The sequence below is a fragment of the Lepisma saccharinum genome, chromosome 4, assembly GCF_977018435.1.
Source record: "Lepisma saccharinum chromosome 4, izLepSacc3.1, whole genome shotgun sequence".
Taxonomy (NCBI): Eukaryota; Metazoa; Arthropoda; class Insecta; order Zygentoma; family Lepismatidae; genus Lepisma; species Lepisma saccharinum.
In genome coordinates this window covers 26330459-26402547 of record NC_139232.1, presented here as the reverse complement: position 1 = coordinate 26402547, position 72089 = coordinate 26330459, and the positions used below count along the sequence as shown (strand labels likewise).

General features: G+C 37.5%; 1 protein-coding gene across 3 annotated transcripts; it reads right to left on the bottom strand.

Moving 5' to 3' along the window:
- Window positions 1-14733: 14733 nt before the first annotated feature.
- LOC145987114 (tRNA wybutosine-synthesizing protein 4-like) lies at window positions 14734-70140 on the bottom strand. Of its 3 annotated transcripts, none has more exons than XM_083121593.1 (8): window positions 69993-70140; window positions 62922-63125; window positions 55428-55596; window positions 54300-54468; window positions 52712-52901; window positions 49261-49953; window positions 44713-45072; window positions 14734-14944 (listed from the first exon to the last, which is right to left on the bottom strand). In XM_083121593.1, exons 1-8 carry the CDS (start codon window positions 70050-70052, stop codon window positions 14768-14770), a joined length of 2022 nt encoding a protein of 673 aa, XP_082977719.1. In that variant the 5' UTR covers window positions 70053-70140; the 3' UTR covers window positions 14734-14767. The 3 variants fall into 3 exon arrangements, with proteins under 3 accessions (XP_082977719.1, XP_082977720.1, XP_082977721.1); XM_083121594.1 differs by lacking the exon at window positions 14734-14944 and adding an exon at window positions 23386-23574; XM_083121595.1 differs by lacking the exon at window positions 14734-14944 and adding an exon at window positions 23386-23571.
- Between the last annotated feature and the right edge of the window lie 1949 nt (window positions 70141-72089).

Sequence of the window (72089 nt, the reverse complement as noted above, 5' to 3'; positions counted from 1 at the left end):
GCTCATATCAGTTTATCAGTGGTTCATTTAATTTAATCTGGTCTTTGAAAATGCGTGCGGTACGCGGATCATAAACTGTAGTATTACGGACGCAAGTTAACGTTTATAACGAAGAGAAACTACTGGTCGAATGACTTCATTTTCTGAATGCGACATCGAGCAGTGGCATGTTTTTTTTAAAGCCGAGTGGGGTGGGGGTTATTTTGTTTATCGTACAGCAATCACTACGAGAAGGCAATCTGATAACACGCTTGCCTCTGTTATTTTTTAAAGCACTGAAATGTTCTTGCTCTTTACTCTTGGCTGCATATGTTTGAAATGCAAAAATCAAATCATGCCGGATACAACAAAATCCACAATCTGCTCTGGAAAGCCCCTTAGAGGACAGGCCAGAGAAATTGTTTACAATGTTGCAACATATTTGCGAAATCAGGAGTTACATAAACCTAAGTATAATGTTGTAGAGTCCACAAGCGCCGCCACGGAAGTTTCTAAATGGATGGTTTCTCAAGTTTTAAAAGAATTGGATTGGATTGATTTGTTGCTTTAAGTCCACTTTATGCACAGTAAGGCTAATCGGATCTGGACCTACAGTTTAATGTGGGATCCGAACCACTATGTGCCTCACTGGGAATCAAACCCGGGATCCCTTGATTAGAAGGCGACAACGCTGCCACTGCGCCATCAGGGAGTTCAAGTTTTAAAAGAAGGAAAAGAGTCGTTGGCGAAAGGTGAGCTGAAGTTCTATACTCAGACATGTAGAAAACAGCCCAGGAAAAAGCAAATCCTCAGACCATTCCACTCCCTCCAGGTTGCAACACTACGAACCAACGTCGCTGCAAAGAATGGAGTGGGGAAATGTGGTGTGAGCTGTGCAACAGCTATTTGCAGCATCTTGTTTTTAAACTTGTCAAGTTATACCATGCATGGGCTAGCATGTTGGTTCTGTTGGGGCAGTTGCAGAAAGGATGAGATGGGGTAGTTATTTGAAATCCTAGAATTACACAATGGGTGTTTTGAATTTAGGTCTGTGTACAGTATGAAATTTCTCCCTTTCAGGCACTGGGAAAATTTTGTCACTGCAAACAGAACAACGAGGTACTCTAACTTGGTAGAAGTTTAAGATTTCTCATGTGGCTTGAGTGCACGACTGGCATACTGGAGGACTCTTTGGTTCCCATTTTGCATCAACTCCTACCTTTGAAGGATCAAAGGATCCACTCCAACTTTACTGAAATTGGGCTAGAATAAATCAGTTGACTGAATCATTTCACTTTTCAGATTTTCAAAAGCTGTCTCCTCGGCAGCGCCCCAGATACAGTTTGTCTTGATTTTCAACATTTCATTTAGTGGTTTAGCTTTCCTGGTGAAGTTCTTCTGCTCCTCCACATACATATGCCATAGGAGTGCGCAGACTCTCTGATTAGGTGAGGCAAAAGTCTTGATGAAAGTTCAGTCGGGAAAGAAAAACCTCATTTTACGTGTTTTAGTTCATTGCATTGATGGGCATATGCACGTATATACATACATACATATATATATATAAATATATATATATATATGAATACCAACTCCCGCCGCTCATAGCTACGGCTCTGAACTTGACAAAACTGTAAGAATAGTAGACATTGCGCGTGAAGCAAGCAAGAAAATTTTACGAAATGTATTTTTATTTGTATAAAATCTGAAATTGAGGGGCAATTGCCCCTTTCTGCCCCTGCAGGTGTTCTTGGCCATCTGGAAGAAATAATGCAAGGAAGACAGGAAAACTAAATCCATCTCGAGTATCCTTTTGTCCTGCTACTCTTAGATTCTACTAGTCTTGCTTTCTTGAACTCAATGTTTGCCCCCGTTGCCCAATAGAATTGATTTCCGTCCAAAGTTGCGCCACTGCAACCCCTTCCCCTGCAGTTGCTTTGAACTTTCATCGGCTTGAAAATACTTGATTTTCTTTAAGATTATATCATCATTTAATAACGGCGATAAGATTCCATACACTAAATTTCACACTTAAAGTATAATAATGTAGGGACATGGACGTCTGGAAGGGGGCCAAGGATGGCCACACCTCTCCCTTAGAAATCGAATGTTAACCTAAAAGTATATATTTCACAAGTTTGATTTCAGTTATAGTAATTTGCATTAATGCGATAATTTCAAATTCAAGTGTGTGTATTTTGAAGGGGGGGGGGGGCAACACTATTATCGGGGTGATATGCCGCATGGGAAAATACTTTGCTTGTCCCTCTGTGGAAAAAGTCTGTGGACGTCCATGATTATGGGGGGCAATTGACCCGCAGTGCACACGCCTATGACATATGCCTAAGAACCTCTGGTGTGCATTGCTTGTCTTTGGGAGTGGGCTAGTTGCGAGCTAGTAGCTACTGCCTCATTCTTCTCTTTGCACAGCAAACCTTCCTCCAGATATGATATGTACAAGGAATGTTTAGGTCCTCCCAGGCAAAAGTCCATTTTGACAGCTCGATGGTCAGCCCTTCCCTCTCTAACATACCCAAGAGTCTGTCCATACCATTCAAGTGCTCTTCCCATGTCATCGTGTGTATGCAAAGATCATCGATGTAGATTTTCATCCATTCTCCCATATTCTCATCCAGGACACTGTTTAGGGCAGTAACAAATGCTAATACTGAATGCTGTCCATGATCTACTCTCTTCATGTATGTCAACTTGAAAATACCGTAATGAACATTGAAAAGTGCCTGCTTCCTGAGGATGAGTGCACGATTTCTGTTATATTGTTTACCTAGTTTTGGGATACAATGATCCTCCTGTTCAGCTCTGAGAGGTCCAGCATTGGCCTTCTCCTCCATTTAGCTTGTAAACATGTACAAGATTGACCTTCGGACTGTTCATGGTTCTATGTTTCCCCATTATAACCACTTGCTTATCTCCTCTTCATCTGCCTTGTGCTTTAAAATTGTTATTGGATATTTCTTTGTTTGATCTCAATTCCATTTTATGTTGGAACCTCCATGAACCTACATGAAAGACTGCCATGTGCTTCATCGGTACTGTGTACAGTTGCTGTTTTTTTTCTGCATGTTCAAACTGGAACTTTCTTCTACCATATGGGTTATTTGCTCTGGACTAGCTTGTGTTTGTTCTTGTACACAGGCTGCTGTGATTTCCTCCAGTGTCTCATTACTGTGGAGATTTACACAAACTTCCTCAGTGCAACCTAATATCCTTGTCAGACTTACCTTTCCCACATTGTTTCTGACATAAGATTGCATGTTGATTCAGAATCTATTATGCAACTTTATAGTTATTTATTTTTGTTTCTATAATGAGTAATTCTCTAGGATTAAGCTTGTCTGTAGTGTCTTCAGTTTCTTGTTCAGAAGCAATGGAGTTTTGAGGGTTCTCTCAGCGCTGTCATAGTTTAAATTTCTTTCATCTTGGTCAGGGTTCAATATTATTGTTGTTTCCTCCTCTGAAATATTCTCTCATTTGTTCAGTGACTCAGTCTTCTTGGTTTTCGCATTGCCACCATCTTCTTTCGGGTCTTTCAAATTGTTGTTTATTGAACCCTTATTTTTTCCTACCAAAACAATCTCTGCTGTCAATTCTGCTACCAGCATCATTACCACTATCTGAAGAATACCAATGCTGCCTTCCCTCTCTGCGGTTGAAACTTGAAAGCTTGGTTTCACTCAGAGGAGAGATTTGGAGGAGTATAGCTTTCCTCTGTGGACCAGGTTAGTATATCCATTTTTTCTCTGGTACTTGGACGTTTGACAGTTTTAAGCTTCAATGTCTTGCTTAGCCTTTAGATCTTTTTGTCCGCTTGAGTTACTTTTTCACATTCTCTAGTGTTCAGGATTGTTTTAATACATTGTGATAAGAGTTTGAATGACTATATCTACCAACTCCTTCTCTGTGTATCCTCAGTTTATGTTTTTCAGACTACTTATCACTTCACATGCAAAATCCTCGAGACTTTGCTGTTTTGCCCAATCAATTCTCTTCTATTTAATGAATTCCAACTGCCTTCAATGCATTTCTTCAAAACAATAGTAGTTAATAAATTATCTATGGAAAGTCATCAAAATTATATTTCCACAACTCTATACCATGCTAGAGCCTGACAGGCAAAGCATGTCTGAAGGATATCCTTTATCATTTCATCCGATAACCTCAATAATTTTATTTGCATTACTAGTTCCTCCATGTATTTCTTGGAACACATGTTCTTGATATCTCCAGTGAATTTGGGTGGATATAAAGATCTTACTTGCAGTCTGGGAATTTTCTTGGAGCTCTTGTCTCTTCCCCGTATTCAGAGAAAATCCTGTGGATAAAAGCTTCCTGATTTCTTTCATGTTCTTTTTGCTCTATTCTCTCTGTCTGTGATTCCTTTTGCGTCTTTTCTGTACCTTGTTGCCAACTTCCTCTTCCAGGCTCAAGTTTCCAGTTTCGAATTATGTCCCTCCCTTGTGCCTTCGCTTTCTGTGATCATTTTCATTGAATTCTCTCATACTCGTATGAGGACTATCTGGAGTTAGGTTGTCTCCTGGATAAGGTCTATCCTTTTCTACCTTGGATAATCTTTTTTCTAGACTATTTACTTTCCTCCTCATATTCGTACCCTCCTTATGAATATTGAGGACCAACTGAAACATTTGAAGGAGCACTTCTCTACAATCCTTAATCGCTCTGTGGATACTTATTGTCAGATAGACCAGGGGGAAGAGGAAAATGATAATGATGGTGATGTTGACCACAGTGTAAGAATTAGGACTGATGTTCTAACAGTAGGAGAAATTAAACAGGCTCTGAAAGAGATACGTAATAGTAAAGCAGTCGGGGTTGACAACATACCACCGGATGTGATGAAAAGTGACAAACACCACAGCATATATGTTGCAGCCTTTATTTGAGAAGATCTGGATAGAGGGAGAGATGCCTAAGGACTGGAGGAGTGGCCTGTTGGTGAAGCTACCGAAAAATGGGGATACATCCAGTGGCGAAGGGATGTTGAACCACTTCTCCGAGGGCCTCAGCTGGTCCCAAAACATTCTACATAATACATACGGGAATGCCAACCCTAGCATAATTGTGCTAAACGTAGTACAATTTGAACTTCATTGCACCTAGCACCCTGTGTTTGGAATAATGGTAAAATATAGCATCATCTATAAACATGCACCCCTGGGAGACAGATAAATTGAATTCAGAGGAATATATTTTGAAAAAATAAATTTAAATAAAATCACAAATCTTAATTGTTTCAATCAAAAGGTAGCATGCCGATCCAGCTACATCTGGTCCACCGTCTTCTTTTCATCTTTTCTCTATCTTTCTTTACTTAGCTCACGAGGAACATTTTATTGAAGGAAATTGCTAGAAAGTTGGGGTTACAGATAAAACAAGCTGCCGCCTTCTGTAGTTGTTGAATTTTCTCAAACTTTTTCAAGCGTTATATTGAACCAATTATATTGGTTAAACCATTGTAAGTAATTTAATGTAGGAAATTACCAAAAACATACTGATAATGTGCGAATTACTCACAATTAAATATAAACTAAAGGCTAAAAGATTAAAAAGCTGGAGATTGTTTGTATAGATGGTTGATTGACCAAAACGTTGAAATCTTGGTCGCCTGGGAGTATGTCCGGTGTACGGGGTACAATTACTTCTACGTTAACGATAAAATCTTCCGACAAAAAGAAGGGTTGGCCATGGGCAATCCCATCTCTGGCCTTGTGGCCAACATCTTCATGCACTACGTCGAAAAAGCCGCTATGGAGCATGTAGGGGGGAGGGGGGGGGGGGGTAAAATATTATGGGAGATACGTGGATGACATCCTCATCATAGGGAATGAAATCAAACTTGACAGCATTTTCGACCAATTGGGGAAGCAGGACCCCAGAATTGGGTTTACTAGAGAAGATATGGCCAACGGAAAGATCCACTTTCTTGACTTGTGCCTTACTAAAACCGGACAACGGATCGTAACCGGGGTCTTTCATAAACCGTTAGCTGGAGAGCTGTACCTCCATAAGAGATCCCAACATTCGAATAGGACTAAATTAAATGTTTTTCTTAACTTTTTCATTCGCGCCGAAAGACTGTGCAATGACGAAAAAGAGAAAGAGAAAGAAGGAGAATGGATAAGGAAGGTGGGGATAAAGAATGGGTATACTATCCGCGACCTGGAAAAAGTAGCTAGGAAAGCAAAAAGGATTGTTAGACAAGAAACATTGCAAAATGACAAAGAGGAGGAAAAAACTGAGGTAGGAAACGGTGAAAAGAACACATATTTTGTCGGGATTCCGTATTTTAAGGGTGTCTCCGAGAAAATTGAAAAGTCCGTGAGGGGTTACGGGATAAAATGTGGGGTAAGAGCACCCCGGAGTATTGAAAAACACTTTACGTCTTATAAGAAAGGGAGGGGGGATAGGCGCAATAACCCTGAAGAGCGGAAGGGAGTGTATAGGATAGTGTGTGAATGCGGAAAGGAATATGTGGGACAGACCGGGAGAAGTATGCAAATTAGGTGGGGAGAGCATGATAAGGACGTAAAGGAGGGCATACCCAAAACAGGATTATCTGAACACATATTGGTTAACCGACATAAGATTGCTAAAAGGGAAGTTATTAGGGAGGTTAACAATAAATTGGACAGAAACGTATATGAAGCTGCCTATATATGCGCGAAAAATTGGAACAAACTTAATAGGGACGATGGGAATTTAGAAGACGGCTGGGTTAATTTCTTTAAAAAATGGGATAAAGCCGCAGTGAATAGGGACGAGATGGGCTTCCGTGTTACTCCTGAGGTTAGGAAAGCCGCCGAGGTGGAAGTCGATTTCACCTTGGATTGGTGACTCCCGAGCCCCAGTTTGGAAGGATTGAGGAGGGGAAGTTTTCTTTCTCCAGGTACGGGCTGACACCGTGCATTCGCCTACCCCGAGCACTGGTCGGCAGTTCGCCGACTTCAGCCTTGGACGTTCTTTTGTTTTTTATAGTATTGCGCGGTTTTAGATGTGTAATTTATATTCTTTTTTAGAAAGTGTCCTTCATGCAACATTTTAACCTAAATCCTTAACCATCACTTTCACGACGAGGCACCATGTCAGGTGTCTGAATAACATCGTTTCAACCTGAAGAAGGAGGTAGTGTAACCTCCGAAACGTAGTACGAAAAATCTCATACTCACACACGTAAGTTGCTGATTTTTAATCTTTTAGCCTTTAGTTTATATGGAAATTACCAATATTGTTTAACTAATCAAAAATGCATGTTCACATCACAACTGCCCCAAAAAGAGATCCTTAAAATGAACTTAAGACCTAAGTCATCCGAGAACGATTTAGTTGCATTTAGCAACATTTAAGTTTAATCAGCACACTTTTCTTGATTGGGAGGTTGGCAACGCTGGACACACGGTACAAACTGGGCTTCATATCTGTTTCTTGTCCAGCGCAGGGTGTCCAACAAGGGGAAAGGGAAAGTGAGGGTAGAATGACAAAGGCGACTTGTCCTGAGGGCGAAAAAAATGTTTCTATTCGAGTGTTCTGCATTTTCGTTAGTTTTTCGATTTACTCCTGTTGCGTTGTTGTTTTTTTGTTATATTTTATCTTGCTTTTTTCTTTTCGCTCATTTATTTTTTTATTGTTCTTTGATTGATTTTTTTTACTTAGCTTTTTGTGCTACTTTTGGCTAATTTGCGAAGATGGGGAAGAGTGTTGATATGATGAAATTGGCCAGAAATACCCATGCGCAGGCTGAGATTCGAACCCAGGACCCCTTGTGCCGTAGCACAATGTGCTAACCACTCCACCAGGGCAGTCGGATTTCATTGTTGTGAGCGTGAAATGAGAAAGCGGAATAATGACTTGTATCACTCTGGAATGCTACAAAAACAAGCATAAAAGCCTATTACCTAGCATAGGAAGAAAGAAGGCGCATCGGAGCATTGAGGACTGCCACTCGAATGACAATCTAAAGCATCAATTTACAATTAATCAAGAAATACGATTTACGAGTTAGAGTTAGCACACATCAAGCGTTACTATTCAGGTGCGTTGATAGATGCAAGAATATGTTGTTACCTTTTCAAAAATAACTTTAAAGGTTATAATTTTTATATTTAAAAAACGTTGCATCCATAACATGAATCACACGCTTGTGCCTACCCTTCCAGCGACACCACGCTTCGCCACTGGATACATCAAAGTGTGACACTTCTCTCCATTCTAAGTAAGATCTTCACCAGAGTTATCCTAAACAGAATTAAGGAACATTTTAACTTGAGACTCAGAAGAAAACAGGCAGGGCTTCGACCAAATCGCTCTTGTATCGATCAAATTAAAAACCTTGCAGATAATTTTGGAGCAATGTATAGAATGGTCATCTCGTCTCTATACAGTTTTCGTTGACTTCAAGAAAGCATTGGACTTGGTCAACAGAAAGACAATGTGGAAGGAAGTGAAATGATATGGAGTGTCCACAAAAATTCTTGACCTTATCAGAGAAACTTATCATGATTATACATGTAGAGTTAGTTATACATGAAGACCGTGTATCTGAGCCAATAGGTGTGCAGTCTGGAGTGGGGGAAGGTAAGTAAGTATATTATCACCCCCAATGTTCCTGATTGTGATCGATACAGTGATGTAAAATGTAATAGGAGGGAAAAGATGTGGTATCTAATGGGGATTGAATAACAGACTAGAAGACCTTGATTTTGCAGATGATTTGTGCTTCTTGTCTGAAGCACACGGTGGTATGCAAACAAAACTAGCAGATTTGATAGAAAGTGCAAAAAAAGTTGGACTTGTGATTAACTCCAAGTATACCAAGGCACTGAGGATTAACTCCACAAAAACAGACCCGTTTAGTATTGGTGAAGAGATTATTGAAAATGGGGATAGCTTTACTTACCTGGGTAGTGTGGTGGCAAAAGACGGAGGGCCTGCACAGAATGTTTCTCAACGTATCCAGAACGTAAATGGCACCTTTCAATTTCAATTTTCCTTTATTAAAGGGCAAGGCTCTATCCAGTATGGAAAAACAAGAAGATATCTATGAAGACCAAACTTCGTATTTTTCGAAGCAATGTTAAGTCTGTACTGTTATATGGGTATGAGACATGGAAGGTAACAAAAACGATCACCTCTAAACTACAGACCTTCATCAATCGATGACTGATAAAAATTCTGAATATATTTTGGCCACAAGTGATTCAAAACCAGGAACTATGAAGAAAGACTGGAGAAACTGAGGCGTCCATGCAAATAAAGTGGCGAAAATGGAATTGGATAGGGCATACACTGAGGAAGGAAAATGAAGCTGTCGAGAGAGAGGCACTACACTGGAACCCGCAGGGAAAAATTAAAAGAGGGAGGCCTAGACAGACGTGGCGAAGATTTGTTCATGCTGAGACATTGGAGGAAGGCAGTGTTGCCAACAGCACGAGAGAAAAACGGGCTAAATCGCACCCAAAATGGAGCTAAAATTCACATCCAAGGGGCTAGATTTACAAAGGTGCGGCTGCGCACTGAAAAAAAATATCTGGTTCTTAATTCTTGGGTGTTTTGGTGCAAAATTTCTGAAACTCAAGAACCACAACTAATCAACTGTCAAGATGAGGGGCAAACGTTCAACTAAATTACAATTTCATAACTTAAATAATTTATTTCTCCCGTAAATTGTGGTGCAGTAGATTACACAAAAGCATTACACATTTTCGGCATATTCCTCCTTCACATATATGCACACGCACACTCACACAAACACACGGCCGCACGCACGAACTAGTCTCTGGGCGAGCCTCACTCAAGGAATAGCCTCACTGTTACGAACGATTCGTCGATTCCCGCACCACACTTCTGTGAACTTTCAAGGACCAGATGCAATGCAACTGAACAAAGATTCGCATTTTCTGGAATCGACGTTATCCGTAATTCACCTCGGGCTACACAGCATACCAAAACCAGAAACAAGGGGAGAAAGTGACAATGTGCACTTGATACCTGCTCCCCAGGAGGGGTCGCAGGACGAGCTTGCAGGTGCAGAGGAGGGTCAGTTAAGTGAATTCTTCTTTGCAGTTTACTGAAATACCAAAAAAACATTTCATTACTGAAAGGGCTAGATTTGTAGCAAGATTTCACTCTGTAGGGCTGAAAAGCCCCTTGGGGTTTTTGCTGAATTTTGGGGCTGAGTACGTACTCAAAAGGGCCAGTTCTGGCCCCAAAAGGGCCAACTTGGCAACACTGGAGGAAGGAAAGAGCTGGAATACAGTGAAGAGAATTGCCGTCAATAGAACCAGGTGGAGATGCTTTGTTGATGTCCTATGTTCCACAGGGAACAACAGGAATTAAGTCAAGTAAGTCAATTTACTTTCCTGTGTGTTTCTATTAACCTGCTCTCACACTTTTCATTCCCATCCTTATTTAATAATACTAGCTCAGGCATGTCAGTAATATGTCTGCTTATTTTGTCACATTGTTTTATGCATTTTTCTTCTGCATTTTTTGAAGTTTCGTCATTTGTGATTAGCATGAGTGCTTCCATCTCTGTTCGTAGGAGCATAATTCCTTCTTCTATTTCTTTATTCTGGTTTTCCATCATTACTAAAATTTCTTACTCTCCCTGATCTCACTATTTCTTCTCATTATCTCTTCCATTGTTTTCTCCAATTTTTCTTGTCCTTTTCTCATCTGCTCTGTACTTTTGTTCTGGTGTGTATTCATTTCTATCATCCTTTCTTCCAATCTTTCAACTTTATTACACATTTTTTGATTGGCCTCCACTATTGTTTCTTCCAATTTTTCTTGGCCTTGTCTTATTTACTCTTTCGTCTCTTCAATTGCTTGCCGGACCCTGTGGCTGAATGGTTAGCACATCGCTCTGCAATGCCAAGGGTCCCAGGTTCGAATCCCGTTTGGGCTTGGTTGTTTTTGAATGTCCATTCATGAATTTCATCATTTCTTCACTCATCCTCATCTTCGCAAATTAGCCAAGAGGCACAAAACGTGAAGTAAAATAAATGAAATCAATCAATCTTCAATTGCTTTTATAATTTTTTCCACCATTTCCTCATTAAGAAGTTTCTTTATCATGTCCATAGATATTCCATCTTTACTTACTTACTCCAATCGTCTTCTACCCAAAGGTGTCGAGACAGAGCTCTCCATTGATTACAAGGCATTGCTAGCTTCCTTGCCTGATCCCATTTAATGCCTCTTCTGGTCAGGGTCTGTTTAATGTTCTTGTGCCATGTTTGCAGTGGTCTTCCTTGGGGCCTTGTCATTCCCATTTCTCTTGCCTCCCATATTTTCTGTTATTCTTCCATCTTTCATTCTATTTAAATGGCCAAACCATCTCAGTTGTGCCTTGATGACATTTTGTTCCACTGGTATGGGGTTTACTGTTATCCTGATTGTTTCATTGCCAATTCTTTTTCTTGTTTTTGGAACTATTCTTTTTGAATATTTCATTTCTGCTTGCTGTATCTGCCTACTTGTCAGAACCAATGATTCGCTCCCATGTAGTATAGTTGGTAAATACGTTGATGTTGATTTATGTATTGGCATTTTTGTTCTCTGGCTGATTTCTTTCTTTCCTAGAAACCCTTCATTGATAGCATAATATAGTTTGTGTTTTATATTCTTGTATATAATTCTCCATATATCCTTCCACCACTGTTGATGGTAATTCCGAGGTATTTAAACTCTTAACTTGTTCCAGTTCTTTGTTTTCAAACTGTTTTATGCATAGTTTCTTTTTTCTGGTTATTCTCATAAATTTTGTCTTATCTTTATTTATTTCCATGGATTTATTTAACAAGCTTTTATTTATATGTTCAAGTTTCTTTGCAAGTTTACTTGTGAGGTAGCAAAGAGAACTATATCATCTGCATACAGCAGCTCGGAAATATTTACTGCTTTCATTCTCCAATATCCTGCTTAGAACTTACTCATTTTTGTTTTAATTTCTTTAACCACATCATCCATTGAAATTATAAACAAGCGAGGCGATAGCATATAATCTTCTCTTACTCCGGCAGTAACTTCAAACTTCTCTGATTTATTATTGCTTGTCCTTACATAACTTCTGCATACTAGAGCACTGCATCGGAACACTTTAACTCGCTCAAACTCGTTCGAATCTCCCACGCTCGAGCGAGATTCGCTCGAACGTACCGCAGTCGTAGTGGAACGATTGGCATCGTCTCGTATTTCAGAGCCTAATAAGCAGCACTGTCAACCTAAAACCCACACATGGAAGGAAACCACACTATGTGATGGCCCTAGTTTCCTGCCAAGGTGAAGCGTGAGAGCAGCTGGCGCAGCGGTATGGAGTGGTGGGGTACTCTGATCAACGGCCACTCAAGTACACTGTAGTGGTGGTTTTAACATGTTTTATCGAGTTTTAAGGGTTTTTAACAAAGGTAGTTTTAATTCTGTATACGTCGAGCACTATGAAGTGTTTTTAACCCAAACCTTTCACCTAGTATCCTCGCATGACAATTCTCCAACTTGGGTTGATGTTACGACCACCTGAAGAAGGAAGCAATAAAGCTTCCGAAACGTAGTTTACATATGAATACATACTCACTTACGTAAGTAGATCAATTTCAATACTGTAACGTTACAAATATCATATCACTGTGCAAGAAGTACGTGCACATCATTGTTCACTTACTGAAAAGGATAATCATATTCTGCGAAATAATAAAATGTAGTTACAACATTCAATCAAACATCATTTCAATATAAAAATAATCGTGGAAACATAAAATGTATGTCTAGGTAGTTTCAGCCCATAATCATCCATTTCATTTTCACATATCTTGGTAAGATTTACAAAACTGCATTTTTACATGGAGATGATGACTATATTCACTTATTTTTCAATTTCAATTCATCACTTACTTCATGATCCATATTTGAGGGCCCACAACCAGACAAATTACGGAAATATATGTACTAATAGATTTCGAGTGATTTTCGCTCATTCGGTCGTTTCTCGCTCGAGCGGAAGAACTATAAATTCTGTGTGCCACCTATCATTGACCGTGCAAACTATTTGCCGCTCGAGCGATAAACACTCATTGCAGCACTCTAATGCTCTAATGCATACCTTCTGCATAAATAAAAACTTTGTATGACTTTTATTAGTTTCTTGGTTTATTCCCTTCTTCTTAATCTTTCAATAAAACATCCCAAGGGACTGAATCAAAAGCTTTCTCCAAGTTAGTGAAACATAGGTACAATTCTCTATTATATTCCAAGACTTTTTCGATGATCTATCTTAAAGAAAAACATATGGTCCTCCACCCTTCTTCCTGACCTAAATTCACTTTGTGTTTCTTCCAAGTTATATTCTGTTTCTTTTCTCAGTCTTGTTTCTAGAATATATCTTACTGGGGATACTCAATAGGGAAATTTCTCTATAGTTATTCCACTCTCATATCTCTCCTTAAATTTCTCAGTCTCTTTCTTTAGCCTTCGATGTGTTTCTCATACTTATCTTCCCTAGTTTATCCATTTTTTCTGCTACCTCCTCGTGCACTCCAAACCTTTCCTTCTGCTATTAATACACGTTATTTGAGGATTTTTCCACACTGCACCTTCCAAGACATCAAGCCTCACACATTTGATACCATTTTGCTTTATTATTGCAATTTCTACAGTTATCTTGGTACAGGCTGCATTTGCTTGGGTTCGACTGTAGGCTCAGTGGTTGGTAAAGCAAGTTTTATGAGGAAAATGCAGTCACCCACACTCTGGCCTTCTCCCTGGTGTATGTTATCTTTGAGGAAGGTAACATCATTTTCAAACTGGGAAGACACCTGTGTATGTGGAAGATTTCAGACAGAGGCAACAAGAGAGACGTTTTGCTTGGAAATGACCTATCAGGAATACACATAACGTTTTGAACAGAAACAAGATGTAGTTAATTATAATTCCAGCAGAATAACCAAACAAAAATTATTTATGTTGAACAGCTGAGTATAAAATGAAGGAACCAGATCATTATTTCACATTTTCATATTCTACCAATTAATTCAGGGTTCTACTGTGAATTTTCAAAATTCCATAAGTGAGATTTTTATGTGAGAGATTACAAGACATAAACTTGCTTCAAAATGCTTGAGTAAGCCTAGAGATGTGTTAAGGATACCCTGCAACACTTACAATTCGTTGGAGACTCAGTACAGTATTGATTCAACAATTGGACTTCATTCTGAAACAAAGACTTAATATCCTTGTGTTGACAGTTTCTTTTAAGACCATTTTATGCAGAGAGACTAATTTCGTCTGGAACTACAGTTTAAAACAAACTCTGGAATAACATACAACCACCACAAAAAACTGACCGGGATATTGATGTGTTAAGTATGTCAACAACTTGCTTTGCTACATAGTGGTTCGGATTCCACTTTAAACTGTAGGTCCAGTCCCGATTAGCCTTATTGTGCATAAAGTGGACTTAAAACACCAACTCAATCAACTTATTTTGCAGCAGTAACCATATGGCACAATCAACATTTTCTACAAGACAATATCTTTTATATGGAACAGAATATAAGTAATATGCTTTCCTTAAATTTTAGCTGTTTTGCAGAGCCATTGACATTCACTCCTCTTTATCTCTCTTCCAGACTGATTCCCACTTTGCATTCTCAAATTTTATGAGGTTATTTTTGTGATTCAGATTAAATTTGTTATAATCCTCTTATTCAAACTCATTACCAGCTTTTTTGATATGTATTTATTTGGATGTATGACTTCAATCCTTCCTTACATCATTAAACTGATTCAGGTCAATTTTAATGATACAGCTGTTGAATGATGTTCCAAATGAAAAACATGTTCCTCCTCCACCCACAACAAGAACAGAGTTTCCTTCTGGAAGCATGGCAGTGGAATGGTTGTGTAGCATGATTGGATATTCTGGAGTTTGATTCTGAAAGAAAGAAAATGTGTTTTTCTAAACAATCATGCAATTTGATCATGCAGCCAGTAATTATAAAACTATAAAAAATAAAGTACATACTCTAAGTGGCTCTGTTTTGAATACACAATGTTTTAGGCCTCATTACCATTCTTCTTCAGGCTATCCAAGAAGTTTAAAATAATAAAAAAAATCACAACGTTGGTTGAAAGGTAAAAAACTGGAAAGGACAAAAATAGTAAGACTGAAAGCTATCAGCAAACCACCTTTCACATCCCTGTTTAATCCTGTTAAGGATTTTACCTTTCAACCAACCCTGAAAAAGGCTTTGAAAATGGGGCAAAACATTGTGTATTGTAAACAGTAATACATGTTACGTACTTTCTAAAATATTTTTTTTGCTGCTTAATGGTGGTCACACGAACATTCAATAATATTTAAGACCTATTTATTTATTCAATAATTCTCTACATACCATCACAGAATAATATTAATACAGGGGAGGGGGGGGACTAAGTTTATATTTTTCTACAATTGAAGTTCATTATGCACAGGACCCTGGCTATTGGTTGTGTTAGGATATTGAATCTAGGAATGAGGATGGGGTGCAAAAATTAAATTAGTTTCCTAGATGTAACATGGAAGAAACCATGTCTGCTCTTGCTCTACTCTGCCTTTATCCCTCTCAAAGCGTGGAGCACTGGTTAGGTATGGAGAAAACTAACTATTACTCTACTGTCATTGGTAAAATTACCAATCGACTATTTCTATAAACATCCTGTAAAATCCTGCTATGAACATGAGGGTATAATTTAAACTGTTTTCTTAAGGTAAATGTCTACATAGTAAGCAGTTCTTTTCGAAGCAAAATCTATTGGTCTCATATATGAAATATGGGGCAGGGTGGGGGTAGGGGTGTAGATCCATTCAGGTTCTTCATGAAACATTTCTAGTTTTATTTTTCTTATCAGTATTTTATATTGTACTTTTCTGTACAAAAATAACATTTTATTATTTACTTATTAGTTGGCAAAGTTTACATTATTTGAAAACATTGCCATTAAATGTGGAATAGGATATCTAACAAATGTTCTCTGCTACATTGTGCTTTTTTTTTTTTTTTTTTTTTTTTTTTTAAATGTCTAGTTGCAGTGACCGACAGTGCACTGAGGTTTCTGGACACTCTGCCACACTATTGCTCACAGTGGCAGTGCTTTCGGCTGAACGGCTGGTACGAGGTCGGTCAGCCTGTTTTTTTGTTGTCTCGAACTGAACATGTTTCTTCAAATTCTTCAACTAGTCTTTTTAACCGCTCTTTTATTTGGGGTGTTTCTCCTACTGAAAATGTCACGTAATTTGCGCACAGTCTCAGTGAAACAGTCTCCATACTTTTAATTAATTTTATTGATCATCACTTGCTCCATATTGACTAACTGCAAGGTGTTTACTTCAACATGTGAGCTTGCAGAATACTGCCAACCCAGTGAAAAAAAATGGTGCACAATTTAGATATTCTGTTAATTTTGGGACACTCTTTAATGCAATAAGTAGGGCTGAACTGATACCAAGGTATTGGTACTGGACAGTACCAATGGTATTGGAATTTAATCACTGATACCAGTCAATACTTTTCTGTAGTCCAAGTGTATCGTGGAGTCAGCAAAAATACATGACACTTCGCAGTCTAGATATCCTGAAAAGTATGCAAAACACATAATTTCCATAATTTTGCAACAACACGCGGAATTACGAAATCTTTTAAATTTCACGTAAGTAATTTTAAACCACGTTTACCGCAACCACCATGAACTGAGTTTGTTGTTTGTATTTTATTGTTTGCTTTAAATCTATAATATTTAACTAATCTGGACTTTAAGTATTGGTTACCTGTGCTCATGGGAATTGGTAAGAGTACTGGCATCTGTTCAAACTATTCGGTAATTCAAACAAACATTTATTCCCTTTGAAATTCCTATTGAAACCAATGTTAAAAATGTATATGGAATTTGAATTTTTGAATATTTTATTTGGATAATTCAAAGGCAGCCATCCAGAGACAGCGGCAAGGAAGAGAAAATTTGATTGCTGGCATACAGCCTCCAGCCTATCCTCAATAATGTGGGATTTCCCACCCCTTTTGTTTTCAGGTGTTTTTCTTTGAACTCCCACTAGCCAATGATTTGTGGAAATCTTACGCTGTTCACAATGTCAAAGCATGGTGCACTGAATCTCAAGCAAACATTAGTGATAACTTATTTCATGCAATAAAAACAAAAATCATGCACTTCTTTAAGTGAGAACAGGTAGCTAATGTTGTTACACGTGTATATGACTTTCTGTGTTAATACAGTGTACTTAAATGTGTTTTCATTTACTAGTACCTTAATTACTATTGTGAGAGGAATTGGTTTTTTTTTTTAACTACAGGACCATGCACAAAATACGGCATTTTTCTTTATGTTCATTTCTGCTTGTTCATTATTTTGTTTATACTGTAGTACAGTAATTTTGTTTCATTGATTTTCTTTAATAATGCATGTTTTTGTTAATTCGAATGTTGGATGATTTCATATGTTTTTGTGTCTTCTAGGATTTGGAATTAAAAAAAAGTACACTGCACTATGTTACTTCTCTAAGTTTTCATTATTGTTATGTTGAGACCAACATTGTGGGTGAAAATTCCAAACAACAGGTACACAAATACACCCTCCCCCATGTTGCCTACTATCCTCAGAAACATATAATCAAGGTTTCAATGGAAATATAAAGTTTTGAAATAAGCATGATAAGCATGAAATGAATTTAGAAATATTTAAGGACACAACTAATTATTTCCAAAGATATCAACCTCTAAAATACAGTTTTACACTGATATCACACAATTTTTAAGGAAAAATAGCTAATTACAAGTTTCAAATAGATTGGTTTTCTGATACAGATCAAGCTCAAATCTGTGCTCTATGGTAATTACACAAAGTAGGTAATTTCTTAGATCCCACAGAAGTAACATTCATGTTTTTTAAGGTTATCATTGCATAGAAGAAATTGAGTTATGTATTTATTATAAACTAGCTGATTGCCCGGCGTTGCCCAGGTATTTATTTATCCAAATCTTCTATTAGACAGAAAAATAATTAATTCTAACTATAGTGTAAAATGAACTTGGAGTTGAACGGCATTGGGAGTGTCACTATTCATCTCAGCGGGCCCAAAAACTATGGATTCCACACTAATATCCGTAGTTTTCCATGTCACCCCCACCCCTAGGGGGTGCCAGGGGTGTCTTGGAGTTGAATGGCATTGGGAGTGTCACTATTTATCTTAGCGACCCCGAAAACTATGGATTCTACACTAATATCGGTCGTTTTCGATTATTTTTACATGTCACCCCCTTCCAACCCCTAGGGGTGTCAGGGGTGTCTTACCCCCACAGCATTTCTTTCAAGATTGCAAGTGATACATGTACCAAGTTTGGTTGAAATCGCTCCAGGCGTTCGAGAGTTATGCTGGAACAAACACACAGACATACATCCATTATTATACATATATAGATGATGATTATGGTATGTAGGTATTTTCCTCATTTTATAGTGTCCTTTGTCCTGTAGAAGTTATTGAAAAGAGCTCCGCATAGCCAAATGGTTAGCCCTTGTTGCAAGAGGTTCAGGATTAGATTCTATGGAGAATCAAAATTTCAACATTAACTCCGCATCATCAGGACAGTCTCAAAAGCCAGATTGGCAAGCCTTGAACCTCAATGGACTGTTTGCACCGCTGAGCTTGGAGTTTATAGGATGCTTGTGAAGTTGGCCTCGCACAACATGGTACAAATGATTAAAATATATCACAAGGTTCTCCCTCATTTGTACCAGATTGTACCACTTTTACTTTCAAGTAAATATTGAAGCTTTCCTGATGAAGCAAATGAAGAAGAAGTTATTTCGGGATATCAACCAGGTGATTTCCGGATAGGCTTCCGAGAGCTAATGTCACTCATCTTCAGGGATCGAAGTGCAGAGAAAAGTTGGGATATGGTTTTATGTATTTGATGTGGGAAGAGTACGGTGCAGGTCGCAGGCCAATCAAGTGCCGTCTCTACAACATCCACGCTCCCAGTCGACTATCACTAACCAGAGTGGGTCCAGTTTTAGTTACTTTGTTTGTACCATTACAGTTCTCAAGTAATCAAGTAATTCCAAATTGAATCTTGGGGGGGGGGGGGGGGTTAGGAGGATATTTTGTACCATCACAAAGATAATGGCATTGCAATATTTGACATTTGTACTGGTGTGTGTCACATTTCTCGTTTGTACCATAATGGTTTTCGAGAAAATCAAATTCAAATTTGGGACACCCGCCACATGAAAGTGGAGGACAAAAACATATGAAATAAACTCCGTACCAGCTAACTATAGACCAGGCGAATGAGAACAAGTCTCTGCGCAAGTAGTGATGCGAGACAGCTCCACCAATGAACAATGAGAGAGACGGGATTGTGTAATGGGCAATGGGAGTTACCAGATTTCCTCCTTCGCTATGCAGCGTTGCAAACTTTTGGAAAAAACTAATACCAAACACACATGGCAAACGGACCATATTTTTGTTTCCAGGTCCATACTATTGGTTTAAGAATTTCTTAGGGAAATATTAGGGATAAAACTGCAAGACCAAATTTTGACAAGCTGTGCATTTAGCATCTGGACTGTACGGTTGGCAACACTGCACTTTCACCACTCGATTTTCCTCTTCCTCCTCTGCTGATATACGCAGCCCTGCTCTAGAGTTAGTTGGGACAGGGTAAAGACAGTATTTTGTTTGTAAGATTCAGATTTATGTTTGTACAATTTTGGTTTCCAATTATTACTGAAAGATTGATATTTGCCACAATTTACCCCCTGGTTTTAAGAATGATATGATAAATAACAGCCATGAAATATTGTCCAATTCACAAAAGACAATATACAGTAACAACTTCTATTTATAACATTTCTTATTTTCAAAATTATCTGATACATTGAATGCTATGCAACATAGCCAGGAAATGTTATTCTAATTACAAAATACCATTTTGAATAAAAACTTTGTTCATTACCTTCTCTTTTTAAGAAATATTTGATATATTACACAACACCGAACACAGGCCACACATTGTTATTCTAATAAAAAAATAACACCTTGATTAAAAACTACTTAACCTTTTGGCGCCCAAGGCCATTTTCACATGTAAGCCTCTCGGTACCGAGCCGATTTTGAGCAAAATGCAGAGTTTCAATTAAATGTGTGTAGATATATATATATGTATGTATATTATTTTATACCTTTGTAGAATATCTCTATCAAAAACAGCAAAATATTTTTCATTATTGTGATGATGTTAATAAACTATTTAAATTTTTTTAACCTCAAAGTAGCATGTAAGGTGCATGAAAATTTAAGAAGGAAAGTAGACAATTTATTAAAATGAAAATTTACTGTTTACAGAATAATGATTCATACCTCTGCAAAATCAGTCATTGCATTTCGTGAAAGCTATTTGCTTTTTTTTTATTAATGCTTTGCATGGAACAGTAACAAAGCGAGACATTTTATCCTAACCTGTCCAAAATGTAACAAGTGGTTCGGATCCCACTTTAAATTCTAGATCCAGTCCCAATCAGCTCATATGTGCGTAAAGTGGACTTGAAACAACAAAAAATATAAAAATCCTCAATGGATTGAATTCGAAATGTTGTCCAAGTTTAGATTACAAAAAAAATAACAATAATAATAATAATAAAAAAAGTAAAGTGCTTTCCTGTGCTTTGCACCACACCACAAGACGTATAGGGGGTGTGAGGTACGGGCCCCACACTTTCTTGATCTCGGCCGAAGGTGGGAGTGATGTGATCACCACCATGCCCCTGGCTGCCTTTACCCCCCAGTTTCCTCCAGGTACTCACTTTTTATGATGCTGGGTGGGCGCTGGAGCTGCTTGAACAGGTTGAAAAGTCCTGGTTCTCCCCCGCCGGCGTTGAGTCCGATAAATCAATTGATTGGTTAGAGATTGATCAAAGATCAATTGATGATGTAGTTGTGTGTGCAAGCTAGGGTGTTTTTTGTGATATTTTTGAGTGTTTTGATTGGCTGTTATAAAAAGTGGGCGTGGCATAGTGGGTTTCCTGTTGTTAATGAGGGGACTGATATGGCTGTCGGAGGTGGGTGACGGTTGGTTTTCTCTGAATGAGGTTTCCTGTTGTTAATGAGGGGATTGATATGGGTTTCCGGTTGTTGATAAGGGGGAGGTGGGTGACGGTTGGTTTTCTCGGAATGGTGATATATGTTTCCGGTGCGGTTGGGAATAAAGGGGGTGTAAAGGACGGTTGAAGTTGATAAAGAGTTGACGGTTGAGGAGATAAAGGAGGTGGAAATGGGGGGCGTAAAGGAAATGTGTTGAGTGGGATGGAGTGATATGGAGAGGATGTGGAACACGTGTCCGGAAATGTTGGGAGATATTTCATGGAATGAGTGTGCAACGATCTGTAGAAGTTCGTGGGAACATTGATAAGGTATGATTCTGTGCAGGATATGTTAGTGGGAAAAATGGAGAGCGGGCAAAAGGGAAAAAAGTTTCTGAGAGGCAGGATGTGAATAGAATAAACAAAGTTGTGTTCTCGGAAGAGGTGAAGGTTTATAGTATACCGGGAAAAGAAGAGGACAGACGAGGCACACGGGCATTGGATGCCTTGCGCAAGAGGATGCACAGAGAATATCAAGGAATTATTACTGAGGAAGAGGAGGGGTAGGTAGACATATAAAAAGTTTGCTGTGTTTCACTTCCACTGTTCAGTAGATGGTTAGCTATCTGCTAGTAATCATCTGCAGAGAGACCTTGCTGACACTTGTGCCTGGACGAACTAGGTACAGAATCAATATTCTGAGGTGAGTACTATGGGCTTTGTATCCTGGATGCTGACATTTGTCTGTGGGATAATTGGAAAGTCATCTCCTGTTACGGTTTCTGGTCTAAGAAAAGTGAAGTCTGGTAAACCAGAGATGGCTGTAAATAACTGTTCAAAATTATTAATTTTTGATACTCCTGTGAGGTACAGAGAATCCCTTTTGGTTACTTTTTATAATAGAAATTTACCATACGAAACGTGTATGGAAGTGGTAAGTGACGGTTTTCTGATCAGTATGTATTTTTGCAAGAACCGTAGACATATTTTATGGATTATGCGAGACGTATTTTGTTTATGTAAGAGCGCCCGTATATTGCCACCTACCATACGGTGTGTGGTCAGATCGTGTGGTAGATGAGATAGATGCTCACGGGTATCATGCAGGACCTTTAACCGTAACGTCAGGAATTTCGTCATTTGACTGTATATGTCAAGAGACCGAATTGGAACTAAAGTCGGAACATGTAAATATAGATTATCTACATGTTCCTCCAAAATGTGCGGTAACAAAATATCTCATGATGGCAGATGAGATTAAATTGTGCTGTTTCAGGAATCGAATTGGTTCGATATGCGAATTTGGAAGATTTGATAAATGACGAAATTCCCTGTCTCTATCGGGTTCGGGTAGGATGTCACATGCAGTACATGATGGTAGATTACTGTGATGTTTCGACCTTGATGCAGATGTTTTGAAAACATTATCGAGAGTCTGTATTGACGTTATACAATATTTTAAAATGGTTCAAGAGTGGCATAAGTTTGAAAGACCCGACAGGCATAGTGAGAAAATATGATTTTCTTTCCAGCATCTTCAAAGTGGAAGGGCAATTTAGCCGAAGAGCAATTTAGCCGAAGTTTGAGTCCTCCAACATGGCAATTTCCTGACATCATAGAGTAGACGGATACTTCGGAAGCTGAAAACTAAAGCGATCTAAGGTAAGAAGAAAAAATATTACCTGTATTCTGTACATGTTTTTTCTTTTATTCAGGAGAATGAGGAAACAATAGTGGAGGAACTCAAAAATCGTCGTCGTCATCCTCGTCCACCAAATCCACTACAGATGGAGAGGAAGGCGGTGCTTCCTCTTCCTCCTGCTGAGGGATTTGTGGAGGAGGCGGAAGAGGAACGACTCTTGAACAGGAGGAGGAGGATCGGCAACGTCATCGTGCGGAGCAGCTCCAGGGACTGGAATGCCGCATCGCCAAGACCGGCAGCAGCAATGACATCATGCTGAAAAAGGTTGCGGGGCAGGCCTCCAAGCAGACGAGCACCGGCATCTAATGTTGCACGGTGAACTCTGAAAAATAATAACAGCGATCAGAAATATGATATATTATGTATTGAGATATTTCTTGAATTTTTACAACAAAGTATGGAAAAATAATAACGACTGTTAAAAAATTATAAAATCGAAAAAATATGAAAATAGATACCTGTTCCAATGCTCGTCTATCTTCTCGGCTGCCCTTCTCCTGTCCTGCATCAGCTCCACATGGAACAATTCACCCTGCTGAAACGGTTCGCAAAAAAGTTCCGCAAACTCTTCAGCAGCAACGATTATTCTGTTGGTCTGGTGAGCAACAAACTCGTGCTGGCGTCTGCTTATCTCCTCTTGATTTTCAAGATGTCGCATCATGATAGTATGTATTTGTTCTTGTTTCATATTGCAGATATGCTGCCATGAAAGCCATCCACTGCTGCTGAAAATAAATGTGTATCGATATAATATCATGTAATCGTGTGCATAAAATAATAGTTTTTTCTTTCATTATCAGATGGCATTATTACCGTTTGAGTTTGTCCTTCTGATCTTAAAAACAAGAAGCAGCAGGGAGAAAGAAGAAACCTGTGGAATAAGAACCAGGCTAAACAAGTGGAGAAACATATTGCATGTTATGTAGACTTTTGCGAAAAAAAACAACTTTGCGGATGATTTGTTAAAAAATCTGGAAGAAGTTTGCAAAGACATGGAAGTGAGAATTGACAAACAATCTGATTAAAATGTTTTTGTATATAATTGGGGGAAAAAAATCTCCGGTATTCAGGGATTTTATTGAAAATATAAAACGTGGGCAGTATATACACCTTCCCATCCATCTCTTCGAGTGTGCTTTGAATTAATGGAGCTATTTAAAGGTATCAGACAGCAGAAAGGAGAGGAGAAAATGGGGGATGAGGAGAAAGGAATGGAGAAGAGAATGGTGGAGCTTCTGAAAAAGAGAAAATTGAACAACTAGAACTAACAGTACTAATACACTAACTCAGTGTTCAATTTTCTATATTCAGTTTTATTTTGTATACCTGCTTTCGAAGAGTTAGATGAGAAGTTTACTGATTTGTTGCAATAAACATGTATCAATATTATATAATTATTGTGCTCACCTGAAGAGTTTGATTATGTGTAAGAATTCCTGTGTATATAATTTTGTAAACTGTTTTCATGATGATTGATACCAATAAAGGTTGCAATGTATATACGAGAACTTATTATTTAACAATATGAAATTAATGTAAGGTACTTAGATTGTCCCAGTTTTCCATTCTGCTTCTTCATTCAAGTTCTAAGTGTGAAATGGTCGTAGAGAAACATATACAGCTGTCACAAACACACAGTTATCATTATCAGCAAAGTTTCTGAATGCGATTGCAGTTTCATATCGCCTTTCAAGATAGTAAGCTAATTGCTGCATCTGGCTAATTGGTATATCTGGTAAAACTTTGATTGCAGTATCATATCAAATTGGTACCAACACTTGCGAGATAACTAACTAATTGCTGCATCTGGTTAATTGCTATATCTGGCAGACTCTGATAGAAAATTAATAAGGGTCTAATTTAATATACAACTCTTTGACAGAAGTCGAGAAGTGTTGAGATATACCGTTCTTTCTTTCTGTTTCTGAAAATATAATGTTTTGAACCAGTGTTGTAATATTGGTAGGAAAAGTCTACAAAAATGGATGTTATAATATTAGTGTAAACCTGATTGAGGCACGTTTCTCCCATAAAATAATAAGGGTGCATAAATATTATAATGTGGGTTATACATTTATTTTTATAATTTAAGATTGGGGGGCAGGCAAAAAAAATATATAATATATATATAATTCTTTGATCTCGACCTTGATTTTTTTTTTAAATTCAAATATCTCTGCTCCTAATATAGGTAGAGGGGTGGTTCAAATGCCATTTTACTCAGAAAAAAATGCTATTTCATATCAACCAGATTTCATCCTCCTAGGTCCAGCACTTTCCTAGTTTCTTTATTTCCGATCGGAAACCCTCAATGTTACATTCAAATGAAAGGTCTTGACGTGCAGATTCCTAATCTGCAATTACTTTTGCTCTAGTTTAATTAGGACTGGCAGGACGACCCTTTAAATTTTTTTTGTGTTTTAGCGTTTATATAAAAAATGATTTTTTTCCCCCCAATTACCTGTAGCTCAGGTAGGAGCTGAGATACTGATGCTTTCGATTTCAACATTTCTTGGAGATGGTTAGTAATTTCCGAGAACTCTATTTACATCCTTCTTCCTATGTTGATAGATAAACATTTCAAATGTTCCATAGTTAAGAATTTATCTACATCCTGTTTCCTGTGTTTACAGATAAACATGAAAACTGTTACATATCGATATGAACCAGGAAAACATGTGGTGAAGACTGTTAACCATTTCTGGGAAAATTACATAGGGTTCACATTAGTCATAGATAAACATCAGAAGACTGTTACAGATTTCTGGGAAGTTTACAGATTAGACAGTAGAACAGTTAGGAACGGAAATAACTGTTCTGTCATCCTTGTGTATATAAAGAACGGTGTTCTCTCCACAAGGCAGTCTTCATTGTACGATCATGGACGTACAGTTATCTACTGACGATCTGTTAGAACTATATCGTGATGGATATTACACATCACCTAGACAGTTGTGGGAACATTGCGCAGAAAATCATCGCGGGAGAAAGTATTTCCTTGGTCGAGGAGTATGACCGCTTACTACGGACAGTGACAACATCCGTACCCAATATTTCCGGAGAAGGATGGACAGGTATTTCCGAAGAGTCCCCAGGTCCGTTGTCGACACCCGATCCTGTATCCCAAGTCACCAAGGAGAAGCAGATAGCCGTCGCATCTGACTACGTTACATCACCAGGAAATTCTAGGAATTCTGCATCTGGATCACACCCGGAGCCTTTGCCAGGACCGTCATGGAGACCGGACCCCTTACCACCAGCAGAACAGTCATCCCAGAATGGGATCAGATGGGAAAGGTAAGAAAAGAAAATGTGCTACAGTGTCTCGTGAACAGATAGGGAATATAATATTACACAACATTCAAGAACGTGAATATCCTAAATTCAGTTCCAAAAGACGACATGTGGAATTCAGAAAATGTCGATCCTCACACTTGGATTCAGGAAGGTGTTGAAAATCTTCTCACCTGCGTTAAAAAAGACACCAAGGATGAAGACAAAATAGGTTTAACTCTAACATATCTGACACAACTGTGAAAGATATTTATATCGGGTGGCATAGATGCGACCAGTTGCACAGTGATATGGTGTGGAACATTATGTACAAAATATTGCAAAATGCGAAAACCTTCACTGAAACAGATCACTTAATTTTACGAGCAGACCATGTCAATATACCTGTTAAAGGTGGTGGGGGTGCTCGAACATATTGTTTACCAATTACATGTTAAGCACGTAAAAAAAGTTTAAAACAGAATCTGGTCGCGATTGTTACATGTGTGTAGTGTATATTCAACCTGCATCTCCCGTGGACGTATACGAGAACTTCTTTAGTCATATAACTGCACATTATCCTCTGGGGAGCCCGTTGGTCATTGCAGGTGATTTCAACATCCCTGAAATTAAAAATTCCAACACTGAGTTGCTCACGTTAGGCGCACAATGTCGGGAACTGAAATATTTCCTCGATTTCAACGACCTCAAAAGCAAAAATTTCATCCAGAACGCCAATAGTAGAACTCTCGACCTAGTCTTAACAAATATTGAAAATACTAAAATATTTCGCCAAGAGCCTCTGGTAAGCGAAGATAAACACCATCCGGCTCTAGGAATAACTTTAACACAAACCATGCCTAAACAAAGAGCTTTAAATCCAAACATCCAACGATATAATTTCAAGAAAGCAGACTTCATTAATTTGTATCGGAAACTCGAATTAGCTGACTGGGACCAAATAAAAGAATGCGAAGACGTAGATATTGCCGTTGATAAATTTTATGAAATAATCGAAAGCATTTTTAATGAATGTGTTCCACGCTCTCGCTCCTCTGTAAAAAAATCTTACCCATGTTGGTTCACGCGGGAAATTATTAAAAATCTGAAAGCAAAATCACGTCACCACAAAAAATGGAAACAAAGAATGGGAAATGTAACGCATCACGAAATTAAGTATAAAACCTTAAGAACGAAATTAAAATGGGAGATCAGTAAAGCTTACCAAAACTATATTGAAACTTCCGAAATCAATCTTGCTCATGATACTAACCAGTTTTGGTCCTTCATTAAAAATCAAAGAAAAAATCCACCCGTGCAGCCAACTAAGTATAATGATAAAACCATTGACGATAATGAAAGTATCCAAGATCTCTTTGCAAAGTATTTTGAATCCGTATATTCCAAAGAACCATCTATCTACAAAGATCCGCATCCTAATGTAAACATGAACTCACTTCCTAGTATCTTAAATATCTCTGAAATATCACTAAATGAAATTGAGGAAGCCATTAAAAAACTGAAACCTAAAAAATCCGCTGGCCCTGATTCAATCCCCCCTTATGTAATTAAAGGATGTTCGGAAATTCTTAAGTACCCTCTTCACACCCTTTTCAACTTGGCTGTCAGAACTTCGAGATTTCCAGCAATATGGAAAACAACAGAAATCTGTCCGATTCCCAAAGCCGTTGATAAGGCTGACATATGTAACTACAGGCCTATTGCAAAATTGTCAGTACCAGCAAAACTCTTCGAGCAGATAATATACAAACATATATATTTTCATATTAAACCCATTCTTTCCCCCAAACAGCACGGATTTGTCCAAAAACGCTCAACCGTAACCAATCTTGTCGAACTGACAAGCTACATTGCACCCAGTATAGCTAATAAAGGGCAAGTTGACGTTTTATATACAGATTTTTCAAAGGCATTTGATACAGTTCACCACGATATATTAATACAGAAATTTTCCAACAATAGCCTTTCTCCTCCACTTATTACCCTTCTTTCTTCCTATCTGCAGAACCGCCGACAATATGTCGTGTATCAAGGCTGCAGATCAACCGAATTCGTGGCCAGTTCGGGAGTTCCACAGGGGTCGAACCTTGGTCCCTTGCTATATTTAATTTTTATAAACGATTTGCCAGAACTACTCACAAAATGTGAGACATTAATCTTTGCTGATGATGTTAAAATATACAAAAATATCGAAAACGCTGATGACTGTACAATATTACATGAAGAGCTGAATAACTTGCTTCAGTGGTGTGAAATTAATAAAGTCAGCCTGAACCTAAAGAAATGTAAACTTGTATCATTCACCCACAACAGACACCCTATTCAACATTCATACACTATTTCTAATGTGTTAGTACAAAGTGAGAATATAGTTACCGACCTAGGGGTCACTTTTGACTAAAAGTTAACATTCCAATCACATATTGCCCGCATTTTAAGCGAAGCTCACAGAAATTTGGGATTTATAATGAGAATGGGTCATCAATTTAGAAAAAAGGAAACATTTCTCTTGCTATATTATACGCTCGTCAGATCTAAACTCGAATATGCTTCTCTTGTTTGGAACCCGCAATTCAAGAAAGATATCGAAAAATTAGAAAAGCTTCAAAATAAATTTCTCAGATATCTACTATTTAAACTTGATGGTACATATCCAAAACTCACTCCTAGCAACATATTACGCGAAATCTTTAATATTCCGTCACTCGACGAAAGGAGGCAAACAAGTCAAATAACTTTTCTCTCCAAGCTTATCAATGGTAAAATAGATTCTTTTAATCTGTTGTCGAATTTAAATTTTTATGTGCCAAACTGTATGTTAAGGCCCAGAAATCCCCCTTGGAAGAACCAAAATGACCGAAGCTGAACCCATGAGGAGAATGTGCAAGTTATTTAATTCAGTTTCTAAGAATAATCCAAGCGTAGACCTATTTAAATGTAATTGTAACATAAGATCTAATCGCTGAATTTCTGTATGTTTTGTTTTGTTTTGTTCATTGAATTTTGGTTTTCATTCAGCTTGTAAGGTTATATCCAACAGTTTAGCTTCATTTATTATTGTATTGTCTCTGTGTTCCCTTTGCTTCTATAATCTAATAATTAATTTCTTCTCACAATTGTTTTTAAATGTAAAATGTATATTGCGTCATTCATATTTCTTGTTAATTTTCTTAGTTATGTTCTTGTTTATGTAATGGTGTCATCCCATATTGAACACTGTAATTGGGCATGCGCCTGTTGTGTTTCAATTAAAATAAATAAATAAATAAATAAATAAAAAAGAAGTATCATTGGTGTGTCAAACAGATAAAAAAAAACACTCTGTTTTGCTGAAGCTCCGGTCATAGGGAAAGCCTATGGTGATAACGATCCATCCTATACTCAATATAGAAAAAAACGAAATCTTCTTAAACCAGTTTTCAAACTTATGCGAAAAGCAGATGTAGATCTGACAGACAATACGTGTGCCGGAAATGGAATTCCTGAAATGAGAACATTTCAGCAAGTTCTCCCTGAACATAAAATTATTGAATACAACAATCTTCGTGATGTTAATGATGTTTTGTTTGAAGGACTGGTTGGAAATGCTTCCAAATTTATATACCTTCTATATGATAACCTCAGACAGCATTATGATGTGATAGTGAACCATGTTGGAGCATTTGCGGCAAAACAAGAATGCCGTGGGTGTAACACTCATATTTCACAAACCTCATAACCATCTGTGTAAACAATTATGTTCTATGTGCCTTTCAACTCCACCGTGTGTGGCTGAACAGGATGTTCGCAGAATATGTCAGACATGTCACAGAATTTTCAAAAATGAGAACTGTTTCATAAATCATGTTTCTACACCATTCTGAAATGGTACAGTCTGTAGTGAAATTCAGCAGTGTCCCCGATGTTTCAGAATTATTCTAACACATAATACATATGAAAAAGTGCATAAATGTAACATGAAATACTGTACTGTACGCAACTGTGTGAAACCTATAAATCATTTCTGCTACATGGCTATACCAAAACTAAACAGAATTCAACATTTCTGTATATATTTTACGATTTTGAATGTTACACAGATATTCATCACTCCGAGAAAGAGAAAACTTTTCTTCACATTCCGAATCTTATTGTGGTGCAGACAGCCTGTCACGCATGTTACAAAAAAGAGGATTTAACAGTTCCATGTTCTGTTTGTGGAACAAGATAGTTTATATTCTGGGATGACCCTGAAGACACATTCCTGTCCTATCTGGAATTACAACATAAGCTTTCCAACATAACAATTTGTGCACACAATGCACAAGGTTACAATTGCACATTTCTATTACGGAGAATGTTGGAAAGAGAAATGAAACCTCGTGTCATCTTAGATGGCACCAAAATCATTAGTATGACATACCAAAATCTTCATTTTGTAGACAATCTCAACTACGTTCAGACAAATCTTGCAGGATTTTCAAAACTTTTTGGTTTGCCGGTTCAGGAAGGATATTATCCGCATTTGTGGAACACCTACAAGAACAGAAATTACATAGCACAAATGTCTCCTCCTGCATACGGTTATGAATATATGAAAACAGTTGAAGATCAACACCGTTTCATGTCTTGGTATGACATCGAATGCATGCAAAATATACCTTTCAACAACAGAAACCAACTTTTCCAATACTGCATCAAGGATGTTACCCTGTTGAGACAAGGATGTTTGAAGCTGAGACAGAATTTCCTAGACATATGCAAAATAGACAATTTCAGGGATTACCTCACAATAGCATCTGCCTGTTCACTAATTTACAGACAGAAATTTATCCCTGCTAACACTATAGGAATAATTCCTAAATGAGATTACCATCATGCAGATCAGATGTCGAAGTTTGCATTGAAATGGTTAACCTTTGTTGAAGAACAAAATGATGTAATACTTCTTCACGGCGGACATACTCATGAAAAATATGTCATAGGAGGACGGCTATCACGAGGAGACGCAGACAGTGTATGAGGTGCTTGGCTGTTACTGGCATGGTTATCAACATTGCATATCCGTTAACAGGGATATGTTTCGGAAGGATGATGATGAAGATGAAACCGATCAGGATAGTAGCAGTCAGAAACATGGTGACATGTTGAACACTGCAGCCTTCAGATACAAGACAATATGCCATAAACTTGCAGCTTTACGTTCTGAAGGATGTCGTCACAATGTGGGAATGCGATTTCAACGAAATATTGAAAGCAGATCCTGAACTCGATAGATATCTATCGACACATCCTATCGTTTGCTGCATTCCTTTAAATCCACCAGATGCCTTATATGGAGGAAGAGTTGAAACAGTTAGGACTTATTACAAGATCAAGGAAAATGAGAAATTACAGTACAATGATTTTACAAGTTTGTACCCTTATGTGAACAAATACTGTGCCTATCCTGTCGGACATCCAACCATATTTCTAGGAACTTCTATTCCTTCGGTAAATGAGGTTTTGAACATGGAGGGACTCATCAAATGTACTATTCTGCCGTCAAAAGGCCTTTTACATCCAGTTTTACCTACAAAAATGCATGGCAAACTAATGTTTGTATTGTGTAAGGAATGTGTTATCAGATTAAAATGTGAAGGTACATGCTGCTATTCTGATGATCAACGTGTACTTTCGGGAACTTGGGTCATTGCTGAGGTGCGTAAAGCTTTCAGTTTAGGCTACAAAGTACTGTCAGTGTCGGAAGTGTGGAAGTATGAAACATCGATGTACGACCCTGTCACAAAAACTGGAGAACGTTTTGCTGGTTATGTCAACACCTTATTGAAAATAAAACAGGAAGCGAGCAGCTGACCTTCATGGTGTCAGAACGATGAGGATAAGAAGAAGTACATACAGGAATATTTCGATAAGGAGGGTATTCTATTGGAAGAAAACAGTATTGAAGTCAATCCCGAAAAATGTACTCTGGCTAATGCCTTAATTCTTTATGGGACAAGTTCTGCCAACGGGACAACCTTTCCCAGACAAGCATCATCAAGGAATCGAAACATTTTCTCGATAAAATGACTGACCCAAATATAATGATTGGAGGAGTCGTATTCACCAATCAGGACACCATTTTAGTGAACCGGAAATATGTTGAAGAGGCCGTCAGTCTGAACAGGAAAGTAATGTTCCTATCGCAGCCTTCCCAACATGCCATGCTCGTCTGAAACTGTATGAACTTCTAGAAAAGTTGGGAGACAGGATATGTTATTGTGATACAGATTCAGTAATTTACATAGATAGTCCTGAAATGGAATATCACCCTCAGACAGGTGACACACTAGAAGAACTCACCGATGAATTGGCTGATGACCTGATGTGGTTTGTGAACAGTTTGTTTCAACAGGACCAAAAAGTTACAGCATGAAAATAACGATCAGAAGAGCAAACAGTTCCAAGTCATCAGTACAAATGAAAAAAAAAAAAAACTGTTCAGCCAGTATTGTTGAAACAACGATTCGACCATGAACATTTATAGTTTCCTTTCGGATACTGTGCAGACTAAAATATGTCTGTAACAGTCCAGAGTTCGAACCCTTCTTTGGACTCATAGTATATAAAATGTGTTTGCAGACTGACAGATCTTCATTTTTCTTCAGAATCTGTAAGATGTTTCTTCAGCATGATTCCTAAACTTTCCCATCCTTTCACCATGATGGTTTGCGGAGCATCAGCAAGTGGAAAAACTACTTTTGTGACAAATACGGTCGCCTCCATCGTCCATCTTCTCGAAGGAGCCATCAAGAAAATCATATGGTGTTCCGATCAGGAGAACAGTATTCCGCAAAATCTTCGAGATGTGCAATATCATAAAGGTATCGTCGATTGGCAGTCGTGGAACGGAAAAAAAAAACACTCTCATAATCCTGGATGATCTTATGATGGTTGCACAAGGAGAAAAAGTCGCCAACCTTTTCACAAAAGGCAGCCATCACAAAAACATTTCGGTGGTGTTCATAACACAGAATCTTTTTCATCAAGTAAAGAATTGCAGGGACATTTCGCAGAACGTGAAGCATTTTGTTATTTTTAAAAATACATGAGATATAAACCAACTCACTGTTTTGCACGACATGAAGGAACTCAAAAAAGTATATATAGATGCTACCACGCAACCTTTCAGTTATTTGTATATTGATCTCTCACAGTCAACACTGGATCCTTTACGTTATCAGACAGACGTTTTCAAGCAGAATTACTCAACTGTATATCTTCCTCAGGAATGCTTAACACATTGGGGGCTGATGACTGGAATAGCCCACAGTACACTTAAAGTCAATGTGGACGAACGACGGGAATAGCCCATCCTGCAGTATGCAATCGCTTTGCCTATTGAACTACGGGCTATGTTCGTACTTCGTCTCATGTGCGTGTTCATTCAAGCCTCTCTGTTGAAATTCTGACCGCTAAGTGACTCATGTGCTATTTTTATCTCGCACCTGCGACTGTTTGTTGTCGGGTTGATGTAAGTTGCATTGTTTAGAATGGCGTTGTTAGATCCAGACTGCATAGCCGAAATTCTGCATGAGGATTCCGCCTCAGAGTTTGAAGTTAGCAACGATTTTGATGATGCAGATGAATTTGAAGATTTGGAAGGAAGGTTATATTCATAATAATTAATTGTTGACAATATAAACAGTGTTGCAAACTGTAGTATTTGGTCTAGGAATTAATTCGTGCAGTTGTTACGCACACATTGAAGCTGTAGTTCAAACACAAAATACATAAATACCTTAAGAAAAATATTGTCCATCGCGAGCCACTACTTTCGCCCATCTGTCAGGCAAGTTACGGATTCCGTGGCGAAAGAAGTCCTCATCCTTTGAAGCAATCCAGTCAGAGACCCATTTTTCGATATCTTCTGAAGAAGTGAACCGCTGTCCAATCAAATCGTTATTTATGCAATCGAACAAGTAGTAGTCCGAAGGAGCAACGTCTGGTGAATACGACGGGTGGGGTAAAACTTCCCATCTGACATTTTCTAAATAGGTTTTGACCGGTTTTGCGACATGTGGGCAAACGTTATCATGTTGAAAAATAAGTTTATCATGTCTGTTCTCCCATTCTGGTCGTTTCCTGGCCAGAGCTTGCTTCAAACGCATTAATTGTCACCGATAACGTTCTCCATTAATAGTTTCACCCGGTTGCAGCAGCTCATAGTACACCACACCTTTCATATCCCACCATATGCACAGCATAACCTTTGCACAGTGAATATCTCGTTTCGGTTGCAAATGGTTTTTCGTCTTTCAACGTATCTGTCTTTCAATTCATGTGGAACCCAATGTGACATCTTTTGAATCATTCCCATGGCTTTGAGGCATTTGGAAACTGTTGTTTGATCAACGCCTAATGCTTCTGCAAGTTCTTCCTGCGTTTGACACGAATTCTGATCGAGCAATGCTCTCAATTCTTCGTCTTCAAATTTTTTTGGCTGTCCAGGTCGCTCTTGGTCTTCCAGGCCGAAATCACCACTTCTAAACCGTGCAAACCACTTCTGACACGTTCGCTCAGCTAGAGCATGGTCACCATACACTTCCACCAAAATACGATGACTTTCGGTAGCACTTTTCTGCATGTTAAAGTAATGAAGCAGAACATCCCGAAAAACACTTTATCTGGCACGAACTGCGCCATGTTCAGTTGACTACAAAATGCTGTTGTTGACGCATCAATCAACTGCCCTATACTACGAACGATGCGCGCTGACAGGAGTTTTCAACGCATGTGTGGCTACACGGAACTGTGGGACGATATGCTTGTTACGCCATCTCTTGTCCAGGCGCACAAATTCATTCCTAGACCAAATATTTTATGAATGAAGTGAGAAGAGGTAATTTTTTTGGGTCTATTCATCTTGCCTCTTGCTTCATTCTCCTACATGCACTGATGTATTTTTAGTTTTTCCATTTATTATTTTGTATAGTGTATGTCAAATGAAAATTTATTTAACTTATTTAGTTTATTTATTTATTTGTTTAATTTTTACAGATGACGCAGAACCAACTGATACATCGTCTGCAGCCACTTTTTCATACAATTTGTAATTACTTTATGTTATGTGTACATAAGAAGTATTCTTATGCAAGATTCAAAATATGTATTGATAGTTTATGTAGTTAATTATTGAAATTTTCAGATTACGAACTTAAAATATCTCTATATTAACATTTGTTACAATGTTGTACTTTTTTTTCACAAAACATTGCTGAAAAAAATATTCAAAAATGTCTGAAAATGAAAAGAAAATTTAATAGATTTAAGAAATGTGTGGTAAATAAAAAAAAAATTAAAAATATTTTTTCTATGATTTTTTTAAAAACAACCAAAAACCGCAGACCAGAGGTAAAAATGCTGTATTATGAGGCCAGACCCGAATGTGTTAAAACATTGAGATGAGGAAAACAAGGAAGACACGTACCAACTCACGTTCTGACAGGAATAGACATTCGACTTCTTTCCAAAAACATTCACCTTTCTTGCACGTGTTGAAAAATTCACCGCCCAAAATTCGTAAATCATTATTGAAAAGTGCTCTGAAAAAAACAATATGTTTCATCAGCGAATGCTCTGCCTGAACGTTTCAAAAGGAAATGTGAAAATTAAACTGTACACAAAACGCCGTCTGATACCTTACATGTCGGTCATACGCAATCTTGTGAAACTGAAAGTGAACATCAAAAAACGCAGAAAACTTCTTGTTCAGAAAGGAGGGTCTCCTCGGTACTCTCATTTCCCATTGAGAAATGACATATTCTTACAAAAAGATGATCGTTCTTTCACCGGAACAGTTAGCACGTATTCGTGGTTCCGAATTGTCTGTAACTGAAAAATTATCCGTTCCAGATAAGAAGATGAATGATATTCTAAAAATGAAAAATATATCAGATGATCAAAAATGGCATCTTTACAGAAAGGAACTGGACGAGTATTTATGGCTGAATAAAAAATCCAAAAAACCATTACAGATTCCTATCGTTCAAGATAACAACGGTTCTTCTACTATTTCACCAGGATCGACATATTTTCCTCCAAACCTGGCAGAAACATTACCCCGTAATACACGTCATCAGTTACAGAATATCATAGATGAGTACCAATCTACGGCACAACATTTGATAGATGAAAGTCAGGAAGAAAGACTTCCATATCAAAAAAACGTTGAACTTCTCACTGTCGTCAACGGAGACCCCTGGACCATGAAAACAAAAGAAAAACAGAAGAACAAGAAGAAAGCGGTCGTCCGTGTTTCCAGAAAAACTACACCTTTTCTACGTTTACAAACTGGTTTCTCTGAGAAAAAGCCGTAGACAGAGAGATCGGTCATGGGAATCCCTAAGTTAAAACACATTAAATTTCTCACCAAATATATTATGATCCCCGACACCCATGCTTCATTCTCATCTGTAGATCGTTTGTGGAAAGCGGTACGGGATAAAAATAGATCCTGCGATACAGTGAAAAAAATGGCTGATGCATCAGGAAACCTACACTCTCCACAAACCTGCGAGAAAAAGGTTCCCTTGAAATCGTAACAATGTGTGGAACATAGACATGCTTTGGGAAGCTGATCTCAACGACATGACATCGATACAAAAACATAACGATGGATACAAATATCTTCTGACGGTAATCGACGTATTTTCAAAATATGCCTTTCCATTACCACTAAGAAATAAAACAAGCAATTCGGTAACCGAAGCTTTCAAAACTATTTTCAAACAAACAGACTGAAACCTGTCACACTACAGACCGACCAAGGAACAGAATTTACAAATTCTACATTCAAGAAATTTTTAAAAAATGAACATGTACAATTTTTGACAGCTACAAATTATCCTGTGAAAGCAAGTGTAGTGGAACATTTCAACAGGACATTAAAAGAACGGATGTGGAAATATTTCGCCTCAAAACAGACAAGACGTTATGTAGATATTTTACGGCAACTTCTCGAAGGTTACAATAGAGCATTCCACAGTTCCATAGGAATGGCACCTCGAGATGTCAACAAAACAAACGTTTACATTGTGTGGAAACGACTCAACAAACCTGACAAACATGTTTCACAACCATCTTCAGATCTGAATGTTGGTGATATCGTATGAATGTTCTATTTGAAAGAGGTTTACTGCTAGTTTAGAATTTTTTATTTCAGAGGAATCTAGAAAAGAAGTACCAATCTACGGCACAACATTTGATAGATGAACATCAGGAAAAAAAGACTTCCGGATCCAAAAACGTTGACATTTCGAAAAAGGATACGAACAATCATGGTCACGAGAACTTTTCAAAATCCATTCCCTTGTTCAGCGAACACCTGTATCTGTATACATATTAGACGACTTAAATGAAAAACCAGTAAAAGGTACATTTTACAAAAATGAACTGCAGAAAGTTTATTCGAATCCTGACGAAGATTATATAATTGATAAGATTTTGAACATCCGGGGAAAAGGTTAAAATTTGGAATAACTGCTTCTCTGGCTCGGATATCCGCCTAGTTTCGATTCGTGGATCAAGGCATCTTCCGCAAAACAGTTATCGGAAAAAAATAATTTTCAAAACATATTTATATCAAAATATAACGTTACTGCGACCCAGTGAGTTCTCTGTATTCGGCGAGAATAGACGATAATTTCTATGTTTACCTCAAGTCATCTGCATCGGAGGAATATTTTCCAAGCTATACACTCACCCATTTCACCATAAAACTTGCAAAACGGATTGATCTGTCTCCAGAATTGTGGGAAGTCGGATTAGCAGAACTACATTATTAAACTCTATACGACAATGATTTGGAAACAGATTCTGGAATGTTAACTTTTCCTGTTCGGACATATGCAAGTGCTGAAGACCTGACCTCTATCCATCACCGAAACTCTCCCCGATCACCTGGAAATACGTTTTTGAGAAATTCTGACATTTTTGGACGGAACCGCAATGGGGAACATTTGGCTCTACTGATTGTATGGATAACACACTCTATATTAACAAACAACCATTTTATTTTCCTGCAACAACAGGAAACAACAACAATAGAGAATCTGATTTATTTCCTGAAAACAAACCCTGCTAATGTGGATGTTTCTACTCATCTCAGGTTTTTTTTCAACAAGCTGTGTACAAACGTCTATCCGTGATAGGGGTTTCGAAGCCTGAACCTGACAATGCTCCAACAAATACCGTTACACCCATAGACGAAACTGATGACTATGCTAAATTTCGATATGACATATTGAAATCTATATATTCTACGCATGCAATGTCCAATGACGTTGTGGATAAAAAACCCTATATATTCATTTACTCAGATCTGATGAAACAACAATTGGTCGGGGGAGAAATGGTACATCTTTTGCATCTTACTCGAAAACAGTGTTCGGAAACAAATATATCGTACACAGTACCCGTAGCCCATCATAGATTCAACCAGATTCATTATATTCCTCTGGTTAAAGGTTCTTTCGAAACAATAGAAATTGCGTTGTACGATAGAAAAAGAAATCTCCTACCTTTGAGAACTGGGTCCGTACCCACAATTGCTGTTTTACATTTTTGTAGGAAAGCAAAGTCCTTTTAAAAAACAGTAGACTGCTATTTCTCTCAGTCTATGTCGAAAAGTGAATGAATCACCATGAATTCACAGACCGAATATTATAGTTACCAAATCCGTGGAGCGGTGCAAAAACAATCGGGAAAGAGGCTTTAAAAGCAGGCGCCAACATTATCACCGATATTACAACCCAAGAAAGTCCGAAAACTATTGTTCATCAACAGTTATGTGAAGCGGGCCAAAATCTTCAAAGTAAAGCATAACGGAAAATTGACTCTCTGGTAGGTTCTGGTATAAGAACAAAACCTACAAGAAAAATTCAGTTGATGTTAAAACGTTTATCCACCTGTATTAGAACATCTACGATCCGTAAAAAACGTGCATACAAAAAACGAAGGAAAACATCCACAAAATCTAGGACAACACGTAAAATAAAAATCAAACAAAAGGTTGCAGGAAAGATATTTTTGAATAATGATGGAGGATAACATGTGAATGATCTTGCAATTCGACCTCTTCTGGAAAAAAACTATTCAGCAAAATGTGAAGAAAACTAATACAGCCATCTACAAACCTATCCCTTCCATCGATAATCCTTACTTTTGTCTGTTAATCAAATGTTCAACTCTCCATCAATTTGAGACTCTTCTATCTCACGTAATGATCATTGGTCTGAATGAAACAATAGACAGCAACAAAGAACAACTGTTAGATTCTACAAGCGTAAAGGAAAGCAAAGAAATAATTCTTGAAGCTTCCCTGGCAGCAAATGATGAAGAGGTTTTCTTGGGATATCAACCAGGTAATTTCCGAATAGGCTTCCAAGCTTTCAAGAGCTAATGTCACTCATCTTCAGGGATTGAAGTGAATCCCTGAAGATGAGAGTCTGATGTTATGAAGTCTGGCAGGTAGTATGGATTTGGCTCTCCTACTACATATAATTACTTATTTCTTGACACTTTCTAATAGCCAATCCGGTGAAATATTAGATGGATCCTGTAAAATCTATGCCACTTGAAAAAAACAAAAACATTTTCATCGTTAACATCAGGTTTTGCAGCTCCACTTATAAGTGTGGCCAGAACTTCTTTGCTTTTAAAGAGGTTTTCTCAGGATGTTAACCAGGTGATTTCCGGATAGGCTTCCAAACTTTCAAGAGCTAACGTCATCTCTAAAGAAGGAAAAAGTGTGTAAAGCTCAAGACATGCTTTGTGCAAAAGCAGTGAAGATGTATTAATTTCTGCGAATAAACAAAATGCAATGAAAACATTATTCCTAGAACAGAAGAGTGTTTACTGTATAATGATGAGTATAATGAAGACCTTTCAGAAAGGGGGAATTGGAAATTACTTTCACTGCCTTTACAAAAGAAGAAAACACATGGCCTTGTCCTGAAGAGAAACTTCAGGAGAGGAGTCAGCATCAATAAGAAACTCTAAGATTGGACTCTTGAAAATGCTAATTACCTAGGACCAATAAAAGTGGACTCTTGCATGTTAAAAATATGAAACTCATGTACAACTTGTGTTCTCTTGTAGTTTCATATTGTGATAATGCTCAGTACAATAAATGAATACTGTAAGTAACACAATGTTTGAGTCAGCTATGTTTTGGAGTCACAAAATTATCAACAGAAGTACCTACCATTTGAGAGTGCTAATTTTGAAGAATAGTCCTGGTAACAAAAATACCAAATGAAGTGGTGGAAATAAATGTAATGCTTTTACAGTAATTCAAGTTCTGAACTCTGTTGTTCATTGCCTGTTTTACGTAGAAATCTTCCACTTTTTCCCCATAGAAATCTTCCCACTTTTTCTGCATAGATGAAGAGATTGTAGTGCAAAATGGTTTACAGTATTTAGACTGCTGTGCAGGTTGCACAAAGAAGGGCAGGTTATCCACCAAAGAAGGTTGCAAAGGATATTTTGAGTACAGTGTGACACCAAGGAACCACTTGTTAAGCAAAATGGCTTTGCAATATATGGAAGTGAATGTAAAATTCATGTACCTACATTAAATTGTATTCCAAATGATTGGAAACTTGTGGAAAACTTTTTCGTTTGGTAGCACTTATGCATTATATACTTCCTCCAATACCACAATTCATAGGTCACTACTTAGCAATATGCTTATGCATGAATGGGTAATTGGAAGTGTACAATGATATGAGTAAACATGTGAGTACCACAAAGGAAAGTGTACAGTTTGTCAACTTATGTTGTTCTATGCATTGAATAGTGTGTGAAACGTTGCCAACCATAAAGATTTGACCATACATTTAGGATTATTTCATATTCTGTATGATCCTATACTTCAGATCATGCACTTAAAGTGTGCTCCTGAAGTTATTTTTATGTAGAATAAAAACATTCAAATGTAACGTGTCAGTATTGAGCTGGAAAACAGAAGGTTTGCTTCGGCAATCATAGATGTTGTGCAGCAATACATCATATAGTAACCACCAGCCTGGGTCCATATCCATGGTAAAGGTTGAAGTTTTTGCATGTGATGATGTGTGACCGGTCAAATGAATGTATCACTTCAATGTAAAGTCACGTGAAGTGCAGAACAACAGTGTTTCAATATGCAGATATTAAACACCAGAACAAGAACAATGTCTATATTAGGATTCGTACTGTAGGCTGTGGAAAAGCTAATGTGTAAGTTACTAGAGTCATCAAACAAGGACTGCAACTGTAAGTTACAAGACTATTGAAAATAACAGGCGATTAGTCCGTGACAAACATGAAACTTATAAAGTGATTTACTAAACTTCACAAAATTAAATGTAGAGCATTACATTTTGTGTTTATATTATAAAATATTGAAACAAAAAAATCTTATTGCTCGTTTTTAACATCTGGGAAATCAGTTTTTATTTCATGTTATGTATAATATATACCCGTCGGTGTATTCAATTTATCTTAAGACAAAAACTGTAAATGAGTTTCCAAAATATTACAAGCTTCAAATCAGCTTCTGTGACATCACAGGACTAGTCCAGTATAATCAACATTTAACACAGCGCATTTTAAAAGCATAATATTTAGTTTTGTAACCTAATCGTCCTTTTTCTTATTAATTCAGAATGTTGACTTCACCTCCAAGAACATTTGAAAATACGTAAATGACATTGATAAACTTTAAGTCCAAACTTTACAGTTGTGCATAATCTACCTTTATTTTTTAAATTAGTTAAAACTGTATCAAACATTTGAATCTTTCTCTAAATCCTTGAAAAATTCTCAGCGTTCATATATAGTTAATTGCTATCTAAAAAAAAACTTGTGTGTTCGAGTTCCGTATAGTAGTTATGGTACCACGTTGAGTCCGATAAATCAATTGATTGTGTTGTGTAGGCAAGCTAGGGTGTTTTTTGTGATATTTTTGAGTGTTTTGATTGGCTGTTGTAAAATGTGGGCATGGCATAGTGGTATGGGTTTCCTGTTGTTAATGAGGGGATTGATATGGGTTTCCGGTCGTTGATGAGGGGGAAGGAGGAAATGTGGGTGACGGTTGGTTTTCTCGGTGGCGTTTCCGGTTTGAGATCGTTGATGAGTTTGAAATTCCAGGAATTGGGTGTAATGGTTTTCTGTCTGAATGGAACATGCCCGAACATGTTTTAGGCATAGCCTTCTAGTTTTGAAGTATGTTTAACGGGAATCATGACGTAGGAAAAAAAAAGTTTAAATAGAAGAGATACAAGATAATAGTATCATGTGAGGATGGATGTGTGTGGTACAAGGCTGTCTGATAATGGTGTGAATTTCTATGAGGTTAGCTACGAGGAGTTCTGGTAACTTGCGGCGACCTGGACAGGGATCGAACGGCCCTGCATCGGGTGCTGAGTTATTTCCCGTTTATGTATGTAGCGATACCTGAATCTCCCTGGTGTGGATGTTACCTGTTCAACGGATTAGGAAAAGGAGTTCATCATCACTGCGAGACTTTGAAGGAGATAGAAGAGAGAAAAAGAAGAGCGGACGAGAGAACAGGATTTCCAAGTCACGGGTGTATGTGCAAACTACGTCGCAGGGAGAAAGAGGACAAGATCGGCGAACCTTTGAAGGAGAGAGTTAAAGAGTGGCTTTCTTTGTTGGCAGACAGAAATTCCTTGTGGTGTTCTGGCTGTGATTGTCCTTTGTTACGTAAAATAGACGGACACCCCTGTTTCCCTGTAGTTCGTCCCGAAGGTTTCAGTGTTCGCAGACGACTGTTCCCCGACGATCCAGATAATATTCTGGTTGTACCTTTATCGCCGATACCTACAGTATCCGATTGTTTTATTTTTACGACATATGAGAGTCGTCGTGACATTAGCTCTTGAAAGCTTGGAAGCCTATTCGGAAATTACCTGGTTGATATCCCAAGAAAACCTCTTCATCATTTGCTGCCAGGGAAGCTTCAAGAATTATTTCTTTGCTTTCCTTTACGCTTGTAGAATCTAACAGTTGTTCTTTGTTGCTGTCTATTGTTTCATTCAGACCAATGATCATTACGTGAGATAGAAGAGTCTCAAATTGATGGAGAGTTGAACATTTGATTAACAGACAAAAGTAAGGAATATAGAAATCTATAATTATTCCTTGTTTAGAGAAGCTTTTGGAGGAACAAACCATTTTAACATGTGTGCTCCATCTATAATTACTTAATATATTTACCTCATGTCACTTCTACCACAAAGGGCAAGAAATCAATTTTCCAAATAGGATTTCAAGTCTATTGCATTTCTTTACTAAAATTCCTAATAGAGCTTCAGAGTAATCACACACCATGTCATGAGGAATATGAGCACCCTATCTTACCCTTTTCTGAAGCCAATATTGAATGCAGCTCACATCTTACTTTTCTCAAAGCATCTGTACAACTGGAATTGATGCCTCACTTGAGTGTAGCACACCCTCATACAAAAATATGTAACTCGATGTACTACTATTAGAATGTCTCATCTTTCTAATTAGCAATCCTGTAGCATTGAGAGAAACTGACAGTAAACTTTTTTTTTTTAAAAAAATGTCTTGTTATAAATTGCCATTTGCGAATTCAAACAATAGAGTATAAGGAACATATTTAAGCAAATTTCATGTATTGAACCAGCAAAATATGAGTACTTCATCTGCAATAGAGAAGTCAAATCATCAGATATTGTCACATAGAAATTCTGGTAGTTTTTTCATGTTTACATTAGTAGATGTATAATCCCATTTCAACCCTCATCATTTGTACGAATCTCATAATAAGTAAGAATGGGGCTTCGGCGTAGCTTTCTACGATGTATTTTTGAGGGCTCATAGCCTTTTACCTTGTTTAAACCTCATGGGCCGTTTCTCGACGTGTTCAAGGGACCTTGGGTCCTCGGCGTAGCATTTTACGATGTGTTTTTTGAGAAGCCTTTGTTTTTTGAAATGTAAAATACTACTATACACGGGGCAAAAAAAAAATTGAGTGCTTTATTTCTCCAATATATAATTTCTGGAATGAAACGTGTTACTTCAAACAAATTACAGACACTTATAGTATCGATAAAACTTCTCAAAGTAAGCATTTTATACATATATCCGGACGTTTCCAGATCTAGAAAATCGGGAAGTAATTTCTGAGCTGGGATTGGCATCTTTTTTTCCAAACATCCAGTAGGAATTGTGTATACTCTTTGTTTTAAGCATACATCTCCGGGGGAGAGTGGGCAACCTCACAAGGGTGTTTTTAGACTTATTGCAAATGAATAACTAAATGACACTGATGTAAAAAAACTTCATAAAGATATGTGCAGGGTTAAATTAGAAACTAGAACCTTACGTGGTGCTTGAGTTTCTTGTCAGCAACACATTTAACATGTAATACAGAAGTAGATACAGTACATGCAACCAGTTTAGCTATATGCACAAGCCTACATTCACTAGCTTTCTCTTCACCTATAGTATTAGCTAAAATTATACTTAATACTTTATTATGTATGTATACGCCTGCTGGCAACTATACTTACTGGCAGCTGATATTCTGAACACACATTAGTCTTGAGATCGATTACGGCACAACCTGGCTGTTGTCCTGCTAATGTGTTGACACCTCCAATCATTATCAGTTTGTCATTCCAAATAATAGAGCTGTGAGAGTACCTTGGCAGCATTCCCACCACAGGCAATTCCTTCCATGATTTATTTGCGTTGTCAAACATCCATACGTCATTTAAGGGAAGAAAATTTTCTCCCAAACCACCACTGATAATCATGCATGTATGCCACACTGAAGCACTATGGGAAAATCTTGCAGGAGGAGCTTGTTCACACTGTACTTTCTCCCAATTCCATGATTTGGTGTTCAACTCAAATAAATCACCAAATACCTGAAAAAGAATAAGGAATATGAAATATGAACTTGGACATGGTGACATTTTGCAACTTATAATCATTTCAAATACAAATACAGTGGAACCTCGATTTTATGTTATTCAGGGAACCAAGTTTAAATGCAGGGAATTGTAAAATCAAGGAAAAATTTTATAAAAAAAATTTGCTATGTTGGGACCATCAGGGTTTAATGCATAATGCGGGAAAATGTAAAATCTGGGAACGTACAATCAGTGTTCTACTGCATAACTACAGGAAGCAAAGTGCAATGAAAAGTTTCACTATGTATATAATGGATATAACATGCACAGTTTGTTAGTTGTGGATATTGTGGGGAGTGCACATGCTGCAATGGTAGCTCATTGGTTGAGCTGGCACAGAATGCCAAAGACCTAGGTTAAAACTCTGGTTGAATAACAATTTTAAAATAAATTTTCAGAAATCTAAAATCTCTGTATGCTTTTCAGAAATCTATATTTTTTGTGCTATAAAGTTTCATGTAGATAGTTCAGTATAATTTACCTTATAATCAGTGTAAAAAAGTTAAAATACTGTGAAGATATAAAAGATTATGTATTAACATTTTCAGAGTGAAGTTGCATTATTTAAGAGCAGTGGCATGAAGTGGGTGAAAGCAGGGGAGGATAATTAACTACGTGGAAAATGGATATTTTGGGGAAATTCTAATATTTTTGTTGCATTTTCTTTTCTTGAGACTAGAGAGATTGTAAAGAAGTTTTTGAAGTAATATTTCAGTACACACTCCATTCGTCAGAAATGTGTTTGTAATTTGATCAATGTTACAGTTATAACAATAGGAGAAACATGAAATGGTGAGATGATTCATTGTATGTGAAAATTACAATTTTTCTTATGTTTCATGGTAAAGTTTATCAGCTAATTACTGGTGTATTAATGGAAAAACCAATATCTGAAATTATTTCCAGAAATTTTCTTCATTATATTGAATCTCAAATTGTTAATCAGATTGGTGTGCATATCAGACTTTACATTACAATAGATGTGTGTTGATGTATTATACAACGGGGTGTAAGGGGTGACCTTCCACGTAGGCACCCAAAAATCAAACTCACTTCCACATAGTGCACCCTGGACTAAAGACTAACGAGGCTCTGGCGACTGGCACTATGGCCAGTATAATTTTGTGTGTGTTGTCCTGTTTGTTGTCCTTGAGTGTGCTGAGTGCCCATTTACGGCCTCAGCATTTAACAGAAGTCAGAACATTTTAACATTTTTAGTTATGCAACGCTAGAGTTGTTATTTGTAAAGATAAGGGGCTGGCCCCGTATAATGTGACGGGAGCAAAATAGCCTAAGTGCTGACGCTCCCAAAAGTTTAAATTCAAAATCAAATCAAATCAAATGTATTATACGACGTATGCTTTTAGAAGGAACATGAGTTCAGCCAATACGCTGCCAGCGCTCTTGCGCTGTTGTCAAACCAACTGCTAGCGGAAGGGGAACACAGAGAATTTGTTGTGTCCAATATTCAACTTTTTATATATAATGCATGCACGTGATATTTGAGTGGTGGTGAGTTGGTGTTTTAAGTCCACTTTATGCACAGTAAGGCTAATCGGGACTGGACCTACAGTTTTAAAGTGGGATCCGAACCACTTGTGCCTCCACCGGGTATCGAACCCGTGATATTTGAGTACAATGACATATATAGTGAAGAATTCTACACAGGATTATATCATATCACTGCAGCATATAAGAGAAACTCGTACCTGAAAGAAGTTTCAAGGTATTTATTGTAGAGGAACTGCAAGGTCATCATCATCATCATCGCTCATTTCTGTTTCTTGGCATGTTTCCCAGGAGATTTGAGTAGGGGGTCTCCGATTTCTGTGGTAGATATTTTACCCTGTTTTATATTATGCAACACAGTAAAAACAAATACACCACACGCTTTAGCCGTAAGTTCTCGACTCTGAGAAAACACTGTTTCATCACGCACTTTTTCCGACGCCAATTCATTGAAGTAAGAATATATTTTAAAAGTAAGATTTCTGTCTTGTGAACTTAATATTTTACACTCGGTGCCTGTACTATTGGTACTACGTTTCGAGAGCAACGTTATTAATTTGATTTGATTTGTTTTACTTTGCTTTTCTGTCACTTTTGGCTAATTGCGAAGATGGGAATGAGTGATGATATAATGAAATTGATGAATGGACATTCATAAACATCCAGGCCGGGATTCGAACCCGGGACCCGTCGCGTCGTATCGCGATATGCTAACTACTGCACCATAGGAGCCGGTGTGAGATTATTTAATAACACTCACAGAACACAAACTTTTGCACAACTATCGAACATAATGGCTGTATTACACAGCGCGCTACGACACCAGAGTTCTCGGGTTCGAATTCCGGCCCGGGTATAGGTGTTTGTAACTTTCCCTTCATCAATTTCATCATATCACCACCCATCCTCATCTTTGCGATTAGGCAAAAGTGGCAGAAAAGCAAAGTAAAATATATCGAATCAATCAATCAATAAGGGCTGTATTGAATCCTCTCACAACTGTTATTCGTGGTGTACGGGTATAATTATCTTACACCGCCCTTGTTACGAAAACGGTGAACTCAAACTGACTTAACTGACTCGCAATGTTTGTGAACGCCCACAACAATGAAGGGTTATTGTGTATATTCAGCTGAATTTGACACCCATAGCTTTACCAAGACAACAACTCAGCGGGGTCAACACGGTGGCAACAAAAAAAAACAGACTGAACATGGATGGAAAATGAAAGGGTCATTGTGTGTGTGTGTGTGTAGACGTGTGTTGTTCCAGTGTTTCTTCGAGAAGCGATAACTCTGGCTGTAGGCGACGGAAATTCATGGGACTTGGACGGTCATGTTCAAAATGTCATCTCCCATCTTATGATTAACCTTAAAGTGGCGAGTTTTATGCAAACTTCTTGCGTGCAAGAAAAAATACAGAACACGGTGTTTAACTTGCGCGCCGCAGTCTTCTAATTGTACAACGTTGCACTCCTGCCACTGGCTGGTTGCCAAGGACATGCTCTCAGTAGCTCAGCCCGATATCGCTTCTAAAAACGTGTGTCGTATAGTAATGGCTAAAAATGATTTTATCACTAACGTATTTAAAACGTTTAATGAAGCACACCTTTGCATAATATACACCAGTGAAAACATGAACAACAACATGATTTCTTCTTTTGGATCTGCAGATCAAAAAGACTGGGGCTACATCAATCCACAGAAAGAAATTAGCAGGAGAAAAATACATTTGTGTCAATTCAGAACATTTTAAACAACAATGGATAACATGTATTTTTAATTTCCTTCTAAGAGGGTGAAAAGGATCGTTAATGAAAAATAGTTTAAATACTAACTGAATGGACCAAATTAGAGAAACTGTTTCAAAAAATTAATGGAATAAGAAAAATGGACAAAGTCGAAAAAAGTTTATTTGCATCAGGTAGTTAAAATCAATCAAAGTTCCCTAACTCTGAAAATCATTCAAAGTAACAGATTGCAGTAAAATCTGGTATAGGGGCTATGCAGACCTTGAAGTAGTGAATGCCAATAAAATAAAATAAAAAATTAGATAGGCATAATATGCACCACATGCCGTTTCACTAAGTAGCTGAAGTCCAGTTACTCGCTCTTTCACCATACATGATATGATGAAAGTACTGAAGGGACACTCACAAAGAATACCCATGCCCAGGCTGGGATTTGAACCCGGGACCCTGGCGTCGTAACATGCTGAGCTAATAACCACTTCACCATGAAGGCCGGCAAGAGAAGAATGGAATTCCTGTTCAAGGTAAGAAGTTTTTCTTTGTCCATTCAAATATTATGATTTGGAGAGAGAGCATAGGTTTTGAACCCAGTATATGCCACTGGTATGTATGTATAACAACTACATTTAAGAATAAATATATACATATAAACCACACAGCATACTGTAACTGAAAACAGGGCTGACACATCATAATTTCGGACAAGAACCACTCATAAGTACCTTTATACTTTATTTAGAATTAATGAAAAATTAATTTTGCCATTTTGCATAATTCATAGGATACTCAAGACTCCAGAAAAATTAGCCACAGCAGTGATCCCTGAATTCATATCATGCCATGCTAACCACTACATACACTGGCAGCTCAGCCCAACTATTTACCTGAAGTTCAGGTCCTCTTCCTCCATAAATAAACACAAGTTCCTCTTCTGATGGGGTCATAGAAGCAATGCTATGTCTCCAACGTGGACAAGGTTCATTTCCACTAGTTTCTTGCGTCTCTATTTTTGCTACCGAATCTGGGCAAATTTCATTACCGTGGATAATAAACAAGTCTTGGTTTGGCTTCACTGGCGACGTCCTTCCACCAACAATTAATATCCTGTTACCACTCAAACAACATACTTCACAATACATAAGATCTAATATGGTCTTGTAATCCTTAGTATTGCATACAGGTGTTGATAGATCTAGAGATTTTGCATTTATAATAGCAAGTTCCCGACATCTTCTGTTGCCTCGCTCCGATGGACCAAATCCACCAATCACAAAAATGCTTGAGCCAACACACACTATTCTGTGGCCAAACCTTTGTAAACATTTTGGTGCAGAAACCAAATTCCAATTGAATGACACTTCTGCACGTGAAGTCCTTGTACTTTTATCTTCTTTTAATTTCACCCAGTTTTGTAGCTTTCCCCTACAAGCTAATACTAAAACATAATGGCAACATTTTAAATGCCATTCTTCAAATTCATCGAAGGGTTCTAACTTTAATACCCTTTGTTTTTCTTCTTCAGATGTAACTTTCATCAACACATTGAAAACAGAATCAGCAAAGCACATATCCCATCCCTGAAACAAAGTAAAGAAACAAAATCATTAGAAAGTAGACATGTGCTGCAACAATAGCACCAATAAAACAGTGGTACTTCATTTTATATTAAAACAAGATAAAATCACAACAACACCTTGTTTTGTCCCACGAATTTTTGAACTGGTCTTAATCCTACTTCTGGGATGGTAGAAAAGAATGTGTTTCATGCCATTTTAACCATAATTTAATTAGGGACGGGCCGATATGAAATTTTGGCCGATACATATAAAATTTATTGATACTCATAATCGATATTCTACCTATCAGATGTAAAATTCTAAATGGTCTCCAAAGAGCACGAATGGTTCTTTCATGTCCTTAATACGTGTGTGTTTCCAGGTGATTACAGTGCAAAAGAAGTTGTGCATATTTAGACATTTACTTTTTTAAAAAGTAGAGCATGGATATTATCCATAAAAATAATAATGAAATGGTAGAATTTTGCACTAAATTATCAGATCGGTAATTTTATTGATAAACTGATACACTGATATGCGCATATCGGTCGAAACCAATAGAGTACCAATTAATCTGTCCCATCCCTAGTTTTAACCCTTCCATGGCACATTCTTTTCTCCCATCCCTGAAGAATTGAGCTGGTTTTTAACAGCACACCTAAAAAATTTACAGATACCGAGAAGAGCTATTATAAAATTTAAATAATCTAAAAACAGCAAAAAGACTAAATGATGTACGGTAGAATCTTAATTATACGTTCATGGGCTTGAGGGGAAAAAAACAAAACAACTTACAATAGTAGAAACTGCAATATCCATAAAATATAATACCACTTTGTAGTATTTGGACCAGGAAAGTTAAATGTATAAAACAGGAAAATGAAAAATCTGGAAACATGAAATTGGCTTCAATTATTAAGGTGAACTTAAGCTGACCTCCATGGTGGATGTAATCTGCTACAACATTAGATGACCTACGTCCGAATCCTGGTTAAGGCATGGATATGTGTTTGTACTTTTGTCAGTCATCCTCATAATTGCGATCAACCCAAGAGGAAAAAGTGACATAAAATAACTAAAATATCAACAGAATCCATGAACTTAATTACAAAGATGAAAAAAAATAATACAATGAAACATGTTATATTTTAAGTGGGATTGGGATCCAATGTCGTTCAGGAATGTGTTATATGCTTACAACTAGTTCATGAGGAAAATATAATATATTGTATAGTAATTTTATTTACATTAGAATTGTGCATAATACATTTGAAGAATATGTTCTTTCCCACATTGAAATTGGGAAATAATGTGCTGTTAATGGACATCTATTTCAATTCTTTTCTTGCTCGTTTACAGTATGTGGACGTTGCTTGAATAATGAATATTGAGGGAAAGAAGTTGGCACAGAACGAGGCTTGAGTATCCTTTTCTACAATTTAAATGCAAGCTGCATACGACACAGCAGGCAGAATTACTCTATTCTGTTTCTATCTTGCTCTCTTCTTTGGATATAACTTTTACCCCTTTTTTATGCAGTTCACTGTCTGAGGGCATTTTGTGAAACCACACCACATTGTAGTCTGGTTTTCAATGCTCTGCCATGTAAAAAGACACACAACAATACACAATTTTCAACACTATATTTTGCTCAACCAAAACTTCTCGAATCAATTCCCATTGTTTCAATGTTATCCACTAGCTAACACATACAAGATCTACTGTGCTGCCTCTAATGGTAGAATTTGGCCCTATCTGTATATGCTCTGGATAATGACATTTGGCAAGAATTACTAGACAGGTCAGAGAGAGCAGAATTGAGCAGGTGGTGCCCAGCATTTCTTTTCCAATTGAACGCATATGCTTTACATATAAAGAAAGGAGGCCAGAAGGCCTGATGTAAAAAATGAGAAGGAAACTGGAAATGCTCACCGGAAACTGGAACTCCTAAGTTTTCATGGCCATGGGCCGCACTTCAGGCAGGTAAAAAATGGCAGAAACAGAAGTAAATATTGGACCTGCAAGGTGGATAAAGTTGACATGGAACAAAAATGTTCCCTCACAAGGCTTTTCCAAATGTTTGTTGTGTGTGAAGGGGAAGGGGAGCATTGGGGATGGGAATGAGAGATGAAAGATGAAGAAGGAATTTGGTTTGGAAAGTTACCGTGTCGCCTTATTCAAGCCAGAGGTTGTGACTGCACTCATGGCTGATATGTAGAACCTCCACTGGCATTTCTGTACTAGTACTAGTCCAAAATAGCTGGGAGAGGGTCTACATATCAGCTCCAAGTACACACAGTAGCTTTCCAAACCAAATCCCATCTCCACCCCTCATTTGCATTTACAACTACCTACACCCTCCCTTCCCACACATATTTCAACAAGCCTGGCGAGACTGGGCTGTGCTGACTTCATCTTTACTGTGAACCTGGAAAATTTGCTGGTCCAACACTTACTTTCTTTTCTACCATCTTTTATAGTGGAACCACAGGCAAAAGAGCCTGCGCAGACCCGTTACTCCTGCACATCCTTCTCCCGCATAGAGAGGAGGGGTCAGAGTGGAGCATGCTTCCTTATGGTCTTAAGTTGAACCGATGGAGAGGAAGGTGCAAGGAAACTTTGGTCGAAGGTTCTTTTAATCCAATGAAATTGAAGGAACAAACAGGCAGGAAATCCACACTCTTCCATGACTATACTGCATTACATGCCAATATCTCAATGATGAAAATCTGCAATAATTTTTGCTAAGTAAATTAGGAAAACAAATATTTAAACTTACATATTTTCTATATCTTTCCTTCTGGTCTTGTATGCCTGGGTACATATTCAAAGACAGTAAAGGACTTTGCAACTTATCAAAATGGCCTTGCATGACTTTGCCAAATCCATCATTGGGATACACTTGCTCATATGTGGCGAATGTTGAATTTGGAAAGTTGGTTGCCACCCACTCTATCAGCACAGAAGAACTGAAAGTAACAAGGAAAAAAAATAAAAAGAATATCAAAAGCTCAGCATTCGACCATGATAGCTAATATAATACTGAACATTTCTACAACTCTCTACAATGACCCTGGGAATAGCACTCCTATTGAAGAAACAACCCTTTTCCAGTGAAAAATTGGATGGAAAAGAAAACACAAAAATTTGAAGAAAATTGGCTGAAAAATATGTTTGTTGTACTTATTTTGATTGCTACATTTGATTCTCTTCCTGAGTTAATGGTATGACATTTAAGGCTACTATCTCTTGACTGCATTTACTTGACCATTGAGGCTCTGAACACAAAGAAGCTCCAAACTTGTAAGTATTTTACATTGGTAACACTGTTAAGCCTTGTTTTCATGTTAATAAAACATTAAAATGCTGACCAAGGCAAACTTTTATAGTATAAAAAATATACATAAAAACATAACATTTCCACCCTCTAACAGGGTCTTCTTCAGACGAATATTCACAATAAATTGATGAAAAAGATACAACCATCATCTTATATATACACAAAGGAACATGAAGGCACCAGTCCTTATCTTAGGACATTTCTTTCAGGAACTCCTAAGTGTGGAATCTCCTTTTCATTCTTTGTTAATTTTCAGCCCCCCATTCCAGTTCATTATTTCTCTATTTCCTTGGCTTCTTTCCAATTCCTCACTATTCCTCTCTTCTCCCTCCCTATCCTCCTAGCCTTCTCTCATTCTACGTCGTGTCCCGTTTCTTTTGTGTGCTTCAATATAGCATTTTTCTCCCTCTTTAATCTTACGTCATCCTTACGTTGCTTCAACCTGCCTTTCAGTCTCTCTTTTTGTTTCCCCTATGTACACACTCTCACATTCCTTGCACTTAAAGCTCACATATTATCCCTTTCTCTTCCTCCTCTCTGCTTTCTCCCTTCTTCGTGTTCGCTATCCTTCAAATACTGCGGCCTCCCTTTCTGTGCATTTTTATGACCACCTTTCTAAGTACTTTGCTTATTGTCTCTGTGGCTCTCCCCATACTCCTTATACCAAACCACCTCTTTTTTTCTTTCTCTTCACCCTCTCCTGTTTCTTTATCTTCTTTCTTCCTTCTTCTTCTGTTCATGTCAAGTCTGTCTTCCTTTTTGTACCCATTCTATTCTAGTTGCTCCCATAGGCTCTCTATTTTGCTCTCTTTCTTCTTTCGTGCATATTTTATATTTTTTATACTATAAAAGTTTGCCTTGGTCAGCATTTTAATACTTTACATTCTTTCGTGTTTCTCACCTACTCTCCTTCCATAGTTTACATGGACAAGGGGGGGATATGCAGGAACCTCAGTTAAAGGATATCAAAGTACACAGAGTTTTTCATGAACAATTCCTACAAAAAATTAGTGAGTATGTTTCTTACCTCTTTTCATCCATGTATGTAATAGCACATTCTGAAAGACAGAGTGTTGGTAGGGTGTAATTTATTTCTGTAGCCAGGAGAGCAGATTCCAGTTGGGATTGAATGCGAAGATCTGCAGAAACAAGCCGATAGTGACTTGCTATCATGCTCGAATCACCATGGTGAATTACTGCATTAGAATAAAAAGTTATGTGCACATTAGAATCAGTATTTAAATGCAAAATTTATGATACAGTCTAGTATCATGACACAAAAAATTCCAAACACTGCAAATGAAGACTTACATAACAATCCTTTAGGTGGTATAGAAATTGCAAAATAAAATTTCTATGTAATGATGAGAATTTAATCAAAACAACATGAAAATAATTTTTTTTAAAAAAATTACAAATAACTTATGACAATTTAGATTATTATTCTTGGAACTATAACTTAGTAATTCAAATTGAAATTATTCCAGTAACGATATATTTAAAGATCAATCAAAATTTCCCTTACATCACTTCATATTGCATTACCATGTTTACTCAATTTTCTCATGTAATTTTTTTATCAGTGCATAACTAAGAAATTGTATTATCATGTAAGTTTACATCCTCCACGAGAATTAATACACCATTTCACATTGAATGAGCTTTAGTACAGAACAGTTAATGATTTTGTATTAAATTTAATATTTGAATATTTACATATGCTATTCCTTGCCATGAAACTAAAAGTTACTGCAAGTAATAGTTTGTAAATCATACAATATATTCTAGGTACACAGCAAAATGGCAGTTCACTTTTTATTATATCATGGATTACTTATATTACTCTATTAATCATCATTCACAAGATTTAGTATTCTCACCTTAAATTTATTATTTTTCAATGATTTACATTAGTCACAATTCATGCTTTTAGTGAAGTGTGTTGCAAAAAGCATATAATGCTAGTAAGGAATCAATGGAACTCGCTATATATAACATACAGATACTTCCACCATATGCGTTACACCATGAACATTGGAAACTAGAGTAATGCCTGTATTTATAGATAACAAGATGGGATCATTTCATATTTATTGTATTTAAACACTCCATTATCAACATGGATGAACAAATACATAAATGCATGAGTACTTACATTTATGCCCCACCAGTTCTTGTAAAGTATGTGAATTCATAATGCAGGTTATCTTTCTTGCTACAACTTCATGAAAATCTACCTCATAGAATGTTACATTAGAATCCAAAGCACCTGTTGCTTTCATTCTAAAATAGCTGGAATCAAAACCAGCTCCCAGAGAAATTATCTGAAATACAGACCATGAGAATCATACAAATCACAACTTAATAAATACATCATGTTTTGGGAATGAAAGATGTGGTATTATAATAAGTACATATAAGTGAATACCCAACATTCCAGTAAAAAATAATATTGTGCTTATCCACTGACCCCATTTTTGATTAATTAAATTGATTAAACTTGTTAAAAAGATAAGGTCAGGAAATTTAAATATATAATTTTTGGAACCAATACCGATGTTTAACCGATTCTGATACATAAGATTATTAAACAGAACTGGAATGTTATATTCTGTTATAACACACGGGTCATTCCATTGTGACTAACGTAACACACTAAGGTACCCAATCAGTATATTAGGGCAAAAATGAATATGAAAACTACAGACACCTAGATAGCTCATGGCAAGTATTGGACATAGTGCTTGGTGTGAGGTGTATCAGAACTGAAAAATAATGCTTACTCATTTTGTAATTCCTTTATTTATTCATTGTGACTAACATAATATATCTTGCTACACATACTGGCACAAAAAACTTCAATGCAAGAAAGCAAAGGTTCCTATTCTTCAAATCTAATGAATATTTTTCTGCAGTGTATTGAACAACTGAAGAGTGAACTGACAAAATATCAGATTCTAGAAATTCAGAAAATCATTGTAACATTATTTACATTATCAAGATTATGTTTATAGTGTGTGGAAAGGGTTTTTTTTTTAAAAAAAAATGTCAAAAATTAGTGTAAATGAAATAGATGTATGTTTGTGTGTGAGAGAGAGAGAGAGAGAGCAAGAGATGGAGAGAGAAGTAATGCTACAACATACAACAAAGAGAAAAATAGCAATTTGCACAGTTTGTGGGACACTCCTCCAGCTGTATATTTACAAAAAACTGTTTATAGGAACATTATTGTTAAAGTTTTCAATTTAAAAAAAAAAAAAAAACATTTGAGAAAAACTGATAAAAATCTTTGTTAAACTACTAGAAGTATAGAGTAGAGTGTCATTTTTCAAAGTTGCAGCTTGGTGTAGTTGTAACATCATGGTCTTCTATGTTAGAGGTAGTAGGTTCGGTTTGATCCTCTGACTCATCTAAATCTTTTTAAAAATCAACAGGTGTTTGACAAAATATTTATTCACATTCATGAAAAATTAGTCAATTTCTTTCACAAGATAGTAAGGTTAGGATTCCAGACAGCATTACAATCAGATAAAACATCAAAGGCACAGAAAATGGAGAGGTTGCATATAACTTGACAAGTTTAAAAACAAGATGCTGCAAATAGCTGTTGTGCAGCTCACACCACATTTCCCCACTCTATTCTTCGCAGCAACGTTGATTCGCAGTGTTGCAACCTGGAGGGAGCAGAATGGTTTGAGGATTTTAAACTAAATTTGTATTAGCTTTTCCCTGGGCTGTTTTCTATCTGTCGGAGTACAAAACTTCATCTCACCTTTCGCCAACGACTCTTTTCCTTCTTTTAAAACTTGAACTCCTCGATGACGCTGTGGTAGCGTTGTCACCTTGTAATCAAGGGATCCCGGGTGAGATTTCCGGTGGAAGCACATAGTGGTTCGGATCCCACTTTAAACTGTACATCCAGTCCCGATTAGCCTTACTGTCCATAAAGTGGACTTACAACAACATATCAATCCAATCCAATTCTTTTAAAACTTGAGAAACCATCAATTTTGATACTCCCGTGGCGACGCTTGTGGACTCTACAACATTATACTTAAGTTTATGTAACTCCTTCTGATTTCGCAAATATGTTGCAACATTGCAAACAATTTATTTGGCCTGTCGTATAAGGGGCTTTCCAGAGCAGATTGTGGATTTCGTTGGACCCGGCATGATTTGATTTTTGCATTTCAAACATATGCAGCCAAGAATAAAGAGCAAGAACATTTCAGTGCTTTAAAAAAGAACACAGGCAAGCATGTTATCAGATTGCCTTCTCGTAGTGGATGTTGTACGATAAACAAAAGAACCCCCACTCCACTCGGCTTAAAAAACAAACAAAAAAACAGGCCACTGCTCGATGTCGCATTCAGAAAATGAAGTCATTCGCCCAGTAGTTTCTCTTCGTTATAAATGTTAATGTGCGTGCGTAATACGATCCACGCACCACATGCATTTTCGAAGACCGGATTAAATCAAATGAACCACTGATAAACTGATATGAGCCGGCACCGACAATCTACACAGTAAAAATAGTTTTGTCATATTTGTTTTAGCTTAATTTTGCTGAGTTGGCACCACTCGTAGTCTCAAGGGCAGACCAGTACGTTGAAGAGTGGTGGGGAGGATGATGTAATAGGAAGTGCTCCGCAGTGATCTGCACATATCGGGACTTAACTTGTCAGGCTATAGTAACCACATCCCTGTTTGACCAAATACAGTACTTACTGCTGGATTCTGACAACTAACAGTTGGGCTGAAAAGTTCGTAGGCTAACATAGTAAAAAATATTTTTTTGACAAAATTCGATTTTATTATTCAATATAGTTGCCTTCGAGGGCGATACAACGATTATAGCGGTCATACAATTTTTCGATGTCATTTTTATAGTACGATTTCTCTTTAGCCTCAAAATAGGCCTCAGTTTCGGCGATTACCTCTTCATCAGTGCTAAATTTCTTTCCAGCGAGCATTCTTTTAAGGTCTGCAAACAGGAAAAAGTCACTGGGGGACAGATCTGGAGAATATGGTGGATGGGGAAGCAATTTTATTACGGTTGAATATCGCTAAACATTGCTCCGAATCATCAAAACGTTGTTGCTTTTGATCGATTGTGAGCACGTGCGGAACCCATTTTGCACACAGCTTTCGCATGTTCAAATATTCATGCACAATATGTCCAACACGTTCTTTGATATTTTTAAAGTCTCAGCTATCTCGATCCACTTCACTTTACGATCATTTAAAATTATTTTGTGGACTTTTTTGATGTTTTCGTCGGTAACAGCCTCTTTGGGGCGTACACTGCGTGCATCGTCTTCGATGCTCATTTCGCCTCGTTCAAATTTAGCAAACCACTTCTCAACGGTTGATTTTCCTGGTGCGGAGTCTGAATAATGTTTATCACGCCAAGCCTTGGCTTCAACAGTATTTTTTTTCGCCAAAAAGCAATGCTTTATTAACACACAAAATTCTTTTTTATCCATTTTTTCACAATAACAAAAGCTGCTTCACTCACAATGCCTTATCTCACGAACTAATTATCCGGCAGCTGTGAAATATATACACGTATCTTTTGAAGGTTAGTACTAAGTAAAAATCACATGGATTTAATTCTAGTAACGCCATCTATGAGTCAGCCTACAAACTTTTCAGCCCAACTGTTGTTTGAGATATGTAGTGAGGATAACAAATAACACTTTCTATCCATGTGGATGAATTGAGTTGGCGTTTTAAGTCCACTTTATGCACAATAAGGCTAATCGGGACTTGACCTACAGTTTAAAGTGGGATCCGAACCACTATGTGCCTCCACCGGGTATCAAACTCGGGACCCCTTGATTGCATGGTGACTACGCTATCACTGCACCATCGGGGAGGCCACAATGTGGATGAAATTTCCTATTTCTTACTGAAGAATTACTTACCATGAAAAATGACAACAGTATTCTAATAAAAAAATAACTAATATAAATTAATTTCAAAAATATTTACGCAACTTTTATGTATCAAGTAAACAAGTAAAAACAAATAAAGGGCTCCCCTGTGTTTTGCAGCAGTCCATGAAGGTGTATAGGGGATGTAGAGTTAGGGCTCCACACCTTCTTGCTCATGGCCGAAGGTGGGGGTGATGTGATCAGCCCCACGCTCCCTTTACCTCCTAGAGTTTTCTCCAGGTACCCACTTTATATGATGCTGGGTGGGTGGTGGAGCAGCTTGAACAGGTGAAAAAAATCCCAGGTCTCCTCCACCGGGGATCAAACCTGGGCCTCTCGCATGGTAGTCAGACATCCTAATGACTAAGCTACCACGGCTCTTTTACATATGGCAAATCTCAATTGAGTAGGATATTTGTATGTTAAATCTTTCAACCACAGTAGAGTATGAAATAAATTTAGTCTTTCAATCGCATTTTTGTAACTTCAGCGTCAGAAAGATACAGAAGTAGTTTAGCAGATTAAAAACATAATTCGAATTCTACATTTAATGAAATATTACAAATAGATTCTGAAACAAAATTATTTAACTTAAAACACTACATTTCATAACCAACAAATTTCAACATCACGCTAAAAAAAAAGTCTCATTCATTGAAAGACAAAGAAAGTAAGATTTGAGCCATTTTTACCAAATGAAACTTATTTATAATTGTGCATGTTACCACTTTTCCACATTACAAACACATATTCGCTGCACATACTGAAAAATATTAATTTTGTGCATTTGCACAGTACTTTGCAAAGTACTGTTATATATGGACGGGTTAAAGTTACAGTGGTGTAAGTCACTTTCTTAAAAAGAAAAAATAGTTTGACTCACAGCACTTTGCTTATCAACACAACAGCTGTTTCCTTTATCACAAGACCTTAAACTGTCATCTGTTGACAGTTGAATGAATCTCTGATTTACTTCACGTTTTCTGTTAACAGATTGACTTATATAGATCTGGTTTCTGTGTCTAAGTTTTTTTAAAAAAAAAAAACTGACTTACACCACTGTAACTTTAAACAGTCCATATTTTGCCAAAACTTAATTATGGCTCTCTGTGTTCAGACTTGACAGTGATTTCTTCCAGGCCGGCTACTATCGAGTACAGTGTGTCCAGCCTCTCCGAAGTTTATCTGGTTCCAATTTCAACATACAAAATCGCAAATATTCTCTAAAATCATTTCTCATATTAAATGTTTGCATTTTTTTCCTCTGTTAATATGGTAAATAAATATAATTTCTGCCATCTTGTGACAAGCAATAATGTAAATCTTACACCACTGTGTTTCTTGTCTAGTAAAGGGACCCATAAGAAAGTTGGCTACTCCCTACTGATGCTCAAGAGCTATGTTATCACATTAATGATTCTGGACTGGTGGTCAGGTAACTTTTCCAGAAGTGTAAAAGACCTATATTTCTCTCACAACTTTGCCTTTGGTATTGATGAATAATTAAATTTTGAAATTCACTGACCTACCAGAACATTTTAGTTGATTCATTTTTTTCAAATTTTTCAAAAAGTCAGTTTTTTAGTTATCAAGGTCAAAGGTAGTTCACCTTGACAATACAAGACATGCAAATATAAGTGTGTTAATATCATTTTAAAGGTTGTTTCAAATGTTTTATAATTGGGCAACATATCAAATCTCTACTGCAATATGAATTGATTGATTAATATGCTTTATTTTACTTCACTTTTCTGCCACTTTTGGCTAAATGCAAAGATAAGGATGAGTGACGATATGATGAAATTGATGGAGGGACACTCATAAGACACCCATGACAGGACCGGGATTCAAACCCAGGATCCCTGGCATCGTAGCATGCTGTGCTAACCACTCTGGCACAGAGGCCGGCTCTAACTGCAATAGTACTTGAGTTATCATTTGAAGCTGACAAGGCGTTGGCCAAAACTTAAAACTGTCCCCCTCCAAAATTCCAAAACAAAGCATTTCAAGGCTGAAATTGGTATCTACAGAGTGATTCAGAACTCCTATTACACACTTCTAGGGGTTGTAGAGGGGACTTAGTAGAGCAAGTTTGGATAAGGAACCCATGTTCAGAAATGTACCGTTTTCGTACTACACAGATGACAAGATCACATAATTTCACATCTCCCGCTTCACGGTAGGCAACCCACACTGACGGACGGTGACATCTTCAGCCACCTGATGTCATGTGTGCTGTTTCCTGCTTCCAACGTCCTCTGTTACCAATCTGGTTTGCTTCAACCTTCACGTCAGTTGCTATTCAGTTGTTGCGGAAAACAGTACAGTATGGTTGAATACACATTTGCCGAGAACACCGACATGTTAATTTACGGCAAAGCTGGACGTAATGGTAGAGCTGCACAATGTCTGTATGCAGACCATTTTCCGCATCGTGTCACTCCATCACATACCATTTTTGTACGATTAGAGCAACAGCTGCAAGAAACAGGTAACTTCAAAATTAAAAGGGCTGACTGTGGTGCTCCACGGATATGTCGCACTCTCAATGTTGAAGAGGAGGTCCTTCATCAAACTGACGAGAACCCGTCGACGAGTACTTGCACCATTGCATATCACATGAATTTGTCTCAGAACAGCTCTGGCATATTCTTCATGACCAGCAGCTTCACCCATGAAACCCCCAGAAAGTACAGGCAATGGGTCCGGCAGATTTTGTACCACATGTCAATTACTATGCATGGTTTCTACACCGTTGTGTGGAAGTTCCCGAGTTTCCTCGACTTGTTCTTTTTACGGATGAAGCTCATTTCACCAGGGAAAGTGTTTTCAACAGTCAGAACAGCCACATTTGGAATGATGAAAATCCTCGTGCCATACATTCTCATGGATTTCAGCAAGGGTTTGGCATCAATGTATGGGCTGGTATCATCAATGGTTGTCTGATTGAGCTGTACCTTCTTCTGGGCTGCCTAACGGGTCTGAGGTACTTGACCTTCCTGCAAGAAGTATTGGCACAGTTCTTGGATGATGTGCCACTGCACATTGACCAGCACATGTGCTTCCAACATGATGGTGCTCCAGCACGCTTTTCCCATGATGTCTGACAACATCTCAATCAAACATACGGGAACAGGTTGATAGGTCGCGGTGGACCAACTCCTTGGCCACCACGATCACTGGATCTAACTCCTCTTGACTTTTATGTATGGGGCAACATGAAGAGTCTTGTTTATGAGACTCCTGTAGTGTTGTAGGAAGACCTGGTTGCATGAGTTCTGGCTGCAGCAGACACGATTCAGCACACCACACACCAGGTATTTTTGAGGGTGTGTATGCAAACATCCTTCAAAGGTACACTGTTTACAACAAACTTCAGGGTCGCCACATCAAGCAGCTCTTGTAGTGAAGCAGGTAAAGAGGGAGATGTGAAATTATGTGGTCTTGTCATCTGTGTAGTAACAAAAGGGAACGTTTTCCGGACATGGGTTCCTTATCCAAACTTGATCTACTAAGTCCCCTCTACAACCCCTAGAAGTGTGTAATAGGAATTCTGAATCACCCTCTATCACACTCATTGTGGTGAAACTATGTACGTAAAATAAGAAAAATTGGAGGGTCGGGTTGGGGACAGACACTTTGGCATGGATTAACCCAATAATAATAATAATAATAATATAACAACAAGAACAACAATAAATCAATAAACTAACCTGTCCTGCCTGGTTTTGTAGTTGCTGTATGAATGTTTGGAGTACATAATCAATTACAACAGCTCTAACATAATATCCAAGATGAATCAATGGAGCTCGCCGAGCAACTTTCTTAACAAAGAAGTGGATAACAGGATCATTGAAGTAGCCCATCTGAACCATGGAGCATTTGGAAACAATACTTGAGTCATTAGTTCCTTGCACCTAGAAAAATACAATACATCTGATAAAGCAGCTTTCTTTAATTTGAAAACTAAGTGAACACAAACAACTACTATTGGATTAAAAATTATAGATACTAGAGTTTGGACTCCAATTAAAAAGTAACCAGTAGACCTACATAAAAACGAGTTACATCAAAATTTAGCTTATTCAATTCTGCATTAATCTTTGCTAACCAAATTATCTTTTGAGTAAGCCTTCTATTTTTTATCGTCATGAGAACAAAAAGGGGCTGGTTCTTTTTTTTTCTTTTTTCTTTTTTTCTTCAAAGGATCGTTATCTTTGAAATTCTATAAATCAAAAACAAGTTGTCCGATCATTATGAAATTTTAGTAGGTTGTAGGAAAAAATTTTAAACACAATTATAAATTTTCAGCTTTTCAAAATTTCTCAAAACACCGTTAATTTCAATTTCGCGAAACAACTTTTTCTTGGTATGAAATAGCCCTACAAATACAATATTAGTCTTGTTTTGAAACTCTTTGCATCTGTTTTATAAATGCAATATCATTGTCAATTTACATTGCAAAACAGATTTTATACAGATTTTTATTCAGTGGAGTAAAGCTGTTCGACGAAGGTGGCAACACAGCACACAGCGATGTCCATTAAATAGCGGAAACTGCCGGCAGCCGCTGCAATTCAATGCTTGCGGTGTTGCCTCATTCCATGTACAGCTATACTCCACTGAATAAAAATCTATATAAAATCAATTTCACAATGTAAATTGACAATGATAATGCTTTTTAAAAACAGATGCAAATAGCTTCAAAACAAGACCAATATTGTATTTGTAGGACTCCCCAATACCAGAAAAAAGTTGATTCACAAAATTGAAACAAACGGTTTTTTTTTTTAGAAATTTTGAAAAGCTGAAAATTAATAATTGTGTTTCAAACCTTTCTGCCTGCACCCTACTCAAATTTCATAATGATCGGACAACCCATTTTTGATTTACAGAATTTCAAAGGTAGCAATTGTTTGCAAAACTAAAAAGGAAATGGCCCTTTTTTGTTCCCACGACGATAAAAAATAGAAGACTTACTAAAAAAATGCTTAGCATAGATTAACACAGATTTGAATAAGCTAAATGTAGATGTAACTTGCTTTTATGTAGGTCTACTGGTTAATTTTTAACTGGAGTCTAAACTCGAGTATCTAATTTTTAATCCGATAGTAGACAAATATTTTGTCTTACACATACAGCTTGTGATGATACTTTGAAGTATCCAGTAACAATGTTAAGTATGGTAACTCAACAACATTAAGTAAAAGAGCAATTGCTACAAAAAATGTTCCATGATTTGATTTGATTTTTTGTTATTTGGTGTCACTTTTCTGCCAGTTTTGGCTAATTGCAATGTTGAGGATGAAGGGTCGTGAAATTAATGAAGGGACACTCACAAAGAACACCCATGCCTAGGCTAGGGTTTGAACCAAAGATTCCTGGAGTTGCAGTATGCTGTGATAATCACTTCACCATGGAGGTTGGTAAAATGATATGTGGAAGACATTTTGCAAACTTAACAATACCCATTTTTGAACATTTGTTGTTGCGTGTGCGTGTGTGAGAGAGAAAGAGAGAGAGGGCAGAAATAATAAGTGAATGGAGTCAAATAAAATAATTACTGAACAATCAAAACAGAAAACAGTGACAAAACACGAATTTTGTACGCATAGAAATAAAATATGTTTGGAGAAAATAATTACGAGGTTGCTATATGTGCGAGCGTGGTGCTCACAAAACATGGATTGGTTGTCATCAAAATGACGTATCTGCACAGACTGAGAACAATGCAACCTATAACTTGTATCATCTGGTCATTGACATTCTACACAACAGCTACACAATACCAGAAAATAATATCATTATCTGGGTTAGAAAACAAACAACAAAATTGTTACCCCCACACCCCCTATACGCCTTCATGGCGTGGTGCTATGCACAGGGGAGAACTTTACTTGACTTTTTTTTTACTTTAGAAAACAACTTATGATCATATTCTAAGGTTAGTACTGTGCTCACAAGTATACCAGAGCAGGGTAAATAAGGTGAATTTTAATCACACTTGTGTAAACTTTGTGCCTCCCTGATAGCATAGTGACATCGTCGCCTTGTAATCTTTGATAGTTGGTGGAGGCACAATGCACAGTGGTTCGGATCCCACTTTAAACTGTAGGTCCAGTTCCAATTAGCCTATAAAATAACAAAAGTGGACTTAAAACAATCAATTCAAACTCAGTTCAATTCAAACATGTATAAACTTTTACAAAATGTTATTTGAAAAGAAGGATATACTGTTCAAGAAGATCCATTCATCAACAAAATAACAATGAATTGTATTTTAAAGCACTGCTTGGTTGGATTATAGTGCATATCACCATATGGGGTGGCCGCGGTGGCTCAGTCGGTAACGCGTCTGACTACCATGCTAAAGGTCCCGGGATCGATCCCCGGCCGGTTCAAATCTGGGAACTTTTCTAACGATGGAAGCGGTCCCGGCGCCCACCCAGCGTCGAATAACATGGGTACCGGGGGGAAACCCTGGGGGGTAAAGGCGGTCAGGGGCGTGATGCTGATCACATCACCTCCACTCAGGACCGGATCAAGAAAGTGTGGGGCGTTACCCCCACACCCCCTATACGCCTTCATGGCGTGGTGCTAAGCACAGGGGAACACTTTATCTTTTTTTTTTTTTTATCACCATATTATGTAAATTATTTGGGTAACAAACAGTTTCATACATCGGAGACACATTTTTCATTTTTAAAGAAGAAACTACGGAAGGACTGAAGATGACCGGACCCCTCTCCGATTTTCTTCATATTTGGCATACTCACTAATTGAGGCCTCCTAATCACGAATCTGAAGTGAAAAGTTGTCGGAAACATCTAGAAAATGCAAAATAAGCTAAAATAAGGCGTTAGTTTTCGGAATGGAAACCGTCGATTTGAGAATTTTTTTGTTTCACAAGCAAATATATATATATTCCTGATACTACCATGACACCAAATTTTAAGTATGTTTGTCTAACCTAAGCACATGTCAATGTTTCGTGGGGCTAGTGTCAATGGTTTGCAATTATTTTGCAATTTCTAAATCCTGATACTACCACGACACAAAATTTTAACTATGTTTGCTTAACCTAACCACATGTCAATGGTTCGTGGGGCTAGCGTCAATGGTTCACAATTATTTTGCGATTTCTAGACGTTTCTGACAAACTTTAACTTCAGATTTGTCATTAGCAGGCCTCAATTAGTAAGTATGCCAAATATGAAGAAAATCGGAGGGATCCGGTCACCTTCAGTCATGCTGAAACTACTTACGGAAATGAGTTTCTCTAAGGTTTCCAATGTTAGTCAAGGTATTTTCTTTCATCCTGGTATCTATTTCACCGGGAAATCATGTCAGTGTTTCCAACACCTTTTTTTAAACTATGATTGCCTAACCTAACCTTATCGGAATGGTTCGTGGGGCTATCCGTCAGATACCCGTGCATAATGCACATGTGACGAACACGATAGTAGGTATTTTTCGGTGAAGGTTGGAAACACTTACATCCAAAAACAAAAGAAGTGATATCATTCGCAAAGTAAGCGATATCGCACCGTTACGTGCAATCGGTAGCACTTAGAAAAATGCGTAATTTTAGTAGAAAAAGTGTTTGTTTTCATGTAAAAAGCATAACGGCACCTTGAACTATGTTCCGCAATACACAATTGGTAAGTACGAACCAAGTGAAACACAAAATATCCGATTTTAATGTGTCTCCGATCCATGAAACTGGTACCGTTATTTGCACAGTATTTAGTTATTTATTTCATATTTTTCAAACATTGATGAAACACATTATCAAATTATCTTTAGAGGAAAATATGAAAATGTTTTAAAAATCTACCCACCTTAACCTGGAATTTAAAGTTCTGTTGGAGCATGAAGTTAAGTTTAATTTTAACGGAGTGACTATCTTCACCAGGTGGTCAAGCTTGCTTTTGAACTATTTTCACCCGATTATAAACTGTGCATGTGCATGATCTACAACCTGGCCTGGTCTGCTACATTGATGTGTGCATCTTTTTAGTTGATGGGTATCAAGCTTATGTCTGTGTGCATTTGTTTTCATGCTGGCGACATGTAATTATTTTCTGCACACCATGGAGTTGGAAAAATACCACAAACTGTTCCGATATGACTTGGTACTGCTAATGTCACATGACAGAAATATGAAGGTCAATTATGTTCTTAAATTCTTTTGTTGTTAGGTTAAGGGCTCTTAGCATTAAAATTACTTCTGTAAATACTCCCCAAGACCTGAGCAGATGTCAGGCCTTCAGCACTTTCTGCTATTCTCACTAGGCTTACCTGGTGACAGTAGCAATTGCACCCACTTTAAATTTAAATTAACTTCTCAGCAGCATCTTCAGGAACACTGACTATGAATATAACAAAGTATGATAAAAGATAATGCTAGGCTATGATTCAGCTAATTACTTTGGATGGAGAAAATATGCGGTAAATATGCAATATCGCCCGGACGGATTTCTTCAAATTTACAGGAGAAAGTACTTACTGAAATGAGTTTCTTTAGCATTCTGGACGTTCTTGGAGGTATTTTCTTTCATGGGAAACTAAAAACTTCGTATTTGAATGCTGCCGAACAAGAATTAATCACCTTTTACGTAAGAAACTTGCATTGCCTGCCATATTATGCCGTTGTTTCCATTGTGTGCATGCAGATGGCGAGAGCATCGAAAGTCACACGGTCTCGTCAGTGTTTCCAAACATGCATTTTTTTACGAGAATTTTGTTTTCTTTTTTTTTTTTAACAATGCTTAACTAACCTAACCCAACCTAACCTAACCTAACCTTGCCAGAAATGTTTTTTGGGGCTATCGTGAATGGTTTTTTGGGGCTATCCGTCAGTGGTTTGTGATGACATAATGAACACGAAAGTAGGTATTTTTCGGTTAAGGAGGTTGAAACACTGCATACCTCACTCCAAAATGACAAAAAACAAGCATGGCGCGATGATCCATGACAAGTGCATGCCATATTGTCTGTTACCCAAGCGGAACAAGGAAGACAAATAATCACTCGTAACATGAAAAGTTGACACTCTTTTATGGAAAAAGACATAACTTCACCTTAAAGAATGTTCCGCAATGCAGAAAAGGGGTACTTGTTTACTATCCTTCGGACACATTTATTTATTTTTACAGAAGAAACTGCTTACCGTAATAAGTTCCTGTAGCATTGTTGAACATCGGGAAGGTGTTTTGTGTGATGTGAGAATGTTTCATAGCTGAAATTCATGTTGTTCGTTGAAAATTAATTCTCCGACGGAGAATAGCTAGCCCCACGAACCATTGGCACGTGGATAGGTTAGTTCTGTTAGGTTAGGAAACATAGTTAAAATTTGGTGTCGTGTTAGTATCAGGATCTAGAAATTGGAAATAATTGCGAACCATTGGCGCTAGCCCCACGAACCATTGGCGCGTGGTTAGGTTAGTTCTGTTAGGTTAGGAAACATAGTTCAAATTTCATCAAAACAACGTTGATACACCTTCAGGAATGTTCAGCGAAGCAGATACGTAAGTACGAATGTCAAAAATTGACGAAACGAAAAAATTAGAGGTGTCCTAAGGATAGTAAATTTTTACCTTACCAAATATGCTGTTCTCAGCACCTGTTGAAAGTAATTGTGGCCATATTTAAAATAGCTACTTTAGATACAAAAGAAAAATCATAAAAAATTTCTTCTGATTTTAATAAAATCTCTCTTAACTCTATAGTAGCATTTTATATGGAAAGGAAAAATTTAACGTTCTTTACGAGAGTTTGTGTGTGAATTCGGTAACGATTAGATAAGCCGGAGACTGATTTCTTCAAATTTACAGGAGAAAAGATGAGAAAGTACTTACAGAATTGGGTTCTTGTGGACTTTCTGAAGCCGGGGAAAGAGTTTTTTCAAATCGTGCAACTTATTTGGCCTGTAAGGTATTTTTCGTCATTCATGCATCTCTGTTGCATGATAGCCCGTGCCACCATTGCCATCGACTACGTGAATCAAATGTTCCGTGTGTTCGGTTATGTAACCCCCTGTCAGTGTAGCAACCACGGGATAGTTTGACAAGATTTTTTTTTGTTGAAATTTATTTTTCTAATTTTTCCTAACCTAACTGAACCTAACCTTACGTGAATGGTTTGTGGAACAATTTTCGAATAAAAACGTTCTGTGAATAGCTTGTGCGGCATTTATAGGTTCATAGCATGCAATACATTTAAGTGTAGTGGAAGTTAATTCTTTTTTGTTGAAATTTATTTTTCTAAATTTTCCTAACCTAATCTTCCGTGAATGGTTTGTGGTACAATTTTCGATTCAAAACGTTTTGTGAATAGCTTGTGCGGCATTTATAGCTGACAATACTGCATATCAGCTGACGACAGACAACGTGAGTCAAGATTTGGCCGCCGAATTAGCAACGACAAATAAAGAATTATGATGTTAAAAATAACGTGTTTTTCATGGGAAAAAAGTGATCCCCCAGGTTGAAAAATGTTCTGCTATGCATATGAGGTAAGTAGAAATGATTTTTATTTGAAAAAAATGAGTTGAATGTGTCTCCGACTTATCTAACTGGTACCGTGAATTCATATGTAACGTACTCCAAATTCAAGAATTACTTCAAGTTATTTATGTTACACACTTCCTTGCATATGTGTTTCTTAGATTGACATGTGATAAGAAAAATAATCGCCCTAAGCTTGTAATTGGTCCTTGTACATTGTGTGGTGTAAACTAAGTGTGTAGTGCAAGGATAAAATTAATTCATTTCTTCTCTTACCTGAACAACAGAATTGTTCTGTCCACCAGTCATTTTTCTCAGAAGCAACTCTCTCCACATGAAATCACAAACTGTACATTTTTATCGGAAAAGAGAGCAAATGTGTATGTAATGCATTATTCAAAGAAGAAACACAACCGGAAGTACGTATCCGCACTCCGAAGCACAGATTAGATATAGGTCAGCGTTGCCAACCCCTCAGCTACGAAAAGTGCTGTTGGAACTGTGAAATTATGCTAGAACGCCACCCAATTGTGCTAGGACAGTATTACTATTGTTATTATTATTGTTATTAACAATATATTTTATTACTATTTTTAGATGTTATATTGTATCAGACTATTTATTTTAAGTTGCTTTTTTGCCTTAGGGTCTCTGGGAGTAAGTTTATACCACAATGAGGGTGAATGAAAACCTGATGAAATGGTCTATGGACTATGGGCATTCTATGCTATGGGATGGAAAAAACAGAATTACATGTCCATACCTTGCCAAGGGTCGAACTAGGGCATGTGGCTCAGTAAATTTGGAAAAATACTTCACATATTTTTTTCTAGCAGGTGGGGAGACGGAAGATGACATGACACAGTATAAGCGTCGTTGCCTTTCAATTACGGGCGGGGGCGGTGTATAATCCAAAAATATCTTTCATATACTACTGCATTGTCTTGCGTTATATGGAAGGACGTATTAATTCATTTCCACCTCCAACAACACCCCGCTAGACACACACACACTGTTGTGTCTAGTTTTTTACAATGTTCAAATTCTCATACATTTCTATGTAAACTTTTCGGGAGTTTCACAGTTACTTCGTCTGCTATTAGTACTCATTTTTCGAAATTGTTCCAAATGTATTTTACAAAAAAAAAATATTTAAAAAGCAGGAAAGAAAACACTCACAGATACACTCAAACCACGGCCAAAAATACACTGAAAGACGCACGCACAAAGAATTAAAATCATGCACACAAACAACGCTTTTCTCGCCGCGGAAGACGGCTTCCGAAATGGTAAGGTGCCGACCGAACCGAACACAAGCTGAAGACAAAGATGGTCAAAATTTGCCGACAAAGGAGGCTGACACATGAGCTTTATTTCTCAATCCAACTTTCTACTAAACATTCCTTGCGAAAATACAGGCACCGCAAATGGCACCTCTTGTGTCCGTGCTGAGAAAGGACAAACTATTGAGGGTGGGCCGCCCCAATCCTCCTCTTCGATTTTATGGCAGGAAGATGTGGAAGACATGAAAGGTGTTGGTGGGAGACGGGATTCCTGGGCTGGTTTACTCTCTTTTGTTGGTTGGAAATATGTCCACTTCTGAAAGAGAGATGTGCAGTGACTTTTATTTTTACTTCTTCAGAGCACTTTCCTTTGAGTTCAATATTTACCGACGGTTGCAGATTATGCCACAGACTAATATTATGCTAGATTTGGCTGTTATGCTAAACACTGGGTGCTAGGTGCCAAAGAAGGTTAAATTATGCTAGGTTTAGCACCATTTTGCTAGGGTTGGCATCACTGATATAGGTTTCTCAGAAGGTTACTTAGATTTTAATTTGAACTACTACTACACAGATCAGATATTACTATCTCCGGGTGCTGCAAATGTCATAAAATTTAGGGGTGAAGGGTGAAGTAAAGAAAACCACTGTCTGAATTAATACCGCAATTGCCGCAGATACAGTGGTGAAAGTAGTGAATTTAGCATAGAGTTTTAAAATAAAAACCGCGAGTGTTTGATAGTCGAACTTCTTGTTTGTTGAAGATGGGGACGGCGGGAGAAAATTTTCACCGGGTTTGTCAGGAGTTATATAGTAATAAATTATTGGGCACTTTGTAAACATTCTATGAAATTTCCCTTTCTATTTCTCACGCCTATTTTTTTTTCGTATTGTCTCTCCCTGCTTCTCTGTCACGCTTTCCGTCTGTTTTCTTAGTTCTTCTTTCAAATATTCTACTCTTGTTACCTCCCTATTTTCTTGTTCATTCTCGAAATCTTCTTTCTAATTTCTAATCTTCTGATCCTTTTTCTCTATATTTCTCTATCCCAGTGATTTATCCACAACCCAACACCCCCTCCAAAAAATTCTC

Bases quoted from the DNA above. Each gene is read 5' to 3' on its own strand.
- LOC145987114 (XM_083121593.1), bottom strand. From the start codon at position 70,052: ATGTGGAGAGAGTTGCTTCTGAGAAAAATGACTGGTGGACAGAACAAT. The intron at 55,597-62,921 runs GTTAGTTTATTG...TCTGTATTTCAG, and splicing joins TACAAAACCAGGCAGGACAG to ATAATTTCTCTGGGAGCTGG. The intron at 49,954-52,711 runs GTAAGTTTAAAT...ACTTTGTTTCAG, and splicing joins AGGAAAGATATAGAAAATAT to GGATGGGATATGTGCTTTGC.